The 72,089-nt window shown below is 41.0% G+C and overlaps 3 protein-coding genes and 1 pseudogene across 5 annotated transcripts in view; 1 reads left to right on the forward strand and 3 right to left on the reverse strand.

Annotated features, from left to right (window-relative positions):
• Nucleotides 1-8,607: 8,607 nt before the first annotated feature.
• etfbkmt (electron transfer flavoprotein subunit beta lysine methyltransferase) lies at nucleotides 8,608-11,333 on the reverse strand (the record flags this gene model as incomplete). The annotated part of the gene is made up of 3 exons (XM_083762743.1): nucleotides 8,608-9,442; nucleotides 9,998-10,128; nucleotides 11,044-11,333. The coding sequence occupies 3 exons, from the start codon at nucleotides 11,331-11,333 to the stop codon at nucleotides 9,093-9,095; spliced, it is 771 nt and encodes a 256-aa protein (XP_083618869.1). The 3' UTR covers nucleotides 8,608-9,092.
• A 14,412-nt stretch (nucleotides 11,334-25,745) lies between these two features.
• LOC310857132 (pre-mRNA-splicing factor ATP-dependent RNA helicase DHX16-like) lies at nucleotides 25,746-28,296 on the forward strand (annotated as a pseudogene). Its single transcript has 2 exons — nucleotides 25,746-26,820; nucleotides 26,865-28,296. The product of its transcript is annotated as a pre-mRNA-splicing factor ATP-dependent RNA helicase DHX16-like (transcript).
• Nucleotides 28,297-31,584: 3,288 nt separating this feature from the next.
• On the reverse strand, nucleotides 31,585-45,556 carry LOC310856911 (protein AMN1 homolog). Its single transcript, XM_083762445.1, has 7 exons — nucleotides 45,496-45,556; nucleotides 43,276-43,408; nucleotides 40,653-40,779; nucleotides 39,595-39,809; nucleotides 33,508-33,561; nucleotides 32,841-32,952; nucleotides 31,585-32,286 (listed from the first exon to the last, which is right to left on the reverse strand). Exons 1-7 carry the CDS (start codon nucleotides 45,519-45,521, stop codon nucleotides 32,210-32,212), a joined length of 744 nt encoding a protein of 247 aa, XP_083618571.1. The 5' UTR covers nucleotides 45,522-45,556; the 3' UTR covers nucleotides 31,585-32,209.
• Nucleotides 45,557-50,150: 4,594 nt separating this feature from the next.
• The window catches only part of LOC310856968 (uncharacterized protein), a 22,983-nt gene continuing 1,044 nt past the window's right edge, over nucleotides 50,151-72,089 (reverse strand). For both annotated transcript variants that reach the window (XM_083762554.1, XM_083762553.1), the window contains exons 2-4: nucleotides 54,315-59,607; nucleotides 51,597-51,659; nucleotides 50,151-50,684 (exon numbers count right to left, since the gene is read on the reverse strand). In XM_083762554.1, the coding sequence (XP_083618680.1) occupies nucleotides 50,545-50,684; nucleotides 51,597-51,659; nucleotides 54,315-59,547 (5,436 nt within the window). In that variant the 5' untranslated portion in view covers nucleotides 59,548-59,607 and the 3' untranslated portion in view covers nucleotides 50,151-50,544. The remainder of the gene's footprint in view (nucleotides 50,685-51,596; nucleotides 51,660-54,314; nucleotides 59,608-72,089) is intronic.

Genomic DNA, 72,089 nt, shown 5'->3' on the forward strand with positions numbered 1-72,089 from the left:
ACATTTCTTACCAAGAATTTTCTTTCTTCACCAATGTGTTTGTAAGGGTGTCTACTAACATATCCCACATTGGTTTCTATTCAACCACCCTACGGGATTTTTTGACAGGTGCTGAAAGTTGAGGTACCATCAACAACCAATATATGGCAAAATGTTCTAAATTTCATTATACTTTAAGTAGCATGTGGCGTGTCAAACTAGGGAGTTTTCATGATTCTGAACCCATTCCAAGCATTAGTTTTCGGCCATAGCCACTTGCCCAAATGTGCCCAAATGTGCTGACCTCATCACATTTGTGCTGACGGCTATGGCTGTTTTTAGGCCAAGGAGTGTTTTTATTTTTTTATATATTTTTTATCCCACGATTTTGTAACCCATTTTTCACCCCTGTGTCTATCATCTAATGTGATCCTGGGCTCTACACACCCTCCACCAACCTAGTCCCCCATATATGGGGGACAAGGGGAGAGCAACGGACTTGAACTCATGCTTCCTTCATGCCTGAGTGTCCAAGTTGCTCCTTTACACCTGACAGGGGGGAGTTTCCCTGGTTGGACGTAGCGCGTGGAAGGAACACGTTATTCCAACCAGTTCCTTTCCCCTCCATCAGGTGCCCCGGCTGGCCAGGGGGAGGCAGTTTAGTGACCAGGATTACTGCATGTTTTTGTGAGGGTATCTAAGGAGTGTTTTTCGTGAAAAATTAATGCTTGGTATAGATTCAGAATTATGAAAACCCCCTAGTTTGACATGTCACATGCTACTTAAAGCATAATGACATTTAGAACATATTTTGTCGTATATTGGTTGTTGATGGTACCCCAACTTTCAGCAGCTGTCAAAAATTCCCCTAGGGTGGTTGAATAGAAACCAATGTGGGATATATTGTTAGTAGACACCTTTACAAACACATTGGAGAAGAAAGTTCTTGGTAAGAAATGTATTCCCAGATTTGACATTATTCTGATAATATTCCCTGACTATCAATACATGCTCCATCATGCGTTAGTGTCACAAACAAAAATGGCAGGTCTATAAGCTCACAACACGTCACAGACAAGATGCACAGTGAGCTTGTACATATCTGCTATCTTCTGTGCTCGACATGTCGTACGACGAAGAAAAAAAGTCTCTATACTACAGAGAATCTGTTGGGTCTGTTGCAGAGAAGAGGGACGTAAAGGATCAAGGAGGTAACGTTATTTCCTTGGGCTCCAATCTCCGAGAATAATAACAGCACCCTTTCAGCTGCCCACCACTTACAGTAAATTGGGTCTTTGAAATGCATAATGTCGGGCTCCTGGGTGTAGCTCCAGCAAACCTCATTACTGATTCTCCAAAAGGCTGCCTGCATCGCTGCCATGTAAGTGGTGGCGGTCCAGGCCTGTGGTATTACATCTCCATCTGCAGAGTGAGAAAATACTGCTGGGACATCCCGGTGTGAACTCACGTCAGTTCCCTCCTGAGTCAGACCCTGATGGACTTATAGCCATCTGTAAACAGCCCTCGCACAGACCTGTGTGATCGCTGTTCCCAGTGACATGGTGGGACTGCTGAGCCAAGTGGCAATAGACAGAAAACAATTTGTTACACCTTCGCCAGCATCTGGGTGCCCGAATCAAAAGGCAGCATCTTATTAGAGGCTGAGAACATAAGGGGTCAAGCCATTACAGCTGTAGGGACTGACATTGAGATGATAAACAGCTATTCACATGCCATGTGTCATTTGTTACTCATTTTGATGATGTGTAAGGAGGCCTATTTATTTCAAGTCTATGCAATAATTACACAGTCACTAAGCCGTGTTCACATCAAATTGAACAGTTGATCCAGTGTTGTGAAACAGCTGCAGTGTGACAAACAGAACATATAAACAGGGGGAATTAATACATTCGGAGAGCAAATCTTTATATAATTTCAAATAGGCCTGGTTTTGTTAAAGATTCCATTTATAACTAGAAAGTACTGTTCCTGAAGAAACAGTGTGGGATCACTAAGATTGTTGATATAGTATTAAAGGGCGACTTCACCCATTTTCAACCTATCTTCATATTATTGGTCCTCACTAATGCTCATTATAATTTGGTACCATTTTTGTCAACTCGGTCCGTGTTTCAGAGGCATCTCCCCATTGAAATGAAAGGGGAAATTAAAAGTGAAAGTGGTGGTGCTATAACAGGCCGTTGTGGAAAGATTGTGGCAGAGGTTCGTCATTGGCATCCAGGGAGTGTGTGTGCACAGTTTGGCATCGAACGGGCCAACGGTGCCGGAGATTAGCTGTACACGGACGGACGGACACGACACACACACGGATGGACGGACGGAGTGCAAAACATACTCTCTCTCTCCCCATGCCTTCGGCCTGGTGAAGACTGACAAATATCTCTAAAAGTACAAATTATTTCAAGAATTCTAATGGTTGCCGACATGTCCTAAGTAGGCTCAACGTTGTACAGTTGGAACAGAGTTTTTACCTAAAAGTATAAAGGACTAGTTAGGGGCCAAAAAACAGGGCGTAATAAATAAATACTAGGCCTTAAGATAACATTAGTGTGATCGCCTTAGCGATCCCACAATGACAGATGGAATGACAGTCGTGTATTTATTTTGGAAGAATAAGAAATGCAGCTCTCGTGGGCCCCGTCAGCACTGATGTCATGTCAGACACAACAGAAACAGTCACCGTGGCCACTGCCCTTGGGGGGAATCCAAATTCGGGAAAGATTAAAGCTCGATATGAACCTCATTGACTTCCATTAAGGCCCAGGAGGGGTGCTTAAAAGATTAAATGTTAATTATTTCCTAAAGTATAAAACAATATGGGGGTTGTGGAAGTACATATGTGGCCTACTGGCAGCGCACTGGTCGGCCCAGTGTTTTATAGACACACAGACATCCGAGTCTCCATGAAAAGCTGATTCAGAAAGGTGGTGTTACAGGGGGCAGGGTGGCACAGTCGTTAGTGCTGTCACCTCACAGCTAGAAGGTCCTGGGTTCGATTCCCACTGGGGACACTGTGGGCGCTGGGGGCGTGCTCTCTCCTCTGCGTCATCAGTGCCCATACCCGAGGTGGGGTTGGCGAAAGGGCCCTTCTGTGTGGAGTTTGCATGTTCTCCCTGTGTCTCCTAGGAGCTAGGAGCCCTCGCACAGGACCTACCCTAGGACCTAGGGTAGGTACCCTCACAAACAACATGCAGTAATCTTCCCCCTGGCCTGCCGGGGCACCTGATGGAGGGGAAAGGAACTGGTTGGAATAACGTGTTCCTTCCTCACTCTACATCCAACCGGGGAAACTCTCCCCTGTCAGCTGAAAAGAAGCAATTTGGACTCCTCATGCATTGAAGGAAGCATGAGGTCAGTCCGCTGCTCTCCCCAGGTTGGCAGAGGCAGTCTCCAGGATAGGCACTGGGATAATTGACACTGGGTGAAACAATGGGTTACAAAATCGTGGGATAAAAATTTGAAGAGAAAAAGGAAAGGTGGCGTTATGCCCATCCATGTAGTCGCTGGTGCAAAACAAATTTCGTATCAAAAGAAAATAACTGTATGCTATGCTCTGAAGATTTTACTCTGCAAAGCAGCAGACAACCAACATTTGAACCACAACTGACAACTGGTCTTCCTCAGGACTGGAAAGACCTGAAGAAGACCTAGTGTTAGTGTAGAGTACTTTTCTCAATGAAAAGCTACCAAAAGGTTTAAAAATATCAGTGTGCGGTTACGTATTTATCCAAATCATAACAAGGCAATTAGATGGGGTTTTCAGCACCAACAAGTTGTGCTCAATAGAGCACATGTCTGACTGGACTGAGATAAGACCACACAATCCTCAAATAATTTGTTGGCTTGTACTTTAACTTGAATGTCTGTACCATCCATATAATGGAAGGATAGGAGCAATGTAATTGTTTAAGTTGGACGGCCGATTACCCTATAGCCTTTTTCCTGGTGAGTGGTGATTATACATTTAAATAGGTGGTATCTTGGACCTGAACTAGCTTATGAATGAATGAGTGTCTCTGCAACAGTTTGGGATAGCGTTGAATCATTGTTTTTGCTATGTACAGCTTTGCAGGTTTGTGTAAACACAAACATCGAAGACAAAAGTCTTTAAGCACAAACATGCTTTATGGTGTCGTCCACTCAGTTAAAGGAGAATTCCATACATTATGAAGAGAGGATATATTTAAAAAATTATTTTTGAGCAATGGAAATAAGCGAAATAGCACAACACCCCAATGTGCCATTCAATTCAATGCAATTATTAACAATTACAATGCAAAAATAACACCTGGACCGCTTTGGTGGGGACGTAACAACTACAAATAAAGGTAAGAAAGCCCCTAGTATGGACTTCTCCTTTAACAGTTTTTGTATTGAGTTGTACTTGAAATGTACTGTAATTCTGCAAACTGTTAATAAATCAATCAATCAATCAATCAATCAATGTTCAAACCCCTACAACGACCGCAGCCGGGCAAGGCGGCCATTGATGCTTTCCAGATGCTTTCCCGCGGTTTTAATGGGTTAAACAACTGGAATCAGCTATCCCTTCACACACATTCAGAAGGAGAGGTGGAGCTGTTATGAGATGTTTTTATCTGCCCATTTCTTGCTTTTATTTCAACAGGCATTTTTTACAATGAAGTCATGGCAGGTGGCTCTGTGGAAATAACTCTGAGCCTGTGCGGTCACAATTGTCAATATTGTTGTTACCGTTGTTGCTGCTTTTGCTCGTCTCTCTCTGTGTCTCTCTTTGTCTCAAATAAATTCAAAATGTGTCTCTCTCTGACTTTCTTCCAGACACAGCACATCGCTACCCAACCCACCCAAGGCCTGGTTCTGCCTAGCTCTGGTCCATAGCTCTAATGCATTGCATTTAGAGCTATGTTACTATCAACTTCCGGGGCTCACATGAATGCAGACCAGCCTCTCGTTTTTTGTAAATAGAAATAACGTTTTTGCTACTCAGTACTCACCAAAACAAAGGCGGGTTGTGTTATACATGTGTAGCAAAAACGTTATTTTTATTTACGCTAAAGACGAGAGGCTGGTCTGCATTCATGCGAGCCCCGTAAGTTGACAGTAACATAGCTCTAAATGAAATGCATTAGAGCTATGGACCAGAGCTAGTTTCTGCCTAAGGGTTCTTCTTGTTAAAATGAGTTTTCCTTGCAACCATTGCAAAATTGCTTGCTCAGTCAGGGTGGGTGGGGTTACAATGTCGGATCTCTGCTCTATAGAGGGTATGCGCGTGACATCATCATCAAACCCGGAAGTTATGCGGGAATGCCTACTGAGTGACAAAAAACTACTTTCTAGGCTTGACAGCCCAGACATCCAAACAGAAAAGTCATATTTGATTGCATTTAACAACGTTAAACAATGTTAAACTCACTTTGCATGTTGCTTTGCCACTCGATGTGCAATTCACTGAATTGGCACTATAATTTAATTGAATCTATGACACTAAAGAGTTCAACTTGAGGTGATCAAGGTTTGATGCTGAATAATTGTAGTGACTTGCATATGAAATAAATAGGCTGCCTGGCACATCAAAATGAGTATAAACTACTAAACAGCTGATACTTGGTGTGTTCATGATGTTTATCAATCCAGTGTCTGTAATTAGTTGACCTCTTATGTTCTCAACCTCTAATAACCTCTAATAAGATGCCTTTTGATGCGGGCACTGAGATGTTGTAGAGGGTGTAACAAATTGGTTTCTGCCTCCATCTGTCTATATTGCCACTTGGCTCAGCAGTCCCAACATGTCACTGGAACAGATTTCACACAGATCTGCTGGAGGGCTGCTTATACAGTACATGGCTACAGTCCATCAGAGTTTGGAGGGAACTGACATCACACCACGGATGAAGTTGATGTAATACCAAGGCCTGATTGAGGCAGCCTTTTGGAGCAACAATAATGAGGTTCGTTGGAGTCATGTCCAGGACACTGCGAGATTGTATATTTCAAACAAGCAGTTTAAGTGGTGGGCAGGTGACGGGATGTTTGTTCATATTCTTAAAGGGTATAACTTCAAGTTCTCGTCAATCAATAATAATAAGTCAGTCAGTCTATCAATCAATCAATCAATCAACTCACTCTTCTCTGCAACATAATTAACATATTAGATTCTGTTATCTCAGATTGCCATCTGAGAAAACAGAATACTTCAGTAGCAGAAATAGACAAATTCGCCAAATGTTTGCCTATTCTTGTTGAATGTTCACATATGTACAATTACATGCCAAAAATAGGGATGCTACCTAGTGTACATGCTACGAAACAAAAATACGGTTTGTAATATCACAAGGCATGTGATTTATTATTTTCTTGTCTTTTTGTAACAGATATCAGTGTTAATTTTGGCATTTAGTCACAATTTTAGTTTAGTAATTTCTATCCTTGATCGTTTTAGTCAATGCAAATTCAAGCTAAATTGACTGCATTTGTTTCGATCAAACATGGGGTCCATATATAGATGACAACAGTTGCCACAACACAACACAGAAGACACACTGTAGCTCCACATCAGTCTTATATTCCAAATGAACATTTGGAGTTCAGCATTCAAGAGACAGAAACAGACACTGAACATGTTGGGTCATACGGCCATCGAGTCCCAAAATGACAGCAATAGTTGAATCACATTATACACATAGAACTACGTACCTTGAGCCGTCTTCTACTTGACTTCATTAGATGGCCAGTGTCAAACTGTGGAATCCATGGAGACACATCGGCGGCGGCGTTTCCAGTCACGTCAATCCTCCATACATCTGACTAGCTCGTCGGCCAGCCCCATTCTCCCGGCTGCCATCTTCTGACTCACCTTTAACATTTCATTTTCATGGTCAGATTATTAGAATCCTTAGAAGAGTAGGCCTAATACAAGTACAGTAAAGTGTAATGCAGTTTTAAATGATTCTCAAACGTGCATTCCTCTTTTTAGTAGATATTTCTATCAATTTCAGTACAATCATTCAGCATGTGAAACAAGATTTAAATTTACGAACTAAGATGACCAACTCTGGATCATTCAGATCAGAGGTGAATTCTTTATCTTGCAAAATAAACACACCGTCTTTCTCAAAGCCAGATTAACCATTTGCAGTGCCCAGGGCCACACACATAGCTAACCTGGTTTATCTGTAGCCTTTTTGTTGAGGTCATAGTCATTAGTCAACCAAATTAACACTGCACAATATGTATAGCTCCATTTTGGTTCAAATTGGGTACAGATTACAATTTAGGCTACCCAAATCTCAGTCATGTTTCCCACTAGTCTACCTTTTCTCTTCAGACTGGTGGAAGTGGAATAGAATAAAGCAATGTAATATATATATTATCTCAATAATAATAATATATCAAACTTATATAGCACTTTTCTGAGGACCCAGACATGGGGGGCAAGAGGAAGCAACAAAAATAAAAACAACTTTATTAGGGAAAAACAACACAGTAAATATTTGACTTATTTCTGGTTGAATACCCTTGAATGCTTTCAACAACGGGCAGAACAGCCACTAGTCCTTGCCATTCAAAAGGGAAATGCAATCATCTGCTGCTATTGTGTGTGTATACATGTTTGTGTCTGTCTGAATGCATTCTGTATTGGATTATGTTCCATGAATTACATGACCCAGTTGAAGGGCTATATTCCAATCAGATTCAGAATAAAGATAACTATTGATTCTGATTACTTTATTTATCCCAATGGACAATTCATTCCATTTTGCAATTGTAAACCCAGATGCAGTCTAGTAGAACCGCTAGATCTGACTGATTTACATTCGTTCTTTGCAAAGGCTGTAGTTCTGTTGTATGTTGATACTTTTTTTCTAATATATTTTTTATCCCACAATTTTGTAACCCATTTTTCACCCCTGTGTCAATCATCTAATGTGATCCTGGGCTCTACACACCCTCCGCCAACCTGGGGAGAGCAACGGACTTAACTCATGCTTCCTTCATGCTTGAGTGTCCAAGTTGCTCCTTTACACCTGACAGGGGGGAGTTTCCCTGGTTGGACGTAGCGCGTGGAAGAAACACGTTATTCCAACCAGTTCCTTTCCCCTCCATCAGGCGCCCCGGCTGTCCAGGGGGAGGCAGTTTAGAGACCAGGATTACTGCATGTTTTTGTGAGGGTACCTACCCTAGGGGACACGGGGAGAACATGCAAACTCCACACAGAAAGGCCCTTTCGCCAACCCCGCCTTCGGGTATGGGCACTGATGACGCGGAGGAGGAAACACGCCGCCAGAACCCACAGCGCCGGAGATAGCTGAGCTATATCTATTTTGTAAACAGTTGCGATGTCTTGTGAGCATACTAGTCTTTTAGGACAGGTGACTTATATCCGTCCAAAACCAACCAATTTCTTCTTAATACAGGTAGATATGACAATGTTGGATCCATAAAACAAAATCACACCTGTGTGAACTGAGTGGTGCAAGTCCCCTCTCTCTGCCCCCCCCCCCCCCCCGCCCCCTCCTCTTTCTCTCTCTCTCATTAGCAGGCAACAGTACAGCACTATCTCTCTTTCTGGCACAACAGCGCCCCTACTGGTACTAATAGTCATACTCGTGCTCATTAACACATACATAGGCGAACACATAGGCGGACACATAGGCAGACACGGACATTGCTGTTCCTTGGAGCGGTTGCACCACTCAAAAAGTCAACAAAGGTATATAGTTGATGCTTGAAATGTCACTCTAATGGATCATGGCTGCCCTCTGCTGTCTTGCCAATGAACTACAATGTGATATTATGCATCTACTGTTGTTTTGGAATATACACATTCAATATATGTTTATAGCCTACTGATGTTTAATATCTGGGAAAAGACCTTTAGGCATCATTGACATAAAACAAAGATATATTTAAGATGAAAATCATAAAACACAATTCCGGTTGAAAGTGCATGCAATTAACAGTGATTCAGTAATATACCACAGACTGTAATGGAATAACTAGAAAGGATGGGGCAAAGTTCGTCCACGAAAAATAAATTAGGATGACACATCACACTGATGTACTGATGTCCCTGTTTGCCACAGTAACCTGGACAGAAAATAAAGTAAAGTTTAGAGTTCTGGGCTGTAGTGCCAAACAGTACTGCAGGTGAGGCCATAGTTCTCTTCTCTGACAGACTCAGGCAACTCAAACTGGGCCAGTTGACAGAGGAGCTTTTTAATCCTGTGTCCCTCCAGTGGAGCTCTCCCTGGGTCTCCAATCAAAACCTGAGTGCCATGTGTTTTGATGCAGTGATCCAACCAGCTATGAAGACTATCTGCTAGGGCCTCCTCATAGAACATGTCTCCCAGAAGAATGAGATCATAGTCTGCCGGCTCTGAACCAATCATATTGTCAGTCATACAAGTGAGTGGTTCCACAGCATTTAGCGCACAGTTGATTCGGATAGCAATGGTGGCAACTGGAATGAAATAACAGGTTTTTGATTGATTGATGTAATACTTTATTAGTCAGAAATGTAAACCGCATGAGGTACTGACCGACATTTAGGCTAAAAGAATAAACACAAAAAGGTTCTGTGGTCCTATAGGAGGGTGACTTAGATCTATTTCTGTTTTGATACTAATTCATCAAATACAAATTCTAGTGAGATTATCATTTACTGAAAATATTTTGTGACTGTTAATTGGGATCTAGTGATTATATTCTATTGATATAATTTGTAGAATTGTCGAGTAGTCGACAATTTTTTAATTAAATAAAAACATATATATCAACAAATCAACTAAATCGATTAGTATGATTAACCACATATTTCATACTTTGTCGTCATGCAAAAACAACAAATATAGCTGATCTACAAGCTTACAACATGACGCATTGTACCACGTTGTGGACTTGAAGATCTTCTATTATTTCCTAATCGATTAGTTTGATTAACTGTTGCATCCCAAAATTGGGACTACAAATAAAAGAGTCTATGGATAAAGAAATTAAGAATCTATTGATGCCTCACCAGTGTCGATGTCATTTGCAACAACATGCGCTGCACCACATAGTTTGGCAGCGATGGCTGAAGCTCCACAGCCACTTCCTAGATCCAACACTCTCTTGCCCCGGGACACTCTGGGATTATCGAGGAGGTATCTAGGGAGGTGGCATACGAAAATACATGTTAGCAAGTTCGCAGGTTGCACAATCATTTATCAGAACAATTGTCTTGTCTGCAGTGGTGGACCAAGTACGTAAGTACTCAAGTATTCAAAAGTAGCCTACAAGTCACATTTCTTTTTAACATCAATGTGTTGTGAAATTTAAAATATTTAGCCTACCCCCAAAAAATTATACAATTTTGAACTTTTATTAGGATTTTAGTTAATTCATTCAACTGTAGGAGAAAACTTCCGCACACCTAGAAGTCAGGCATATGCACAGGTGCGTAGGCCAGTGGACATCAATGAAAGCAATAGAATACACCCGCACACTTTTTATTTGCTCGCTACATGAGTATTTTCTTATTTATTGAAGCAACGTTTCGGTCCCTCCAGACCTTCCTCAGGCATGCCTGAGGAAGGTCAGGCATGCCTGAGGAAGGTCATGTACCGAGCAAATACAGTGTGCGGGTGTATTTTATGTGGGCGCTGGGGGCGTGTTCCCTCCTCCGCATCATGGTTGGCGAAAGGGCCTTTCTGTGTGGTGTTTGCATGTTCTCCTCGTGTCCCCTAGGGTAGACCCCTCACAAAAACATGCAGTAATCCTGGTCTCTAAACTACCTAAACTATGGAGGGGAAAGGAAGGAATTGGTCGGAATAACGTTCCTTCCACGTGCAAAGGTGAAAAGAAGCAGCTTGGACTCCTCATGCATAGAAGGAAGCATGAGGTCAGTCTGCTGCCCTCCAGGTTGGCAGATGAAGTGTAGCACCCAGGATTGCATTAGATAATTGACACTGGGTGAAAAAATGGGTTACAAAATCGTGGGATAAAAAGTGTAGGCTACTTGTCCACCAATGATTTCCATAACCTTAAACTAGCAGCACACTGCTTAATGTGAGTTCATAATACCTGGTCAATGCCTGTCCCCCTGGCCAGTATATTGCCCAGAATGGGTCTGGGAACGGCCAAAGCTCTGGTCTTGCGTGCCAAAATCGACAGTTTGGAGTGAATAATCTCAACTTGATCTCTGGTGTTAGGTTTTGTCCTCCCACTATCTCTGTATTATCGAGAATAAACGTCCTAATATCATGATCAGTGTCATCATAGCATTTAAGAAAGCATGTATTCCTGTTTGTGCCGAATGCTCTGACAAGTGTTGAAAGACGACTGACACTTTGCTGTTTTAAAAGTCCCAACATCTTCACAAAGCAGCTACTGTTATTTGTTTCCACACGGATGTAATAGCAGAGGACATTGGTCCAGCGGCCGTGCTGCTCTAAAAGCAATATAAACATTGGTTCCATTTCCAGACGCTCTCACGGACATCTTATGAGAAAATAATTATAAAGAATGTACCGTATCCGTATGTAAAGGATAATATCTGGCTAGGTGGTCATTGTCGGGAGATCATTCAACGACAGGGAGTTTAAGTTAACCACCAAGGCGAAGCCGAACCACCATGGACTATTTTCCATCACTTTCGAGATGGAGCTAAGAATAGAAATAGCTGGACGGTAGTTGCTCCCTTTCTTGTGCAGGGGGGTAGCCCCTCTCGGGACTTGTAGGGCTAGCAGGGGTGTTACTTTGGCCAGTTTGAAATATTGGGGGACCCGCCTGTCCCTGTTTGATGGAGAGGTTTATTATGTGGGTGAAATTTGGAGGGAATATTGTCATGGCCCGGTGGCCTTTTGGGGTTGAAGGGCACTCCGTAACCCTTTTAAGTACCTCCTCAGCTGTTACCATTGTCAGTTTACAATCATCTTTACAAACACCTACTGTAGGTTTTTGTAGAAGGCTTTGATGTGCTCTACATCAAAACGCCCAGAGTGAGTGGCTGGGCAGTTTGTTAACCAGCGTTGTTGCAATGTTTGTAAAGAAGATGTTTAAGTAGTTGGCTACATCAAGCTGTCAGTGATGAATCATGAGGGTGTCGTTCAATTTTATGTTGTGGATCTGAACCTTTTGCCTACTTCATTTTGCCTAGTAAATTGACCTGGCTGTGGCTAGCAGGAAAACAATTTCATATCACTCTGTTGTACATACCAAAGTTTTGATAAGGAAGCTGCAGTGGGCAGACTGAATCACAACATTGTCTCACAGTAACTGATTAGAGACAGAGAAGATAAACAAAGTCCTTAATATGCAGTCAGGTTGAACTGTCACAGTGCTGTCTAACCAAGGAAGTCATACAATCAAACCTTGAAAGTTGTTGGTGGGCAAGATCAAATCTATCCATCAATGACTCTCAGGTAAAAAACACTTTGTTTGAAATAGCACTATTGCTTTCTAGGGTATGCTTTGGGGCCCTGAAGATGAATACAAAATTAATATCAACATCTTTATACTGTCCAATAATTAGATAGGGAGGGGTGAAATTATGACAGGCAGTTTATTACATTTTAAATGTTTTTTTTTAAAACAGAATTAGAAATAAATTGACAGCGACATAAACAAAAACACAAACAAGAAAACAACACAAATCGATCAAGACATCCAAAGACACAAGGAAATATATATATATATATATATAAAAAAAACTCCAATACAATCAGTAAACAAATCAACTCATGGTCACAAACATCATCCAGGCAAGACAGGCAGGCTAGTCAGATAACAGCTAATCAGGTTCAGTCGGGGGCACGAGTGTAAGGCGGTCAACATGCGACAGAAAAGGCTGCCATACTTTACTGAATTTGGAGATTGAGCCACACAATGTATATATGTTTTTCCCCAATTTTAATAAGTAAGAATCCAACAGGAATGTGAGGGAGGGTATGTTTTTTTCCCAGTGGATAAGAATAAGACGTCTTGCCAGAAGAGTCACAAAAGCGACAAGGTCTGATTGATATTTAGGCAGGGGGATGGTTTCAGGGAGGACACCAAATATATTCAGTATTTTAGCTGTGACGTGAGCGCCCCCTCCTGAGATACTTCCGGGTCCTACTTTTGTGTCGCTTTTGTGTCCCCATGGAGTTATACTGTGACGCTCCGTCGGACTAAATCTGAGACGAAAACAACCACGAAACTCATTTTACCGCTTTCCTCGCAACAACAAAGCTGCGCTGCTCTCCAAAATCTGGCTGTGACAGGCCGTCTGCCCCACATGGAATAGAGCGGCGCAGTCCCTCCCCCTTTCAGAACAACGAACGGCCCAGGAAATGAAAACGCAATGCATTTCCCCATAGGCAGTTTTTATTTAATTTATTTAAAGACCTTTTAAGCGTCGTACGAAGCCAACTCTTGTCGTGACAAATCATGACAACACACACAATATTTTGGACCAAACAAATAATTACAAAGAAGAAAAACAAACTTTAAATAAATTAAATAAAAACTGCCTATGGGGAAATGCATTGCGTTTTCATTTCCTGGGCCGTTCGTTGTTCTGAAAGGAGGAGGGACTGCGCCGCTCTATATCGCCATTTTATTTTATTGTGTCAACTAAATCCTCATTAATGCAAACTAGATTCAACATAGGCTTCTCAAGCCTGCACACATTCTAAATATCCCCCAAAATATTTTACTGAGCAAATGGACTGTTGCCACCTTCAATAATAATGATAATAATAGTCTTTATTGTCTCCACATCATATATTTTTGTTGTCATGGACACTTGTACAAAACATTAATAATTCTACTCGAGTTGGAAGCATTAAGACCCATTTTAACCCTCTATGGCTTCCTTTCTGAAAAATAACGTCAATTCAAAAAGATTCACGCGTTTAGATATTCTATTTACAATGGGATGCGGACGGGAGCTGGTGCCACTTGGACCCGGACGTAACGTAGCACTACAAAATGACGTCGGACTTAAATACTGAATAGAGGGTATGCGTGTGACATCATCATCAAACCAGGAAGTTATGCAGGAAGGCCAAAAAAGGAGTGGCAAAAAACTACTTTCTGGCCTTGACAACCCATACGTCCACACAGAATAGTCCTATCTCATTGCATTAAACAATGTTAAACTCACTTTGCATGTTGCTTTGCCACTCAATGTGCCATTCACTTTAAGCATGCGCATACCCTCTATAGCAGAAGATTACTTGAGTCAAGCCTCAAAACAACGACATGCCCTTTCTGAAATTTCTGAATAACCTCACGATTCACATTGATAGACGTCGCTCATTTTCAACTCCAGACATCAATCACTGCAAATCGCCATCTTCCACCCCAATGCTTAGACTGAAATAAGGGCATTTTTGGCCTGAGAAACCCCACAGAAGTGCACCTGGGGAAACAACCACCAAGTTATCTGTGAGGTGGAGAAATGCAAGCAAAGCTTCAGAATTTTCCAGAAGAAGGGTTTCAGAATGGGGTTTCATCTAAGGTCGTTATTATACAGTCCTATTTCATCCAAACCAAAACAAGACTGTCGTATATTGGCGCCCAGACATAGGCATTGTACAGTGGGCATATATATATAGATGAATAGATTTGGGGACACAATCGTAGAGATGTGGAGAGACCCAGTAATCTGACTGCCTCCAACTGAACCATCTGGGAAGACTCAAATTGGGTAGACAGGATGCAGAACGATCACTTCACAAACCACCCTTCCCCCTTCATGGAGAGTACAATTACAAGAGTGCAGTACTTTCATCCGACGGAGCATTGGTCCGAACGACAACCTACCCCCTCCCTCACCCTAACCCTAACCTCCCCCGGGGCAGACACCTAAACCTAACCGCAACCCTCTCCCGACCCGCAGCGCACCATAGTATGCCTCCCCAATTACAAAGCCTTGACTATGTCTTAAGATGTTTCTGTTCTCATCAAGTCATAAATACATAGAGAAACACCTGTATTTACATCAACAAAACAATGTTATATGCTATGTCATGTATTTCACATTGAGAGATGAGGAGTTGTTTAGATGCAGATTCACATACATAGCCCATGTTTAAAGTGAGCCTTGATGGGTATTTATTTATCTACCATATGACTAGAATGCAAGGACTGTATAGGACTGTATTAATAATATTAAACAATAGCTTAGGATCGATAGCTTGAGAGCTAGAGAGAGCTCCGGAGCACCGGAACGGAATAAATACTTATACTTTAGAAAGTAATCTAAGTACCATAAATACTCTTTACCAGAATAGAAGCAGAGGGCTTGTAACTTTACAGAAATGGATATAAAAACCATTTAGGCTATGATGAGTAAAAGTCAGAGTATAACAGAGTTAACCAATATACCTTAGAATGAATTGGACAGACACAAGAAAGAGAACTCAGACAAGCAGAACTTAGAGGGAGGTTCAATCAAATATATTCACCATTGTCTCGGGAGAGAAGAAGACATGCCATCCGGACAGCGTTTCACAACGATCTCTGACCATGTTCAATTAAACATGGTTGATATAGCATACCGTAATCAATACACCGGACAATGTGTTGAACAACAAGGTTAAAAAACATATTTGTTAACAAATGGACAGATAATGCAAGACGTCACTGAATATTGCATACAGAAAATATCTCACGGGGCAGAGATAGTCCTGATATGAATATCAGTTAGTGGAATCAGGTGACAAGGCAGAACGTCATTGAGTGCAGTTTACCAGTCTGTTAGAGCGAATACTAACTTTCAAGGGCAAAAACACAGAGGCTGGGTGTTTTGGCCAACGAAAACAAAACAATTCTTATCTACCAACGCTGGCTAGGGAAAAGTATTACTATCGAGACTCAGAACCATACTATTTTAAAGTCAGTGGGACAGCTGGACATCAAATGTCAGTCACAGGGCAATTAGATTAAAAGGTCAAAAGGTCAAAAGAGCATTCACCCACAAACTAGACCAAATATATCTATCAACTCCATCCGATTTTGTGGGCGAATGGTCATGTGACCTTTGACAATATCAAATCCTCAGGGGAAACTTTACTTTAACCATGAATCAAACAGGAACAGAATGGCAACAGGAACAATGAATAATAAAAAACACAATGATTTCAACTTTACTAGGCATAAAATCCTTATTTAGATGGTACTGTGGGAAAGAGAAAGAATGGCTTTTCTCTCTTGATGATGATGAAGATGAAGATATCTTCGGGGTCGGCAACCAACCCAGCAAACCGTTGCAGCCGTTGCGGCCGGCGAGATGTGTCATTTTGACCACATGAGTGTTCATTTTTAGAGCAGTTCTTCTGGCTCGCCATCAGCTCTTTGTCGGAACTGAATTTGCGAGAGTTCTTTTGGACAGTCAACCAGCTCTTAGTCGGAGCGGACTGCATGCCCTAGTTCTTCTGATTCTTCGCCCCTCCCCCCCCCCTAACGACAGGTTCACAGATACATTCTCTGCAAACAGACATGTGGGCGATACTGATATGGCGTCACATGGTTCAAGAGCTTGGAGAGGGGAAACGGGGTATTCCGTGATATTATTCATGCGCTCCAGCGCGAGGTCGCAACAATGTCTTTGGGAGTCCCTTAGTACCATATAAAGGTCAAAATATAGAATCAAGTGATTCTGGGGAGATTAATGCCTAGTCCAATCAAACTCATGATGATAAAAACCAAAAAATAAAATGGAGAGGTAGGTGTTCCTATATTAAACTTCATTTAAGGTGAAAGGGGTGGTTCTGGGATAATAGGTTATGTTATGGGGAAAATAAAGTTAACTGTTTACAGGGAGGGATATTCCAATTTAGGGGAAATATGAATCCAATATGAAATTTAAAATAATCAAAATATGGTGAGGTGGGATAATGAATCATAATGGAATGAAATTTAAGATTGTCCAAAGATGGGATAAATCAGTTCAAATAATCTATGTAATGGGTTCTCAGATCTTATGATGAAATGGAATGGTTATAACAGTAAATATTAAATCAAATCAAATCAAAATTACCTAATATTTAGTTAATTGTGGGGAGAAGGGAATATTAGGGGAACATGTCTTGGGAAGCAGATATTAGCAAACAGAAAAGAAAAACATTCAATAAACCACATACAACATGAAAACAAAAAAAATGTCTGGTGAAACGAAAACAAAAAGGTCTGGTGAAACGTGAGTGGAATAAATTTGTTCCATATGGGAAATCTATGGGCAACTGATTAGGGCAGACTGTTCTGGGAGTTGGGCCTAACCATAGTGAATTCAGACGGTTCTGAGTTGGGTCGGGATCAAGTGTCAAACCTTGTACAAGGATGGAATGTCGACGTCCACAATCAACAGAGCAATCAGACAAATGAAGAGAAGTCAGACCAGCCGAACAATCTCCCTCGTATTTTGTGGAAGTCGAAATTCCGTCGGTTTGTCCCTCGAACACGACCCGCACAGAAGTCCGTATCTGGAGATAAAACAGATAAAACAAAGAACAAACTGGTGAATGAAATGAAAAAAAATAAAAATAAAACATAAAATAATACAATAAAATAATAATTCTGACAAACACTTCAAACTGGTTCTAACACCTGCGCATGTGCACTGGGCAGATGAAAGGCAGAAAGAGAAAGGTATCTTAAAAAAAATATATATATATATACATATTCATATTTCTCCTGAGGGCCTGGTCTTTATCAAAATAACCAATATTTATATAGATATTTATATTTCTCCTGAGCGTTCCGTAAAAATGCACTTTTTATGGTCTGACGACCGTTGAATCCGAACGACACATGTTAAAGTATGTAAACGACTGATCGTTCACATGTTATGCACAAAATGATGTCTTAGCTGGTAGAGAGCTGTATGCCTCCCAGAAATAGCTGATTATTCTGGGGTAGTTAAAAGTATGTGGTTGACTGATCAATACACATGTTTTGTAAAGTATGTAAACGACTGATCGTTCACATGTTATGATTGCTTTCAGGAATAACTGATCATTCTGAAGGCCTGGATGAACAAACTGATCTATTCACCCCAAAATTGGCACACCAATTTACTGATAAACTGTATGCCTCCCAGAACAAACTGATCTATTCTGGGGGATTAAAAGTATGTGGTTGACTGATCAATACACATGTTTTGTAAAGTATGTAAACGACTGATCGTTCACATGTTATGATTGCTTTCAGGAATAACTGATCATTCTGAAGGCCTGGATGAACAAACTGATCTATTCACCCCAAAATTGGCACACCAATTTACTGATAAACTGTATGCCTCCCAGAACAAACTGATCTATTCTGGGGGATTAAAAGTATGTGGTTGACTGATCAATACACATGTTTTGTAAAGTATGTAAACGACTGATCGTTCACATGTTATGATTGCTTTCAGGAATAACTGATTATTCTGAAGGCCTGGATGAACAGACTGATCTATTCACCCCTAAATTGGCACACTAATTTACTGATAAACTAGTTGTGCTACTATTCTAAGTAAACAATAAATGTGAGAATCACAGAGAAAATGAAAACAGGTTGTACTGTGAAATCTAGTAGCGCTCCAGGAATTCAACAGTATAGGGAGGGAGAGCACGTCTCTGAATGACCAAGGATAGAGGGCAAAGAGAAAGAGAAAGTATTCTGTTACCACAGTGAACAGTTTGACACATGAAGTCTGTACACTGGACTTTAAGAAAGTACAAATAAAAATAGAATAATAATCACTTGTTTTAACTAATTGAGTGAGATATCAAGACTAACTGTGACATCTGTTTTTTTTTTTTTTTGTTTGTTGTTAGTACTATAGACTATAGCACCTGAATTGTCAACATAAAGAATTCAAATTAAAAAAATAAAATAAAATTAATTCAATTTAAAATCAAAAGCGAAAATCTAAAATTAAAATTAAAATTAAAATTAAAATTGAAACTGAAACTGAAACTGAAACTGAAATTGAAATTAAAATTAAAATATTTCAAAATTAAAATCAAAATTAAAATATTTCAAAAGATTTTTTTTCCTTTTTTTAATGAAAAATAAAATAAAAATAAAAATAAATAAAAAATAAAAATGTAAAAATAAATGTCAATAAAATAAATACATTTAAATAAATAAATTAATAATACTGGGAAGTTTACCTAACGTAAAAATGAAATATTAAATGTTATTTAGTTGGGTTTTGGTAGAATGGAGGCTATACTTGAGAAATGGTGGAATCGGAGTCTGACAGTAATTGTCGTCTTGATCCTATATTTCTTAATAATGTAATATTAAATGTAGAACTCACGCACACATGCAAACACAGAGAGAGAGAGAGAGATATCAAAGAACAGTGTGATCTGTTCGCTTTGGAAAATGGTGAAATGATCCTTTAAGGGGAAAACATTCTAAAGGGAGAATAACTAAGAGTTTACACTGTTGAATGGTCATGGTCAAGATAGGATGTTGTGACCATTCATAAATTGAACAAAACAAACTTGGGACCCTTCCTAGCACCTAATAATTTAGTTAAAGTGTTCAGGGCAATCTGCGATATCTCCTATTAACCCACCCTGACACACACGGATAAGCACACACACACGTGCACTAAGACTGGGAGGGAGAAACATGCACGCACACACACACGCATTACATGACATACAGCAGGGGTGGATTCACACACACACACACCCACGTGCACACACTGGGAGGGAGAAACATGCATTCACGCACGCATATGCACACACACACACCTGGCACGCGCACACGCACACCGACAGACAGGGAGAGAGTTGACATTCCGCTCTCCCCTGACAGAGATAAGAAAATAGTAAAACAAGAGCACACTCTAAAATAGAGAGTGCCTTCACAGACACTATTGGATGATTAAAAGAATATTAATTTAAAAACAATGGGAATTAAATAGGCAAAATTTAATTATGGTATCAATAATCTCATATTGTTTTGGGATGTTAAAAAAATTGAATGAATTAATTGGTGTAAAACACTGGGAAAAGCGTGTGACTGAACACCAGTCTGTTTGTGGACCGTTATAAGGTAGAAAATTTACCCTTGCATTGATCGCTCCGTGTCGACTCGGAGGAGAAAGCAAGAATAAATATTATATATACATTTCCCGCACACAATGAAGCGATCGTTCTACACCGAGTGCTGGAAAGTCCATATATCTAGTTATGATCCACAAACATGACATGAGAAAAGGTTCCGCTACTTTGTCTTAAGTTGATAAGCTAAAATGAATGCCTCGCTGCTCGAGGTGATATCAGGGGAAGAATTATAATGACAGTATAATCTATTTAAGCTAAAGAAAGACAGAGAAAGACATCAAGCCTTGATTTACTTAACTTGTATCGTAACAGAAGCAGACAATCACTGTCCGGAGCCAGCGGTAGAGAGACAGCCGGGAGGAGGGTTGGTTCTGTGGAGAAGCGTCCGACCCTGGACAAGGCAGGCTTGTGGAACCCCATGCGTCGATCGCTTGTCCACAGATCCGTGAGAGGTCCATGAAGTGCTCACTACTGTTGAGCCGTGAGTCGTTCACGGACCCCAAAATAAAAAAGTCGCTTGTCCGTCGAAATCTGATGACATGCATTCCGACACAATGGTAAACACTGATCAAAGGAAAACTCCATGCTCAAAAAAATTGCCCGTCTGATCCCTTCCTTGTGTGTGTCAAGTGAATTTGAGGAAGTGAATTTATAGGACTGGTTGTTTTCTTTTCGGAGTAGCTAATACATAAATTAGGCTTAAACTCGTTAAAGGAGGCAAGATTGGACCAAATGATGGGTATTTATTTATCTACCATATGACTAGAATGCAAGGACTGTATAGGACTGTATTAATAATATTAAACAATAGCTTAGGATCGATAGCTTGAGAGCTAGAGAGAGCTCCGGAGCACCGGAACGGAATAAATACTTATACTTTAGAAAGTAATCTAAGTACCATAAATACTCTTTACCAGAATAGAAGCAGAGGGCTTGTAACTTTACAGAAATGGATATAAAAACCATTTAGGCTATGATGAGTAAAAGTCAGAGTATAACAGAGTTAACCAATATACCTTAGAATGAATTGGACAGACACAAGAAAGAGAACTCAGACAAGCAGAACTTAGAGGGAGGTTCAATCAAATATATTCACCATTGTCTCGGGAGAGAAGAAGACATGCCATCCGGACAGCGTTTCACAACGATCTCTGACCATGTTCAATTAAACATGGTTGATATAGCATACCGTAATCAATACACCGGACAATGTGTTGAACAACAAGGTTAAAAAACATATTTGTTAACAAATGGACAGATAATGCAAGACGTCACTGAATATTGCATACAGAAAATATCTCACGGGGCAGAGATAGTCCTGATATGAATATCAGTTAGTGGAATCAGGTGACAAGGCAGAACGTCATTGAGTGCAGTTTACCAGTCTGTTAGAGCGAATACTAACTTTCAAGGGCAAAAACACAGAGGCTGGGTGTTTTGGCCAACGAAAACAAAACAATTCTTATCTACCAACGCTGGCTAGGGAAAAGTATTACTATCGAGACTCAGAACCATACTATTTTAAAGTCAGTGGGACAGCTGGACATCAAATGTCAGTCACAGGGCAATTAGATTAAAAGGTCAAAAGGTCAAAAGAGCATTCACCCACAAACTAGACCAAATATATCTATCAAGCCTATTCTTAAGATATGGTATGAGCATTGAGTGATACTAAGGGGAGACATTTCGCATCCTCGCCAGACATGGGTCATACAGGTCAGGCGGCCATCAGGAGAAGCCCAGAACAAAGGCCTGGTTGATCAGTAACATCTGGTTATGTTTAGGGTTTGAGATACACACACACACATTTCTAAGCACACACACACACACACACACACACACACACACACACACACACATACATACATACACACACACACACACACACACTGACAACCATACAAACCTATACACATGCACGCACATGCACGGGATTTAGTACATGTATGTAGACACTATCAGTATATAGGAGCCTCGTGGTAGGAGGAACGGGGCTTCTCAGAGAATATTGGGTCCTGTTTGGTCATGATTGTAGCAAGATCATTGGTGTTCTTCAAATAAACCCAAAATGGGAAAGAAAAGGACACTGCCTGGACCCTCTCTTTTTTATACAACCTGCCTGGTATATTCTCCACCATTATGAACATTAATATACTACAAGACAAAAAAAGAAATGCTTGGCAGTGCCCATGCTCAAAGCCAAATAATTCCTGTCCTCATAAATCAATAGCAAAGTGACACTTGAACCACACCCAACCTGAATTGTTCCTAAATGTCAGAAGTACTAAGTACTAAGTAATCTGTTTGAGACATTTCCAGAATCGGATCGTGAAGGTCACAGTACAGTACCGAGGACAGTGAATGATATCCACCCGATGGAAGCGATTTGACCTTAAAGTTCCACTCATTTTCAACATTTCACTATGTCATTAATATACCTTAGAGCGGTTGTGTGGAAATAATAAAAAAGTCCCCCCATTCTGTGTTTCCTAGAACTGGAGGTCTGAAAAAAATCACACCTGTGTGAACCGAGTGGTGCAACTCCCCTCCCCCTCCTCCTCTCTCTCTCTCTTTCTCTCTCTCTCTCTCTCTATCAACAGTGCAGCACTGTCTCTCTCTCTCCGTTTCTGGCACCCCTACTGGTACATACTCGTGCTCATTAACGTCACATAGGCGGACAGAGTCACAGACATTGCTGTTCCTTAGAGTGGTTGCACCACTCAAAAATCATTAACATGGTGAAACACATCTTGATGATGTCATCAAGATGTGATTCACGGGGCACGGTGGCACAGTTGGTAGTGCTGTCGCCTCACAGCTAGAAGGTCCTGGGTTCGATTCCCGCTCGGGGCGCTGTGGGTGCTGGCGGCGTGTTTCCTCCTCCGCGTCATCAGTGCCCATACCTCCATATGTTCTCCCCGTGTCCCCTAGGGTAGATACCCTCACAAAAACATGCAGTAATCCTGGTCTCTAAACTGCCTCCCCCTGGCCAGCCGGGACGCCTGATGGAGGGGAAAGGAACTGGTTGGAATAACGTGCTCCTTCCACGCGCTACGTCCAACCAGGGAAACTCCCCCCTGTCAGGTATAAAGGAGCTGCTTGGACACTCAAGCATGAAGGAAGCATGAGTTAAGTCCGTTGCTCTCCCTAGGTTGGCGGAGGGTGTGTAGAGATACATCACAGGATGATTGACACAGGGGTGAAAAATGGGTTACAAAATTGTGGGACAAAAAATATATATAAAAGAAAAAGATGTGATTCACCATGTTAATGATTTTTTTCATACTTACAAGTACCAGCTAGTAGTCCCTAATTTCAATGAAGAAAATGTGGCTCAATTTGGTACCTCACACCAGAATAATGCCAATTGCAGCTCGGACACCCTCAGTTATGGACTCTAACAACCAAAGAATTGGCTTGGATAGAGTGTGCAAGGTGCTAGGCAGAATGGTGCTTCTTTAGGGTGGAAAGCCCGATTTGACTTGCTGTGCAGACCTTTTCAAGGCTCACTTTTAGAGCCGTCCATTATACATCGTACCTCCCTCTTATCTTCTCAACCTATCATCGTTGTACACATCGTTTGTTTTGATATTCTCACTTCCCCTTTCTGTGGAACTTCTCAGGCTTGTGGTTTTAAGTAAACGTCTTCCACTTATTTGGGGTTTTTGATTGATTGATTGATTGAAATATTTATTAACAGTTTGTAGAATTTACAGTACATTTTAAGCACAAACTCAATACAAAGACTGTCAACTGTGAGTGGACGACCCAATTAAGCATTACACTTGTTTACAACAGGGTCCACATTGTTCAATTCATCAAAACATTTAAAGACATACAGACATTTAGAGACATACAAATAGACATTTCTATGTAGCTAAAGTACAGAACAGGAATTCATCATATGGGAAGCAAAAAAGGGAAAAGATACAATATACAGTGAGGGAAAATGGGGGGGGGGGCGGGGGTGGGGGGGATTCAGATTTTACAGAGGCCAGTTTCGAATTGCAGCCATCCGTAGGTGCCCTTTGAGAGCGGTTTTGAAGGAGTCAAGGGATTCACATGTCTTAATGACTGTTGGTAGGGCGTTCCACATTTTGGTGGCATAGGAGCGAAAATAATTTAGTCCCTTGTTTGTGCCGAATCTGGGTTGTACATGGTTTGTTGCACTCCCTCTGGTGTTGTGGGTGTGGACTTCGTTTACATTAAGGAAGTATTTAGACAGGTACATGGGTATCTTGGTGGTGTATCGAATCTTGTGGACCAGACCCATTGCAAGATGCTGTACTCTGTCGTCAACCCTAAGCCATCCCAGCCTGTCAAAGTGGGCAGGGGTGAGGTGGGTTCGGGGGGTGAGGCCAAGTAGGAGCCTGACCAGTTTGTTTTGTTTTGGTTTGGGTCACACAAGGTAATTTAGTGCAGTGGTTCCCAAACTGTTTCATGTCAAGGACCCCCATTTGAAAATATATGCCAAGGAGGACCCCCATAAGCGAAGATTTTTTACGGCTCTAGCAGTGATTTTCAACCGTTTTCATTTCAAGGCCCCCCCGGTTTGACCTGAATTAGGCTACGGTCCCCTATAGTTAATGGCATTTCTAACTCTGGGACTATCTCATTCTCCATCTCATTTATATTGTAAAATCAAAGAGTATATATATTGTAAACTCAGAGTGTTAGGGTCCATTTGGTTTCATTTGTACACTCTAGTTACAGACCCATAAGGGTCCATTTGGTTCCTATCATTTAGCTGGGAACCCCCTGGAACTCCCCCAATAACCCCTAGGGGTCCCCAGACCCCACTTTGGGAACCCATGATTTAGTGCATACATAATATAATGATCAATCCAAATAAATTGATAAAACCAAATAATTTCTGAAATGATTCCTTTTTTTCTTTTCTTTTTTTCCTCTTTTAATCTGTGATTGCAATTTGAAATGAATACAGATTAAATTTAATCCATGTTTAAAGTTACAGCAAATATACTGTAAATAGATGGGTGGTCTAAATTCGACACACTCGTTCCACCCCACGACAGGGGGTGCAGTGCCTGGTGTCGAGTCGGTCAGACAGAACCGCCCCAAGAAGGCCTCTGCCCACGGGCTCTGGACCTGGCCCCTGCCCATTGTCCATATATGGAGCTGGCCTGTTCTGACATCACACCACTCCATATTTGGGCATGCCTGACACAGAACTCCATATGCTGGCCTGTTCTGACATCCCAACACTCCATATTTGTCGGACCCACAGTTGTCCAGAACCCCAAGAAGGCCTCTGCCCGGGCTCTGGACGGGGCCCCTGCCCAGTGTCGATTTATGGAGCTGGCCTGTACTGACATCATTCTGACGTCTGATAGACTCCATGCCTGACAAAGAACTCCATATATGGGCATAAAAGGGACACATAATACAGTATCTGGGTGCATGGGCCATGCATTTCCAACTTGCATCGTTCCAAGTAGGCCAGCGCCCAACGGGCACCACTGTAGAGGCTCCAACGGGCACCGCTCTAGTAATATAAAAAAATAATATATTGAAACTGTACAAACTTACCAGGTCAACAACTGAACCTAGCATCTGTCAACATTTAAATTACATTTTACCTTTGCATAAGACTTTGCATATAAGACTGCATGAGCAAGTTATGTGTTGAGGTAGGCTATACAGAGTTGGTAAGACAAGTTTGTTATATTATATTATATTATGGTAGAGTCATACTGTAGCGTGTAGCCTATGAAGGGGACTGTAATCATCTGTATTTTGCCAGTTGTTGAGAAGCCGGCGAGAGCGGTAGAACGACATGCCATAGAGATGGACAGGAAGAATCAGACGTACACCTTACTGGAGGACAGCGAAAGGGATGGAGAGGCAGTGAAAGAGAAGGAGAAAGGGAAAAAGAAAAGCAAGGACAAAGGAAACAAGTGGAAGCACATCAGGCAGAAAAAGAAGAGCGAGTCATCAAGTGAAGATGAACCCACAAAAAGATGAGCAGGAGCCCAACAAGAAAGAAGAAGAAGAGGAGGAGTGGGAGAAGGAGGACAGAGAGCGAATACAAGACCTAGAGGAGAGGGATGCTTTTGCTGAGCGAGTGAAACTGAAGGACAAAGACAAGACACGGAACATAGCGGAAAGGACAGACAAGAAGGCTTATGAAGAGGCTCAGAAGAGACTGCAGTTGGCTGAAGATAACCAAAGGAAAATGTTGCCAGAGCTGAGGAAGCGATCCCGCTGGGAGTACCTGCAGAAGAGAGAGGCAGAGAAGCTGGAGGACCTTGAGGCCGAGATCAAATACGACGAGTACCTGTTTTCTACTGGAGCTGACAGAAATGGAAAAGAAAGAACTGGAATACAAGCGCAACCTCCGCGACCTGGCCAAAGACTACAAGAAGGCCGGAGCCCACGAGAAAGATGAGAGAAAGAACCGATACTACATGTCAGAAGAGAAGAGAAGCAAGGAGGTGCCACAGAGGGACCTGGAGTTCGATGACATGCCCATGGAGCTGGGAGGAGAGCAAGGTCGCTGGGAGGAGGAGAGGCTGAAGACGGCCTCCTTGAGCTTCGGGGCCAAGAAGGAGCGGGAGCAAGGCATGCAGGAGGAGCGAGAGAAGTACCAGTTGATCCTTGAGGAGGATGAGATGATCAACTTTGTCAGCAGTGCCATCACCATGAAGGGTACCCTGTCAGAGAAGGAGCAGGAGGAACCGTCCGTGTCTGAGGCACAGCGAAAGAAGCAGTCCCTTCAGGAGGTATACGACGCAGCCTACCCGTTTTCCCCTACAGACAGGACTTGCACCAGATGTCTATTTCTGTCTATTTCTCTCTGTCTATCTCTCTCTCTCTCCCTCTGGAGAGTCACTAATTGTCACGCCGTGCTCACAGGCGTCGGCCAACCAGAGAGCAGGCCGTGCTGGCAGAGTGGCTGCTGGGAAATGTTTCAGGCTGTACATGGCCTGGGCCTTCAAGCACGAGATGGAGGAGACCACAGTGCCTGAGATCCAGAGGACCAACCTGGGAAATGTAGTCCTTCTGCTCAAAAGTCTGGGTATCAATGACCTGAGTTATTTTGACTTTATTGACCCGCCCCCTCACGAGACCCTGGTATTGGCTCTGGAACAGCTGTATGCTCTGGGAGCTCTAAACCACATGGGAGAACTTACTAAGATGGGTCGCAGGATGGCTGAGCTGCCAGTGGATCCAATGCTGAGCAAAATGATCCTAGCCTCTGAACAGTATAAGTGTTCAGAGGAGGTGTTGACCATAGCAGCAATGTTGTCAGTGAACAACTCCATCTTCTACCGACCTAAAGACAAGGTGGTACATGCCGATAATGCCAGGATGAACTTTGTGGTGCCAGGAGGGGACCATATGGTGCTGCTTAACGTCTACACTCAGTGGATGGAGAGCGGCTACTCCACCCAGTGGTGTTACGAGAACTTCATCCAGTTCCGCTCCATGAAGAGGGCGCGGAATGTAAGGGAGCAGCTGGAGGGTTTGATGGACCGTATAGAAGTGGAGGTCATCAGCTCCCAGAGCGACATCACTCCCATCCGCAAGGCAGTAACAGCGGGGTATTTCTACCACACTGCACGGTTGAGTAAGGGCGGCTATAAGACGGTGAAGCATCAACAGACGGTCTATGTCCACCCCAACAGCTCCCTGTTTGAGGAGCAGCCACGCTGGCTCATCTACCATGAGCTGGTCTTCACCACTAAAGAGTTCATGAGACAGGTGATTGAGATAGAGAGTGGCTGGCTTCTTGAAGTGGCTCCTCACTACTACAAGAACAAAGAGATGGAGGACAGCAGCAGCAAGAAGATGCCACGCAAACAAGGCAAGACAAAAGAGGAACTGGCTGAGCATGGCAACAAGTGACACAATCCCACCCGCACTGGTGACGGCTCTGTTTGCCAACACAGAACTGAGTGATCGGTCCAGAAAAATTACAGTTGATCAAAACCTCACGTGGAATTGTGCATACGCTATTATCGTTGTGTGAGTTCAGCTGCAAAAAGGGAATGCTTATGTCCTTACATTTGAACTCCCTGCATCAACACAGCCATGCCTTGCAGCCGCAGAAACAGGACTTGCTGGGTTGGTTTTTACGCCTCAGTAGAAAACATGAGACTACTACTGCTTTGTTTTTCGAAGTGAACACCCACCAGAGGGGCTTGTTAAAGCCCATTGTTTAAGCTTATGGATGTGAAAGCAAGGCATTGTAAGAATGGTAAATGGACTAACTCACAAGCAAATGTCAAAAATGTGTTTTTCTATGACAATAAACATTTCCAGCTACTTAAAAAAAAGAAAAAACAGCTGTCGTGAGGAGGCTGAGAACCGACGACCCCTCAGGCTCTGGAGAACCTGTCCTATTGGATTTAGATGTTGTACATTCTGGGACAACAAGGAAAAGGTATTGGAACACAAGTGGACGCAACAGCAACAAAGACTCATCAATTTTTGTAGCCTGGTATGTAGTGGACACAGAAGCTGTATAGGAAAACGGCAATAACTATTGGAGTTATTTTATTTTTGTGTTTTTCCATTGCTTCACTTTTATTGGTGATTTGTTTGCTGGCCATTTGCTGCACTGCCGTCCGTTATTCTTGTTTTTGTCACTGCCGGACTTTTACTAGTGACACACCTGTTTTGGACTGCTTTTATTTATTTGGGCATTTGCATTTGCGCTGCTGCACTTTCTTGGAAGTTCACACTGCACTGCACTTTACGTGTGGTAAAAAGGGAATTGCAATGTCAGACTCGGATGTCACAAGAGCAGGAAGCGATGGTGCGCTACAACCTCTATGGCTACAACCTGTAGAAGACTGGTGGGAAGATCCTCCAGAGCTCAGTCGAAAGGAAATTGAACATATCGTGCAAAAGTGGGTGGCACGAGAGATGGAGAAGGTGCACAGAGACATCAGTTTGGCCACATATGTTGTGGTGGAAGAAGAGACACCCCCAGGAGAGGATGGCAGAGGGACATGGCAGGGAGGAGAGGAGGCGAGTGTCTCCGAGCCGACGACCCCTCAGGCTCTGGAGAATATTCTGCAGCTGAAAGAGATCCGACAGAAACAGCTGACGGACCCTGCAGAAGAGGACAGGGAGGATGGTGAGAATGAGATGGCTGTGGAGACGGGCGGCTCCTCATCTTTCAGCGTCATATCTGAAGCGGAAGAGGTCTATGGACAGATGTCTGACGGAGAAGAAAACTGCAAGCAGGGTGCCATGATCAGCAGTTTGGCTGAATCAGCTGTCGTGAGGAGGCTGAGAAGAGAGGTGAGAAAGCCACTCTGTGGAGAAAGGCGTCCTTCCCCATTACAGAAAGCCAGTGGTGGAAAGACAAATGGCACCATAAAGGAAACTACAAATACATCTGACCATGACCAACAAGGTGGCAAGAAAGAGCCGCCTCTGAAGAAGAAAAGAAGATGGCATAGGAACCGAAAGAAAAGGAACAAAATGCCTTCCCAGGAGAAGCGAGAGCAGAAGGAGAAAGAGGATGATGATGTGACAAAGGAAATGGACTACGACCTGCTTTGCTTCCTGTGGTGGCTTGAGGGCTACATCAAGACTTCTCCAGACCACTGAGAGCTTTGACCTTTCTTTTCTCCATCTTTCCCTTTCTTTTTTTTGCAGTTTCAACAAAAAGGAAGATTCAGTCAAGCTTAAATACACACATATACCACATACCTTGAATAATGTTTTTTGTGTTTGGCTTCTTTGAAATGTTTTTTTTGTAATTGTGTCCATACTGTACACAATTAGGGGGAGTGTAGAAGCCATCCTCACTGTTTATGTATATCTACTTATTATTGTTATTATCACAATTGTTGTAGCTATTTGGCATTATTGGGCTTTAGTTTGATGGGTTATACAGGGGAACGCCTTCCCAGGCCTAATTGCTTGCCAGAGGGTATAAGTAGGCCTGGGTGATTGGGGAGCGGCATGCACCTGGTGGACAAACTGTTTTCAACAGATAGACAGAGTGAAAGACAGCACAATACAGAGATCATGCCTGTTTGTATTGTAATGTATCACTGCACTTCGAAAGGAAAGTAAATGCAACCAAAAATAACATTGAACCTGTGGACAATCTGTTTCTTATATCTGCGTACATCCAAAGTCTCTGGGTGCACCAGTGGGCTTGTTGGCAATGTGGAAATGTTTGGAACCAACAATAGAGCCACAACAATATTATTTGGTGATACAGGAGTATTGTTTGGACAGTTCTGTTTTTCACCAACAAGTGGCGCTTTTGCTTCACTTTTACAGAATGACACAAAACCACAACATTGCAAGCTTGATCAATTTCAGTGGTTACTTGTTTTTATGGAAACTGGCATGCATGTGTTCACTAAAAGTGCATACAAAGTGCGTTAATTTTGCTTCTTTGATTGATTGATTGAAACCTTTATTCTCGAAAAGAGCATTGAGGATCACATATATAAAACAATTTAAGACAGATATAAAACACAAATCAAATCTTCACATAAGGCATAGAGACATCATTTACAGACAGTGAAACAAAACATAAGTGAAAAACAGTTACATATTGAGGTAGGGAGGTTCAGAAGCAGGTTATTAAATTGACTATATGATATTGGGGTACCAATTTTCAGTGTTTGCTGTAGAGTGTTCCATGTAGTAGGGGCATCGAAGCAGAAAGCAGATTTTCCCAGTTCAGACTTCACAAATGGGACCTCTAGTGTAAGCCATTCACTTGAACGGGTCTGACGACTGACGAGTATTTCTTTTCCAGTTTAACAGCAACGTGATGCAGGGTGGTAGCTTCCCATCAATAGCTTTAAAAATAAACTGGTGCCAGCCTGGTTCTCCTCTCAGAGAGGGAAGACCAACCTACTCTATCATAGAGGGTGCAATGGTGAGTGCTGTAGCTTTCGACCTGTGATAAACCTAATTGCTGAGTGATAAACAGTATCTGTATCTTCTTAATACTACTTGGCAAAGAAGAACTGTCTGGCTTGGATATTATTCTCTCTCCATGCAAAATGCTTGTCAACAATATACATATATATATATTATATACTAGCTACTTACTGGAAAGCTCACACTTCTAGTCAGTTTTGATTTGAGAAACTTCCCTTTTCCACAAAAAAACCCTTCCGTTTCCGGCCTTTTGCGATTTTCACTTCCACTTTCTGTGGCACTTCTGAATTTGACTTCTTAGTAACTGGCCTTTGTGATTTTCATACAACATAAACATCACAAAATAAGATAACATCAATAACCAGTTATTTTGGGTTCCACAAGGTCATGTAGTACATACTGTACATCAACAATCCAAATATCATTAAGCTGATAATAAAGCCAAATAATGATAAACTAATAATGACCAATGAGGGGTGACGGACCAACCAACCAACTGACGGGAAATGCACATTTTCATAGTAAATGCGACCTGCAGTCGCAATAACTGCGTTAATTTTATTTATGTTATTTGTTATTTTTTCAAATTATATATTGGCCAATTAATACTAAATGTATGTTGATTGTTCAGATGCTTAAAGGGTGGATACCTCATCCACCCTTTAACAGACAAATGAGACGTATAAAAGTTATCACATTGCAGTTTATTAACAAGACACCAGGGGCTAGTCATGCTCCATTAGAGTGAGATTTATGCTTCAAACTGTCTAATGGCATGCACCAAAATCATCTTTTTAAATTAGCAGAAGATTTTACAAATAATACAACATTTGTTCTATTACAAAATATTAACTACAAGAGTGTTTAATTTACAGTGCATTAAAGGCACTATAAACACACACTTAAGAACAGCCTCTTGAAAGGGGGAGGTGGAGGGATGAAAAGGAACATCAAGACATGAAGACCATGTATCAATACTGTAGATAACGGCTATAGTCTTCGCAAACAACTCTTACAAAATCTTCAAATGCTACAGAGTCTGTGGCTACACCTTGTTTGTAATTTCCGTTTGGTTTACAGAAGGACTTATTTGCGGAGTTGAGACTTAAGTGGGGGAAGGCAGGAGAATAGATCTGATAGTTTTCAGTCAGATTGGCAGCAACATTTGAAAATAGTACCAACAACAACTCAAGAGATTAGCTACTGCTGTTAATCTGTTAAATGTTTAAAAGTCACATTTATTTGCCCTCGGAACACTGTTCAGTACAATGGCCCAAGTTGGTGAACTGCCATTCTTCTCATAAGCACTTTCAGTATATGGTCCATGTTACATCTCGAACCTTGCCTTGGCCAACAAAGTTTTGCATGGAGGATGGCCAACACTGCTCTGTGAGGTGCAACAAAATGGTCTTAGTTTCATAGCGATAACAGTGTGACTCACAACGCAACGCATCACATTTACTATATAGGTTATTTTATCTATTTTTGTGCAATTCCGTTTATTTCAGGGCCTAATAGGGTAATCAGACATATCAATTTAGTTCATTATGAAAAAAAATATATATATGCGTAAATTTGTTACCATTTAAAAAATAATATATAGGCACATAAGAAATACACACTTCATCAATAGAATCAATAAAAGCTAAGGAAATGAACGATAGTTGCAGCTCTACTGTCATACTGCCTAACAATATACACTGTAGCTTGTAATGTTTTGTAACTGTTTACAGCGTTTCAGTTAGAAACCATACTGTTAACCCTTGAACACTAAACATTATTTTTTACACCATCACTAAAAACGGGTAGAGTATATACTCTAAGGGGTAGACCCACCCACCTCAGACATCAGCAACATTATGAAAATTACAAAAATATAATCGTCCGGGAGAAGATCACCCGTGTTTAGTGTTCTAGGGTTAAAGATGTTGTCAAGCTTACCTGTGATTTGAGGACAGTCATTAAAGACAAATCTCCTGAGGTGGGGGCAGTTTGTGAAAACACTTCTCACAGTCTCATCAGTCAAGTTAGGACATCTAGCCACCTGTAGTTCCTACAATTACATCCAATCACAATGTTGTCTTGGGCCTCATTCACACACAACGAACATGCTGTTTCGTCCGTGTTTCAAGGATTTCAAGCATTTTCTCAATCCTTTTCCAATGGAAGTCACATACGTGGTTTGACCAAACACTTGTGTTTGATGGGGGGAGGGGGCAATCAAACACAAGTGTTTGGTCAAACCACATGACTGCCCATTGGAAAAGCGTGAGTGTGAATGAGGCCTTAATCTGGTGTCCCCGTTTTGGGCAGGTCATTAGGTGAAAAGTTAATGTAAAATAACAAGACATGTAAAATAGCTACAATCTACAAGCACACAAGACATTGCTATGCGCAGAGTTGTGGGCTTGTAGATCGGCTATTTTTTGCGAGAACACTGTTGTATTGTAGGAGATATAAATCAGGACTTCACCACAATCCTAGTGTCTCTATTCTGGGGCGAACAATGAGAAGTACTGTATATAGCTTTTAAGACAGTGGTTAAAAGGTCTCTAAACAGTCAAACACAGTTCACTTAATGGTATATTTAAGTCTCTAGTATACTTACATGCAAAGTATTGGAGCAACGCCCAACAAGTCCAGTGATGCCCTTGTCTGTAATCTACAAACAAGAAGAAGAGTCCAGTAATTATGTGCTGGTGGTGTGGTTCTATCATCAACCATATATCCCATAATAATAAGCATGACAAAATTATCACTAGTAACTTCTCCACTGTATTTTTCAACCAGCAGGTGTCACTGATGAGCAGTGAAGTCATTGTACAGTGTACACATTACAGTGACTACAGTACAGTCAGTCACATTGCTTTACTCTCAGGGATCAGAGTTCAAGCCACGGTGAAACACCCTGGGCCTGAGGTAATTAACCCATTTTGACCTGAGATCAGATTCTAAAAATGTCTTCTACATCCTGACAGTTTTCTATGTCAGTCGTTCTTCGATTTTTCAAAAATAGCAGATCTACAAGCTCGTAGCTCACCACTCGGTGGGCGGTGGCGCACTATGAGCTTGTAGATCTGCTATTTTTCAATAGCTAAAGCATAACATAATGCTAACACCAGTCCAGGATAATAGCATTTGTGATGTTTGGAGACAATATGTTGGAGTAATATAAAAGGTTCAGTGTATGCCATACATAATGTTTAGAAGTGTGCATACAAAGTTGTACATAGATACCGGTAGTTATAGGTGAAAACCTATAACTATCGCCACCATGGGGCTGATTTGATTTTTTTTAAGTGGCACTTCTTCCTCTGCCTACTGGGAATGTTTGTGAATAATGTTACGGAAATCACATGCTGTGTTGATTTGAATTTTGAGGCATTGCAACAAACCATGTACAGTACAACCCAGATGCGGCACAAACAAGGGACTCAATTATTTTCGCCCTACCAACAGTCATTAAGACATGTGAATCCCTTGACTCCTTCAAAACCGCTCTCAAAGGGCACCTACGGACGGCTGCAATTCGAAACTGGCCCCCGTAAAAATCTGAATCCCCCCCACCGCCCCCCCCTTTTCCCCTCACTGTATATGTCTCTTTTCCCTTTTTGCTTCCTTTATGATGAATTCCTGTTCTGTTCTTTGACTATATGGAAGTGTCTATTTGTACGTCTCTAAATGTTTTGATGAATTGAACATGGTGGACCCTCTTGTAAAGAAGTGTAATGCTTATGAATGCCACAGACGAAAAACAGTCCACACTATTGATCCATAATGTATAAATGATAGATACGGGTTCAGGACAACGAGGCCTTTTCGTGGAGGGGTCAGAATGAAATTTGGACTTAGACTGTTTTTCGTCTGTGGTACTCAGGTCATCCACTCACAGTTAACAGTCTTTGTATTGAGTTTGTGCTTGAAATGTACTGTAATTCTGCAAACTGTTAATAAATCAATCAATCAATGAGTGTCTATTTCAAACAAAGTTTGCCTGTCATAATTAGACCCCCCTGTATTAGGATGTTGATATTCATTCATCAGCCAACGCCAACGCCAACACACCCCCCCCCCCCCCCCCCCCCCTGTTATAGAGCCTGTTATAGCACCACCAGGAGGCCGACTTTTGAAAAACACATTTTTGATAATTACTCCTCCAGATTCTGTCCAAAAATCCCGCAAATCATTGGCTTTCAAAGTTTGCAGGATTTTGAACAAAAAGCCTCAAATCATGAACTCATACAATTTACATGAAATCTTTCACAGACTTTCCTAATAAGCTGAGGAATATATCCCACCCTTTTCACATTGGCCTGTTATAGCGCCACCAACAGGTGGATTTTTGCAAAACACATTTTTGGAACAAAATGCCTCAAATCATCCAATTGCCATCCAAGGCGTAAGAAGAAATGGCACCCTTTTCACATTGGCCTATTATAGCACCACCAGGAGGCCACAACCTACAGTACAGAGATCGACCATTGTTAGGCCTCTTGCTGTAGTTCCTAAACTAAGGGCATTATTGTTCTACCTCAACGAAGGCCGTCTTTAGTGCTAGGCAACACTGTTCATAAGAAGGATTTTCATTTTCTCTCTCTCTCTCCTCCTAGCACCTCCCCCTCCCCCGGGATATTTTCTGAGCACAATATAATGATGTCCGTGTCTATGTTTTTGAGTGGTGCAACCATAGGGCTGATTCTTTTCATGTTATTACTTGCGCAAGCAGAGCGCGCAAGTAATGTTTTCGCCCGGTCTCTTACGCCGTGACAGCTGTCCCGCCATTCGATGTTTATGCAGAAAAACATCAAATCTGTGCCCGTTTTGCTGGGACCAAATGACCACAAATTACCATATTTCTTACGTCATCATTTAGAGCTAGTCATACGTATACTATATACATAATCAGTAAAAATAAAATAGCAAATTGTGCCTGATCTGCTGGGACCAGAGTACGTGGTGTGTATATGTATGACTAGCTCTTAATGATGACGTAAGAAATATGGTCATTTGTGGTCATTTGGTCCCAGCAAACCAGGCACAGATTTGCTGTTTTCTTGCATAAACATCAAATGGCGGGACAGCTGTCACGGTTTTTGACGCAAAGTAACCACAGTATACCGCTAATCAACTTACAACTACACACTCTATATAGTATATATATGTATATAGTATATGCCTATATACTATATATATACTATATATAGTATATGCCATTGCCTATATAGTATATGCCTGCTTTGCTGGGACCAAACGACCACAAATGACCATATTTCTTACGTCATCATTAAGAGCTAGTCATACATATACACACCACGTACTCTGGTCCCAGCAGATCAGGCACAATTTGCTATTTTATTTTTACTGATTATGTATATAGTATACGTATGACTAGCTCTAAATGATGACGTAAGAAATATATATAGTATATATATAGTATATAGGCATATACTATATACGTATACATATATACTCTATACTCTATACTGTATAAAGTGTGTAGTTGTAAGTTGATTAGCGGTATAAATCTGTGGTATCTCTTACGTCATCATTTAGAGCTAGTCATACGTATACTATATACATAATCAGTAAAAATAAAATAGCAAGTTGTGCCTGATCTGCTGGGACCAGAGTACGTGGTGTGTATATGTATGACTAGCTCTTCACCCAAACTTATATAGATAGAAACTTGAATCATACTTAATAATACTAGGTGTTTATATGCATAAAGTAGGTAGGTAGCAAATTTCAAACGTTCCTTCACAGAGATACTGAGATTTGACAGTTTACAGCGGTCGAAAGGACTTGCGCGCTCTGCTTGCGCACTAGTTGGCCATTTATGGCCTACTAGTGTGCAACAAGCAAGTATGCACTCGACAGAGTGCAGTTCTAGTTTAGTTTATTTCTCATCGTTTTCTAGTATTAGATCTGAAAAAGCCTCAACAATGGTTCTCTATTAACAAGCCATATCAATGCCATATGCATTCATGTAAGCATTGATTAAACGGTAACGGGATGTGGTGGGCACTAGGGACATCTGGGCACCTCAATGTAAAATTGGCTATTTTGTTAAAAATTGATAAAATGTTAGAAGAATGGTCTAAGTAATGTAAAGTATACATGAACTGTGAACATGCATCGGTACATCTTTATCAGACTTGAGTTTATTCTTTAACTTCTTAAAGTTAAAGGATTAACTTAAGTATGTCAAGACCCCACCCTTTGTCTTATTTTGAATGATGTCTTATTTGAACAATCAGGATCAAAGAGCTTATTCTAAATATAGACTTGTATACGTGTATGACAGAATGCATGAACACATTAAGCCCCTTCCCTTCCGTACTGTTTTACAAAAATGTTACGATGTATAATGTATCTAAAGCTCTGCTAAAAAAAGGAAGCACAGCGCTAACGGGCGGCCGAGACACTGTCTGGGTTTAACTGAGACTGCTTTCAATTGTGTTAAATTATAGGAAGTAAATTACAGGAATACACTTATCTCGCACCCGATCTACTATCTCGTCACCACAATCTTTGACCTGCTGTAACAGCAGAACCTGAGCAAAGGTTATGACATGTATTGGTCTGTATAAAAGTGAATGTTTGCCAATAGTGACTTGGGGTCAGAGGGTGTAACATTGTGAATGTGCTCTCGGGTCAGATAGCAAGTGTTTTTCAAAGCAAAGCAGACAGAGACCAGGACCCTTCCGGGATGAACAGTTCATATGTCTATCAGACTCATGGCCTTATGGTTCCTGCTAGTCATTGAATTCCACATCCTGAAATTGGTATAAAGCCAGGTCTAGTTCCCCCACCACCCCTTAACCCATTTAGGCCTGACCTCAAAATTAAAAAGAAATCTTCTAAAGTAAATATTTTCACGATTTTTCAAAATAGCAGACCTACAAGCTCATAGCGCACCAGGGCGACGCTGAACGCATGCAGCTCTAACTGCTTCCTATGCGTCATGTATCTAACAGCCCAATTTAGCGATGGAGAGCACTGAACCAGCTTCTGACGTCCTCCACATCATTAGCCTACACTCCATCAGAGCTGTTGGGGGAGCGGGGCACGTGTGTGCTAGCACTAACAGCAGCCACCACTGGGCTCCGCCAAACTTTGGTCAACTCAACTGAGTTTGCATCTCTGCATGCATTTATGATTTTATTTTACTGATGGTGCCGTGTGCCCCAAATTGCGTTGTCTGCGTCACGCTAGTTACGCCCCTGGGGCTTATAGTGGACTCAATAAAAGGCCGATCCGCATTTTTACCTATAACTGGACCGATCAACGTGAAACTTTGCGCACACACACTCCATAGTCATGTGTTCAACACCTGTCTGTCAGATTTTTCATAATCCACCCTGATTGGCTAAGATTGGTATATAAGATTTGCAGGAGTGGCTTGTTTTGAACAAAATGCCTAAAATCATAATTGCAGCATTTAATTTCTGTGAAACATTCCCACTAGGACGAGGAAGACATGCCACCCTTTTCACATTGTCCTATTATAGCGCCACAGAGGCAGATTTTAGCTAAACATTTTTGATATTACTCATACAAATTTTGTCCAAACATCCTGCACTCTACTCATGTGACTATTTATGTTGTTATTTATTGAGGGTTCATGCTTATACTTACATTACTCTGCTTACTTTGACCTTGCACCTCGCTATGGATTTTAAGTGTCTGCTGAGTGAATGTCTAAATTCTTAATTGTAAACCAAGGGACAATGTGCTGGAATAAGTAGTCGAACCCTATGTTGACCATCCACTCTGGTGAATTGCTTTCAAATCTAACTCATTCACTAAGCTTTGAAGACAAGGCATGAATCAGGAGGTCAAACACGGTGTAACAGAGGACCACCTGCTACATGTAGATACATTGAGAGGACGCTGTAATCTTCAGTTGATAAGGGGTGGTAGCGGTTTAACGCAGTGTTCCATTCCCCAAAACCTTGATCTCATTGTCTGAACAGTGTGTTCTGTTCTTTTCTCAAGGACAGCTTACATGTCTGCTACTGATGTTTACTTTGTTTCTTCATCTCTCCTCGAATGCATTCATATAATTGAATGTATTCAAACTTGACCTGATCTTATTTGTAGAATTCAAACAATACAAAAAGTCCATTCATACCCTATTTTAGGCCATTTTGCATAGTTATTTCTTTTCAATGCAATTATTAATAAAACATGGAAACACCACCTTCAACAACCTGGGGGACAAAGGTAGTTGACATCTTATGATTATTTAGTCCATGTAATTTTGTTATGACTTTCCAAGAATTTTGTTGCATATACTGAATGTGTACATGTATTTTATAATAATCCAGGGCCCTATCTTGTGCGGCGGCGCCCTATTTTGACTATTTTAAAATGCTTTTCAAAATATCAGAAAATTCCCACTAAGTTGTTATGATTATGTATGCTCAGCTCAGCTGTATTGGAACAAACAAAAAGGTAGGAGCGCACACCAGTAGTGGGGAGGTGTTGACCGCAGCTGTGCTACCGCAGCTGTGCTACCGCAGCTGTGACTACAGTCACGATGCTAGAAACTTTATTAAACCAACGTTTCGGCCAGCAGGTTGCCTTCTTCAGGGTCATTGTGATGCTGTGTATGACTTCCAGTGGTCAAAACAAAACAAAGCAGAAGACTGTTAAAAGTCTTGAATGTGTCTTTGGGAGGCATTAGGGGTACCTGTGTTCCAGAGAGGTGGGCTGTGTGGAGCCTGCAGTTGTCTGCAAGTGCCAGCAGAGCTGTGTCTCCTACAGTAGAGCAGCTCCTGAGAGAAACTACTTCCAGATCTCTGCAGCTGTGGGCCAGAGCTGCTACTCCCTCATTTGTTACTTGGTCACATTCTCCCAGATCCACTACTTGCAGGCAGGGGCAGGATGAGGCCAAGGACATCACTCCTACCAACAGGGAGTAGAGAAAGAGTACTATAACTGAAACTGCTCTCCCCCTCCCCTTATGGGTGAGAATGCATGAGATGCAACTGCTCTAAGCAAAGTGTGGAAGACAGGATATAAAATAGACTCGGATGGTCAGGGGAGTCTTTACTGCACAACCTTGACAGAATAGAATGTAGTCACAAGACAAATGTGCAGCTCTTTGTCAGTACAGAGCAACAGTTTAAGCATTTTCCATAGAAGTCAAGTAAAGTTTGCCGTTTGAAGAAAAGAGTTTGAGTAAAGAAGGGAGGAAAAAGTCAGGGAAATTAAGTCAGATAAGTCAGTAAGGTTCAAATGGAAATTGGCAACCCGATAGCTAAGTGGTTTGGGCTCTAATGCCTGATAACCAGTCCCAGCCCCGGTTTGATTCCCTGCTGACCTAGTCTCGTGTAGCAAACGACTATTTAAAAAATGTGGGAGGCAACAGTCTGGCCACACAAGACTACTGCTGGCTTGACCGTTTGCTGCATGTCCCTCCACTCCTCCCTCCCCCCTCTCAGTTGAACTTAGTATCAGATATACTTAAAATAAATCAGAGCAATATGAGGTGACTAGTACTAATCACTGTTCTTCGGCACGCCACTTGCTTCATTCTACTAGGACTTTCAAATTACTTGATCAATCGGTTCACATATCACTGGGCGGTGGCCACTGTACACCATCGAAGATAGAAAAAAAATCAAGATCTATTTTTTGGTGTGCGTCATGATGCACAACCAAGTATATATCAGTCATAATAAGCATCAGACAGTCCTGCAGTCCTTCTACAAAGAGAAGTTTCCCCTTTTGATGTGTGTTTGCTACCTTCTGAAGTGATTCTCCGACCAGCCAGCAATATCATCTTGAGTTGTGGGCAGCTGATCTGTCGTAGGGCAAGATCTGACACTTGACAGCCACGTAGATCCAGCTGCTGTATCCCCAGATGCAACAGCTGAGAACAAGATAAGAATTATTGATTGTTTGATTGAATACTTTATTTGCAGTTTTGCAGTTTTTACAGTTTGCAGAAAAAAGCACAGGAAAGTACAGTTCAATACAATGTCTGCTAAAATGATTTAAAACCCAAGGAAGCAAATGTGTCTTATTGTGATTTATTGTCTTAAATAAAAAACTTTTGATAACAAAACAAAAAAACCCAAGGAAGCCTATAAGCAGTCATTGTACTGATTTGAAACGCTCTATGCCCTGTATGCTCAATACTCAAAACGGCATCGCTTCTGTATATTTTAGAGAGGTCACATGTTCAAATCTTCAAGGAATTTCTTCCTGTGTATACCAAAACGATTCCCTAGCAAGGAGGAGAACAAGAGTACTTTCATCCTGTATGAGAGCGCACGCTCATTTTTGCTTCAGCCCTGTTCATGAACAGACTTTTTAACTTATTTTGTACTTGAGACCATGGCCGTCTGAGTATTGTTATTGTCTATTAGAATATTTATCTTGTCTGATTATATAATATGATGTCATGTCCCTACTGGTGGCTGCTTAGGGCAGTGGTTTTCAGTCTATTAAGGATTCCCCAAGGATCCCCGGTATGCATTAGGCCAAGGACCCCCATAAGACTATATAAATGGAACCTTTTAAAACCTCTTAAACCCCAGGGGGGTCCAGGAGGGAAAATCAAAAATATTGGCGCCGCATTTACCCGCTGAGAGCTGTTCATGAGGTGGACACTGCCACTGCCCCCGGGGGATTGGGGCTTAAGAGGTTTTTAATAGATCCTAAGTGTCCATAAGTTTTACAGACCTTTAAGGATCCATTTTGGATCTGAATCTGAACTATGAATAATTTAGCTGTAGATGCCCTGGAAACCGCTCAAGGACCTGGAGGGGTCCCCAGACCCTAGCCTATCTTGTGAAGTTGTGAAAAACTTACTTAGGGTAGGTACAGCGTAACAGCGCACAGAAAACCTGCTCATTAATACATTTCAGCTCTACTATAGAGTATAGATGTACACAAATGGACCTGTATGTTGTGATCAGATAGATACAATGCAATTATTCTTTTCCAGCTGTGATGCTTCCTTTCCAACTAAACCTAAAGTTTATTCTACGTTTCCTTGGTTGAGATTTCACAGTAGCTGAGGTGCTATTTTGCACCTAAATTGCACAACTAGCACACATGTACAGTACAGTATTTGACCTTTACCCTTATTTACCCTTATGTGCTATACTTTTATTCCTATTTTATTTTATGTCCATGATTTTAAACATATTCTGTATATTGTATTGTGTATGCTATGTTAACTTGTGACCCAACTGTAAAGTACTTGATTTATGTCCTGTCTGTGAAGTACTTTGAACTCTGTATGAAAGGTGCTATACAAATAAATATTATTATTATTATTATTATGAATGTATGTACGAGCTACCGACGAGCCGTGGTGTGTAACCATCATGTACCCCAACCACAGGCCAATTGTTCTTTCCTGTATTCTTCCTGTTATGCCCCAAGCGACGGAGTGAGGAGCAAGGAGTGAACATATCTATCTTATACGATGCCTGTAAAAACAAAAGTAGATATACATGCAGTGTGCTATAAGCTTCTGGGCTACACGGACACATTTTTGAAAGAGACTCTTCTGAAGGTCCCTGGCACAAAACATTTTCAGATGCGGCGTCCGTGGCCAAATTATCTAATATGAACTGCATGTGGATCTGGAAATGTGTTTTTTTTTATAGTGGTTAAGTGGTCATGATGATGATGGTCTAATCATGACTTGAGACTTGCTGTGACTAGGGATGGATCTCGTTAATTATTATTTATAACGAGCATCCTATCGATCAGGCTCATCGAGTCGGGTTCTTATCAAGTCAACTATCGAGCATTTATTATTATTTTGCGGAAATACAGGAGATGACAAAAATGAATTCTGAACATAACGAGTATCTTTTACTAAGGCCTTCAAATACAGTACTTTTCTAACAGACGGAAGGCAATTGACCTTTTTACTTTTGGAAAATATTATTGAAGAAACTGATGTATAATATGTGTACCGTCACTTTAAAAGCGCTCGTTGGCAGGTATCAATACACTTTTAGACCAACATGTTTGTGCAAACATGGATGATTACATTTATTTCTTGATTGTTTAAATAACTGGCTTGATAAGCCCAAAGCTTATTGATAAAACGGGTACTCAATAAGCTCGTTATCGGGTATCGGTTATCGAGCTCCATCCCTAGCCGTGACTGGTGGTAGTAATATGTTGACTCTGGTGAACTTTGGTATATACAGTATATGTGATGATCTCCTTATATTTCCACCTGAAACTATTGAAACAAAGACAGCTCATAAAAATATGACAGGATCCCTGACTGACATATTTTCTCCCTCATGTGTTGACAAGCACTTAGCAAACTTAACCGTGTTTTATTTAAAGATCCCTTGCCTATTGTAGTGTAGTTTTACTTATACGTAGATCCTACCTGACCGATGTTCATGTCAGTGACTGTCCCTCTGAAAATCATTCTATGCAGCAGTTTGTCCTTCAAGCCCACAGGTAAGGTCCTGATGTCACTGAGGTAGTTGTCTGCATAGATAGCCAAACAGTCTGCACAGCTGCAACACACAATGGAAGCTGCTGTCCTATTCTGCACATCTCATTCAGTGACAGTGAAATGAGTGATGGACAAAGTACTCAATAAACAATACTGCAATATAGAAATACTCTGATACAAGTAATAGTCCAGAATTCAAACTTTACTTGAGTAAAAGTACAAAAGAATTGGCTTCAAAATGTATAACAAAAGTAAAAGTACCCATTATGCAGAATTTCCCGTTTCACAGGTTTCAAATAGGCCTACATAAAACTATTTTGAAAATAGCAGATCTACAAGCTCACAACATATCACGATGTGTAGTGTGAAGTGAGGATGCCAAAACAGAGAACCTGGAGGCAAGCAAATGATTACGTACACAGGGAATCATGATAATACAGTGAAGAACATCTCAGTGATGTATAAGTAAGTATGTCAGAGTACAGAACTGAGTACAATGATGCTATGGTTACAATATCATACATGTCAATCTAATTCACGGCTCCATATATTGTACTTTCCCCAATACTACCTGAAGAAGTGTGCAAACTGTTTCTGATGTACAGTACCAGAACATGTGTGAGAAACAGGCACTACCAAAATCCCTTGGACTGAGATAAGGCCTACGGGTGAACATGACAACATGGGAAAACAAAGGTATATTATTATAGACATGGAGTGATAAGACATGATGCAAGGCTTAATATAAAACATGATGTTGGGAATGTGTGAGGCAGAATAATTAAAATATAAAACATGATGTTGGGAGAGTGTGAGAGGCAAAATTCAGATGACTGCTTGCTCACATCACTTTTCTACCGGTGGTGGAAAGTATCCATAGTCTGGATTTTCGGTGGTGAAATGACCACCGAACTACAACATGATGTCATGTCTACATTTACACATCTACACACCCCACTACACATAACACTTGCGTTACTAGTTACTTTGTAGATTTATATTATTATTACAAAACATTACAAACCACTTCAACTCTATATACATTTCGGCCATTTGCAAATAGCTGATCTTCAAGCTCACAATGTGTTTACTTTTGATGCAACGCATTTATACTTTTGAAAACTAGGATATTCAATTTCCATATGTGAGTAGTTGTACTACTTTTACTTTTGGTACTTTAAATTATTGTAAATTTGTATGCCAATACTTTTGGCATACTTTTTAGAATCAGGTCTGAACGCAGCTTTAGAGTATTTACTTAGTAAAAAATCACACCCGTGTGAAGTGAGTAGTTCAACTCCGTGTGGGGGTCCCCGGGGCATCCCCGGAAGTTTCACCCACAGGAACTCGCCCAAGGTGCCGGCCTGGTTCCGGTGAGCCAGGGGGTCCCTCTACTGTACTGTACTCATGTACTGTCACACATGAAATCATCATATATACAGTTAATTTGTGTATGTGTTAGCCTGCGCCCTGTACAACAGTGACATTTGGTGGTGAAAACCAGCCAGCCAGGGATAGAGTAGAGTAGACACACAAAGCTGTCTATAGGAGTGGTTGCACCACTCAAAAATCACACCCATGTGAAGGGAGTGGTGCAACTCCGTGTGGGCGTCCCCGGAAGTTCCAGACCCACAGGAACGTGCTCAGGGTGCCCCCGGTGCTCCCCGACGTGCTCCCCGGTTCCGACGAGCCGCCCCACGTCAGAAATGGTTGAGAAATGACAGTTACCGTGTGGGGGTCCCCAGGGGGTCCCTCTACTGTAGGCTACTGTACTGTAATGTCACACCCGAAATCATCATATATACAGTGTGTGTGTGTGTGTGTGTGTGTGTGTGTGTGTGTTAGGCTGCGCAACAGTGGTGGTGAAAACCAACCAAACGCTATTTCCGTGCTCGGACAGACCCAGCCAGCCAGGGACAGACACACAAAGTTGAAAGTTGTAGGCACCACTCAAAAATGTGTACTTTTCCCACCACTGCTATCGGTATTGGGCTATAAAAAAAGCTATGCTGAGATTCAACACTAGCTAGTCTTCATTCATTATTGTCCCTGGGAACTATATTGTTAAAATATTGAATATGATCACGATAATATAGAATATTGTTTACAATATCACATCAACCTAAATGTTAGAATTTCAACACTCACATATCCAAAAGAGATTTCAACGTCATTCTGGTGGGATTGTTTTGGTTTGGTTCTTCTTCTTCTCTCGGTTTATTGGCGGATCACCAGGTGCATACCGCCACCTACTGTATTTGGTTTGTTTTTTCTTCCTCTACTTATATTGTGGATTGTAGCCTAGACCTACCAGTAGATTTACTTTCTTTCTTTCTTTCTTTCTTTTTTTCCTGAGCCTCCTCCTGTGTAATGATGTGTATTTTCTGACAGGGCTCTGTGGATTAATTTACCTAATTCCTTTGTTGAAGTTGCTGTTGAAATGAATAGGAGATCCAAGCAGGCACATTTCCTTCTTTCCATTTATTGGTCAGCAATCAGTTACAGGTTACAAGCATTCGTTCCATGGTTACAGCATATTGAGGCCTTCGTCCCAGGTAGAGCGCCTAGTAATAATAATAATAATAATGATAATAATAAACTTTATTTGTATAGCACCTTTCATACATAAATGCAGCTCAAAGTGCTTCACAGGGCAGGACACAAAAATAAAATACAATAAAACACAAGTAGATAAAATGATAGAACAATGGCAGAGAACAAAATTGAATATAAGAACATAAAATAAATAAAAACAAATTAAATCACCACATGCAGCAAATCAGTCAGGGCAGGGTAGGAACGTGCATAGTAAAACTCAACTAAAAGCAAGGGTGAAGAGGTGAGTCTTGAGTTGAGATTTAAAAATGTCTACAGAGGGTGCGTGTCTGAGCTCGAATGGAAGTTTATTCCAGGCAGTTGGGCCGTAGAAGCAAAAAGCTGCCTCACCATATTTTTTGTGCACATTCTTTTAGGCACTTCAAGTAGGCCAGCATTGGAGGACCTGAGGGGGCGGTTAGGGACATATCTAGTTAGGCAGTCACGGAGGTACGGAGGTGCGAGACCATTGAGAGCTTTATAGACAAGTAACAGAATTTTAAAATCAATCCTAAAAACAACCGGAAGCCAGTGCAGTGATGCCAAAACTGGAGTAATATGTTCTCTCATCTTAGTTCTAGTTAAAACTCTAGCTGCTGCATTCTGGACAAGTTGTAATCTGTCAGTCGTTTTCTTAGGCAGTCCTGAAAAGAGTGCATTGCAGTAGTCAAGCCGAGAAAAAACAAAGGCGTGGATTAGCGTTTTTGCATCGTCCAAGGACAAATAGGCTCTGATTCGTGCAATATTTCTAAGGTGAAAAAAGGCAATCTTGGTAACATGATTAATGTGTGAATTAAAATTCAATTCAGAATCAATATTACCCCCAGGTTCTTTACTGTACTGTTACTTTCTACAGTCAGGTTGACAAGTCTGCTAATTATTGATTAATTATTCCCCCTTGTCTCTCTCTGCTGTCTCTCACTCTTCGTTCTAACTGATTTTCTGTCCCATCTTATACATCTCTAACATGTGGGTGTCACCTGCGTGTGTGTGTCAGTTGACCCTTAAGGCTCTATTGCCTCTGTCAACAAGTTACCACAGGTGGTCTATTTTGAAAGCATTCTTGAGTTATAAAACCTCACAATGTCCACTATATAGCAGGATGAACTCACACACAGCATAGTGCAAACTACTATCTTAAAGTGTCCCTAGGCCATCTTTACTTGCGCAAGCAGAGCGCGCAAGTAATGTTTTCGCCCGGTCTCTTCCGCCGTGACAGCTGTCCCGCCATTCGATGTTTATGCAGAAAAACATCAAATCTGTGCCTGTTTTGCTGGGACCAAATGACCACAAATGACCATATTTCTTACGTCATCATTTAGGGCTAGTCATACGTATACTATATACATAATCAGTAAAAATAAAATAGCAAATTGTGCCTGATCTGCTGGGACCAGAGTACGTGGTGTGTATATGTATGACTAGCTCTTAATGATGACGTAAGAAATATGGTCATTTGTGGTCATTTGGTCCCAGCAAACCAGGCACAGATTTGCTGTTTTCTTGCATAAACATCAAATGGCGGGACAGCTGTCACGGTTTTTGGCGCAAAGTAACCACAGTATACCGCTAATCAACTTACAACTACACACTTTATACAGTATAGAGTATAGAGTATATATGTATACGTATATAGTATATGCCTATATACTATATATATTTCTTACGTCATCATTTAGAGCTAGTCATACGTATACTATATACATAATCAGTAAAAATAAAATAGCAAATTGTGCCTGATCTGCTGGGACCAGAGTACGTGGTGTGTATATGTATGACTAGCTCTTAATGATGACGTAAGAAATATGGTAATTTGTGGTCGTTTGGTCCCAGCAAACCAGGCAGAGATTTGCTGTTTTCTTGCATAAACATCAAATGGCGGGACAGCTGTCACGTTTTTTGGCGCAAAGTAACCACAGTATACCGCTAATCAACTTACAAATACACACTCTATATAGTATATATGTATACGTATATAGTATATGCCTATATACTATATATATATACTATATAGTATATGCCTATATAGTATATGCCTGCTTTGCTGGGACCAAACGACCACAAATGACCATATCTCTGACCATATCATCATTTAGAGCTAGTCATACATATACTATATACTGTACATAATCAGTAAAAATAAAATAGCAAGTTGTGCCTGATCTGCTGGGACCAGAGTACGTGGTGTGTATATGTATGACTAGCTCTTCACCCAAACTTATATAGATAGAAACTTGAATCATACTTAATAATACTAGGTGTTTACTTCTTTATATGCATAAAGTAGGTAGGTAGCAAATAGTTACATCTAAAAATTATACATTTCAAACGTTCCTTCACAGAGATACTGAGATTTGACAGTTTACAGCGGTCGAAAGGACTTGCGCGCTCTGCTTGCACACTAGTTGGCCATTTATGGCCTACTAGTGTGCAACAAGCAAGTATGCACTCGACAGAGTGCAGTTCTAGTTAGTGACTTGCTATCCTAAATGACCTCTTCACTCAGGCTTCCCTGCATGTGACCTCAGGCTCCTATAGGCCGAAGTGTTATGTGTACAATTATGACATATGATAGGTATTTTTCATTTGTAGATCTGTTATTTTGGCGAGTGAAGGTTTCATGTGATCTGTGACTTACATTTGAGGTCACGCTGCCCACTGACTTTTAGTTCTGGCCCCGCCAGTGTCTTGATATGTTGTTTCCCGATTGCCATAACATAACATGTTTTTACAGGCTTGTATTATACTAACTGCACTCATAGTGACGTCCTTGCATTATCTGTCTCATTTAATATCTTGTTCAGTCTCCATGCGGTGTCTTCTCAGTCATTGAGTTAGGATACTGTAGGCGCTGTTTTAATTCAACATGCATCTGCTGTGTTATCAGTTTAGTTTGACCTTGGCCTAGTAACTCAGTGCAGGAAAAGACGTTATCTACAGGTTGCCTGGCAATGCCTGCCTAAGCGCTCTCCAGGCCTCAATGTGCATTCATGTGCTGATCCAATGAGCGCTCGATAATCAGTGCTACAGGCAGCCAATGAATGTCATGTCATCCATGTTTATGCCATAATATGTTTTCATCTGTCCCTTTGTAAACAAATGTTTTTTGACCTTGTTGTTCGACACAAAACAAGTTAAAAAATAAAATATTGAAAAATATCTATTAAAATAAATGACAAATCATTTTTGGCATCTGCCACTTGAATTAAGTTAACTTGATTGATTGACATGAACAGCCTGTCAGCTTCCTTTGCGGCTTCTATAGTAGGCGATCCCACAATGCAATGCTGTTTTCTAGAGTGTTTGTGCAAACGTCAGTAGCATTACGTTATATGAAATAGAAAAAATGTGTGACTGTTAAAGAACCCCAAAACCTACTTCCATTCACAATGGGAGGAAGTCTTTATTTTCCCAATGTCCCATTCCAAGTGTTTGTCTTGTCATGTGAGTGCTGCTATTACCGGTAATAATTATAAAACATTTTTGGTTGGTAGATCTTGTTGAGCTGGTCATTTCAAAAGTAGATCTCAAGTCAAAGAAATTTGGGCACCCCTGCTCTACACCAAACCGATTTGCCAAAAATAACCAGATCTACAGTTGTAAAAAAAATAGAATCCATAGTGTGTCTTTGGACTTTGCTGGCAGGAATTACATCATAATTTACCATGAACAAACATTAAAGACCATAGTCTTGGCTGGGGAGTGCATGGGGACATGGAATGTATATTAGGCTCTAAACAAACATTGGAAGTCCATAGACTTGGCAGGCCTAGGACAGAATTTCAGAAAGCCATGCATAGCACGCCTCAAACATCCTATCACACAAAGATTTGGCATCCTCCCTGTAGTAACTCTGAGGTCCCGGACCCCCTGTTAAAGACCCATGCAATAAGACTTAGGAAGTATTTGTTTCAATGTATTTTTGACCTAATCATTCTACCTGTTTTACATTTTATATTTAGATACACTGTCAACAACTAGCATGCAGCTATGCCAGTCTGACCCATAAATGTAGTTTAGAAGTATAAAAATATCAGGGGAAAAAAGGGTACTGTAAAGTAAAATAATATATACATAAAATCTGTAATAAAGTACAGTACTTGGGTAAACGCAATAACATTCCAATACAGCTTCTATGCCTACTTTCAGCCATATGGTTTATGTACCAACCTCATGTCCTTTGTAGAAAACAAAAGATGAGCCACACATATCATATGAAATAACTTTTATCTTAAAAAGTATGTAAAAAAAATATAGATTTGGAACACAGTTAAAACACCTTTTGGTTACATTCACTTGAAGCAATATGCTTCAACATTTGGCATTTGACCACATTTTTGTAAAAAAATAATAAAAAATAAAGATATATAAAAATAAAGATTTGCGAAAACAAATATTGTAAGAAAAGAAGAAAAAATGACAAATTCAAATGTATAATCAAACATTTTCTTTGGAATATGGCAACATAAAAACAAAGATTACAATAAATGTGTATGTTATAAAAATGAAAAAATAGAAACACTGGCAGTAAACAAGATGTCCAAGAGAACCAGTGGAAAAAATATATACCCGTTTATCCATACATTTTTAATTTCCATCACATTATTCATCTCCAGATGGCTGCTTGGTCTCAAGGTATTTCTTTTGGAACTGGTGGAAGGTGGTGGTTTCCTTAGGGACTGTAGAGCTTTTCAAGGGTAAGGGACAATACTTCTTCTTCGAAGGAACCAGGGCCCAGTCACCTATAATGTTCAATAATCATAAGAAAAAATATCATCTCAAATGTAATGTTCAAGAACAATCTGAAACTCATTTCATATTTTCAACTTGCATAAGGTTGAAAGTAGGCCTAGGGTCTGGCAATCTGGGCAAAATCAATTATCACTATTTTTGACCAAATACCTCAATATCAATATTGTGAATCATAATATACCGTTTCTTTTTTTAAAGAAGCCAAAGTGAATCAAACCAGGAAAAGAAAACACCATACACCAATATTACCACATAAAAATAAATCCTAAGCAATATCTAGACTCATCAGTATTGCCCAGTCCTGGTTGCTTTCAATTGTGGTCGCATGATAGCGTGTGTCACTGTCTGATGGAAATAGTTTGCCCAAATAGTTTGTATGTCGTCATCAAATCGATAAACTTTCACTTAATTAGGACTCAATAGAAGTAAAACTAAAAACATTCACACCCGTGTGAACCGAATGGTGCAGGCTGGTGCAGGCTGTGCGTGTGTGTGTGTGTGTTAGGCTGCGCAACACTGGTGGTGAAAACCAACCAAACGCTATTTTTCTTCCCCGGCAGACCCAGCCAGCCAGCCAGGGATAGACACACAAAGTTGAAAGTTGTATATAGGGCACCACTCAAAAATGTGTACTTTTCCCACCATCGTATTGGTCTAAATAAATCTATGCTGAGATGTGTGTGTGTCGAATGCAACCCCAATTACATGACTCCTCAGTGTGAATGTACCGGCTGCTCAACAGTGTGTTACCCGAATGCAACCCCAATCAACTGCAGGGGTCAATAGGTCGTACTCTAAACAGACAGACAGACACACACTGCCCTTCCCCTTCATTGGAGAGGTGTGCACCGCTCAATAATAATAATGCTGACAAGAGACTATTTTACATTCATGTATAATACCTTTTGGTTCTTTCACGTCTGTCTTTGAAATTCTGTCCTGTGCTTTAACACGGTCAGGGGTATCTGAAAAAGAGAAGAAAATACAGAAATGTTCCATGAATGTTTAAATAAAAACCAATGACTTAGAATCTAGGCTGACATACAACTCGATCTATACTATGATCTCCTCCGTATAGATGTAAAAATACACTTAGGATTGCTGCACATGTCATGCATAACATAGTTGGTCTTAAAACGTAGTTAACATTAGTCATTGGTTTCATACTGCATGGTCAGCTGTTGGCAATTTAGTATTAACCTTATTATCAGCACAAATAAGCCCAAACAAGAGACCTGCAGGCTGCAACCTCCAAGATGTGTCTTGGTAGAGGATTTGAATGCCATCAATGCATTGAAAGGGACACAATTACATTTAAGAGAGCATTCGAGCTCCAGTAGTATCTGACCTACCGCAACAGTCTCCAGTGATGAGATAGGCCTATCCTTCACTTATCCTATCCTTTAATCTTAAAAGTGGCAAGTTAACCAGTTGTGGCATAGTGGTGTGATCATATAGTCACTCTGAATATTATGATTATATTATTACGTTATTATGCGTCCATGCTTAATTATAACCACATCGCCATGTGTAGGCTGTTTTCCTAATAAAAAAAGAAACACATGGAGCCTTCCATTCAATCATGCTAACATGCCACTCAGTAATGTTATAAACTGTGCTCATTGTGCCATATCACACAAAAAGCCCCGTGCTGTCTGAGACATCGCACTATGCCAGAAAGTCTTGATGAACAAACAGGCAGATGGCCAGAGGTTTAAAGGCCTATTCATAGTCTGGATTTTCGGTGGTGAGGTGACCACCGCTCCGGTGGTGAGCGGACCACCGGAGCTGAAATAACGTTGAGTGGTGGTGAGTAAAAACAGAGAGAACGGCTGGAGCGGTGGCGGTGGTTTGCTCTTCACCGCGGCTCGTGACGTCATGTTGTAGTTCGGTGGTCACCCCACCACCGTAAATCCAGACTATGTATGAGCCTTAAGAGTTCATGCTATGACTGTAAAAACACTTTGACTACAGAGTTACTCAAGTTAATTAACTGTAGAACACTTTCCCTGCGGTTCGCGAGTTGCCCGAGTTATGTTTTCATTGTTTAATCCGCGTTTTAGTGATACAGGCGATCCACCGGACAGAGTGGGATATGAGAAGCGTTTTGATGACCTCATCGTAAAAAGGTTCGTCGCGCAAAGGGTTATGGGAAATTGAGTCCCTATTCATTACAATGGAGGGGGTGAAGCAGAGCGGTGCGCTTCCTCGTCCGCTCTGTTGTGATCGCCGCTTTGGAATACTTTGCAAGACTATGACAAGTGATTACACCATTTTAAAGTGGATTTTCATGACGAGCAACTTAGCGGTCGGCGCAGTGGCTCTTCAAAGGCAACTTAAAACATAGGCAGTGAAGCCTGAAACACGGTCCCACAATCCCAGCAATAAAACGGTTAACCCTAGATAGAAGATTTGTTAGAAGAAAAACAAAAGAAAAAGTGTTGTAACCTGCCTTTTTTTCTTCTAATTATTTGATCAGCCCAAAACATTGTGTTTATAGAGCGGCGCAGTCTCTCCCCCTTTCAGAACAACGAACGGCCCAGGAAATGAAATGCAATGCATTCTTTTTTCTTTTTTTTTTAAGATATTTTTTTGCGGCTTACGCCTTTTATTGATTTTTGAAGGGACAGGCAGTAGGCTGACAGGAAACGGGAGAGAGATGGGGGGATGACATGCAGTAAAGGCCGTGTCGGGTCCGGGAGTCGAAACCGCGGCACACTGCGACTGGATTACCAGTCCGGTGCCCAGACCGTTACGCTACGGCCTGGGCCATGCAATGCATTCTGACCATAGGATTTTCTTTAAGTATTTATTTAAAGACGGTTACGCCGCGGACAAAGCCAACTCGGATCGTGACAAATCATGACAATTAACACAATGTTTTGGGCCGATCAAATCATTAGAAAGAAGAAAATAAAGGCAGGAGATAACACTATTTGTTTCGTTTTTCTTCTTATAAATGATTTGATCGGCCCAAAACATTGTGTCCATTGTCATGATTTGTCACGATCCGAGTTGGCTTTGTCCGCGGCGTAATCGTCTTTAAATAAATACTTAAAGAAAATCCTATGGTCAGAATGCATTGCATTTCATCTTTCCCTGTGAGGCCATAATTGTGCAGCTCTAAACTGACTAGGCATGTAACGATATATCGTATATCGATATTAATCCCGGCAATTATCGTCGTGAATCCAGACGATTCTTTTATAGGGGGGGATAGTGAATTATGGTGTGTGTGATATGAAATGTGAGCTTTAATCATATTCCATCATATTCAAGTATTTTTGGAGAGAAATGTGTTTACAGTTGTTGCACAGAAATTAAGTCATTGTACATGAAAAGTAATGCTACTTTTGCAATGTAGTTAAATAAAAATTGTGAAAAATGCTCGGGGGGGTGGGGGAAGATAAATCATAAGAAATATATTTTTCTGTCATTTGTCTGGAAAATAATTGTGTTAAAAAGATCGTGAAAAATCTATCATGAACCGCATATCGTGATACGTATCGAATCGTGATTCGTGAGTTTCGTTACATGCCTAAAACTGAAGTCTATATTTCAAACCAGTTATAATAAGTAATATTTAGTACAGTAACAAATCAAGCATTAATATTACTTACCCAAATAATTTGTGTCAGTGGATCCATCTTTGAAGTTGAAGGTACTCGGTAGAACGCTGAACTTTAAGATGATCTGTTTTTCAGATTCACTTTCTGAAAGATGGCATGCATCTTCAGGCTTATTGGATTTAACTGGAATTGAGACAATCTTCTCCGTGGGCATGAAGGAATGGTTCCGTTTCTTAGATTGACTTCCTTTGCCGTCTGAAGGCTTATTGGATTTAACTGGAGTTGAGACAATCTTCTCTTTGGGCATGAAGGAATGGTTCCGTTTCTCAGATTGACTTCCTTTGCCGTCTGAAGGCTTATTGGATTTAACTGGAGTTGAGACAATCTGCTCTTTGGGCATGAAGGAATGGTTCCATTTCTCAGATTGACTTCTTTTGCCAGCTGAAGGCTTATTGCATTTAACTGGAGTCTCCTTTGACTTGTTCTTTTTAAGTTTGTAACCATGTAAAATAGACTTTATAATGTCTAGACGCAAGCTCCGCTTTTTCCTCTCAGTTCCACGAGATAGTAGTCTTGAAAGTCTTCTTTCAGAACACACTGGAGAGTCAGGGTTCTTGGGGTATCCTTCTGATAAAGAGCCGGTAACCATATAGTTCCCTGGTGTGAGTCGTCCCCTTTTGCATTTCCCCCTGGTTGGTACAACAGTTTTCTTCCACTCATTATGAATGCGTTGTTTGACAGTGGTAGGGCTAGATTCTGAGGGGATATATTGTTTGGCCGAACTCTTCACCACAGGGGTACTTTTCTTCCAAGTGTTGATGTCCGCAGTGAGGATTTGTGGAAGCGTAAGTGCCTGAGATTGAGAGGGATCTTCACAGATCTGTTTGACTGGAATTTTGACCACAAGAGTACATTTCTTCCCAGTGTCGGTGTCAAAGGAGAGGTTTTGTAGAGCCTTAGTTGCCTGAGATTCAGTGGGATCTTCAAAAATCTGTGGTTTGCGCGGAATTTTGACAACAGGGGTCCTCCAAGTCTTGAGGTTCACAGTGATGAGTTTTGGGACCGGATCTGAGAAGCAATTGTCTCTATTTATACCTCGACCATTTAACACCTGCTTTCCACCATTGTAGCCAAATAAGGCCAGTGTCACAGGTGTAACATACACGTCCCTGTTGTCTTCCTGGATAGACAACTTCTCCCTACATTTCGGTTTACCCAGAGGAAAAGTCTGCGATTTAGAAGACAATGATGATTGTTTACATCTCTTCATTTTTTTCTGAAAAGGTGACATGGAATCCAGGTCCATGGTTCTCTTGCGTTTGTTGGGTCCAATACCCTTTGAGCTTAGATTATTTTCAGGATCACGATCATGGCTTTGTCCCAAGGAAAGAGTTTTAAGGAAACAAACTTTTGCATCAGAAGCATTATTACTCAGACAGGTACCTGTATGCGTTTGTCCCTCTTCTACTCCAAATGATATGTGTCCTTTGTCTGCAGGATTATGCACAGCTTGTCTACACTCATCTTCAACCTCTGATGTCATGTCTGCAGGATTCTGCTCATCTTGTCCATTATCTTCAACCTCTGATGTGAAGACAGTTGTTCCAACTTCACTAGTAGTCAAGACAGTAGTTTCAACTTCTTTAGTAGAGTAGAGTATTTTGGTTCCTTTTTCAATAATGCTTGAACTGCACGAGTGACCTATTGATGACGTACTTGGTAGGGAAATGATCCCTGGTTCTGAATTTGAACAAGAGTAGTGCATCTCATCATCATACTTTTTAAGGTCAATGGTTTCCATTATATCAGTGTATTGCTCTGCCAATTTCTCCCATACGTCTGTGTCATCTTCTTCAAGGCTGTGTGTCTTCTTCTCCAAGATGACAGTTCTCTTGCATGTGTTGGGTTTCGCCACAAAGGTTATATTGTTAGGACTGGGATTTTGTCTTTGTCTCACTTCATCCTTTGCAACACCTAGTGACAGTTTTGCATCAGAAGACTCCCTCAGATGAATACCTGTAGATGTTTGTCCCTTTTCTATTCCCAATGATATGTGAATTCGGTCTGTAGCATTCTTCTCAGCTTGTCCACAATGACCTTCAGCCTCTGATGTCAAGACAGATGTTTCAATTTCAGTTTCTTTTTCAATAATGCTTGAATGAGCCATTGATGATGTACTTGGTAGGGAAATGCTCTTTGGTTCTGCACTGGAAAAAGAGAGCTGTATCTCATCATCATCATCATCTGAGAGGCAAATTATTTCTCCGACCTCAGTGTATTGCTCAGCCAATTTCTGCCGTTGCTCTGTATTTTCTACTTCAAAAGTGTTCATGATGAGACCTTCAGAATCCTGCTTGCACTGGCACTTGGTGTCTGGCTTTCCAGAAATTACTGCAATACACTTAATTACACAGCAAAACTCTTGCATGTCAGGCGTACATTTCTCCTCTGGTTTCTCAGTATCAGCCTGGCTATCATTCACCACAGAGTCACTGAACAACTTTTCTGACTGATCAGCAGGCATTTCAAATTTTGCTTGATTGTTGTGCACTTGTTCAAAGACAATCTGAGCCTCATCTGGGAGCATAACATGGATCTCTAACAAGGAAAATGGGTCATTGGAGTCTATTGTCATTTCTCCAGCAACAGAGAGATTATTTTCTGTAATAATGGCTTCGACACCCAAATCTTCCATTTCCTCTTCCTCTGGCTTTTCAGCAGTTTCATCATCGGATCCCAGTTTGGACTGGTTATCACTCTCAAGTTCGTCTGGACAGTATTTCAAAGACGGAGGGAAGCCAAACTCTTTGTCAATGTTATCCAACTGTTCATTGGTATTCAGCCATGATGAAGTGTATGTCACCTCAGGATGAACATAATCATCATTGATAATTTGGTAGCGGTCTTTAATTTTATCCCAGGAATAATCAACTTGTGAGACAATGACAGAGTCTGTCGCTAAGATTAAGAATTTCTTAACCTCAGCCATTACCGTTGGGTAATTGTCTGATCTGATCTCAGTCTTCAACTTTTCAATGCTCCCTTCAAAATATAGGGACACAACGTTTTTATTAAAGTCAATTACTGAGTCTTCTGATTGCCTTTGTTTGCATTGGAGTTTTGTAGTCTCAATAAGCGTCATTAGTTTGTCAAATGTCCATGGGATAGTTGGAACTATGGACAATTTCAAGTCCATGGCATCTGAATCTTCTTGCATTACACTGTTATTCTCACCATTTTGGCTGACAGACACTTCAGTGGTCACTGAAAGTTGTGGCGTGGGTGTGACTTCACAATGACTATCAGATTCTGCATCTTCATGTTGTGTGTCCTTAGCAAAAGATAACTTTGTAGCGGTTATGTCTGTGCCAAAAATGTATGGTCCTGTATCCTCAGTCAATGACACTTTAGTGCCATCACTGGAGATAGTCAGGCAAACTCTAGGATTATCGTTCACATGTGGTGAAATGCGTGATTTGTCGAGGTTGCTATCCATTTCCTTTATGGTGCCATTTTTACATTGACCATGGATCATTTGAGAATGTTCCATGCTGGAAACCTGGTTAATTGTCTGCGATAGTGGTTGTACGACCGCAACAGCTCTTTGTTCTATCAGCTTTACTGTAGAGCCTACCGTTTCAGGTAGTTTGACATTGCTTTGTAGAGGGGGTTGCTTGTCATTTCTCTGCTGTGATATCTTCCGAGGCAATTGCTCTAATTGTGCATAATTTGATGAAGATCGTTGCACACTTCCCATTGTGAATCTACTGGTATCTAGCTTATTTCCAAGAAAAATTACATTGTCTGCCTTAAAACCAGTTTTGTCTTCAGTTACTGTGACATAGAATCCCTTTTGTACAGGGGCAGAGGCATGTGAAGACTCTGAGGTAGGCTGCCTTGATGACTGTGAACCACTCCTTTCTAACTTTAAATGTTTGATAGGAGAGTGCCCCTCAGACTGCACAGTCGGAGCGCACTTGGCATTATTGTCTTTAACAATGGTCTTAACAGTATTCCCAGGGTAAAATACATCATTCACCAGGCATATACTGTCTGCTTTTCCAGGCATCTTCACAGCATTTGTAGAGTTCATTTTTGAATAGGTAAGATGATTGTGATAAGATGTCGGATATATGAAAGCTTGACTGGAGTTTTCTCTTCCACTGTGTTGCGTTTGCGGAGTCATGCTTGTTGGTGGCAAAAATGCCCCACTAGATGTTGATGAGTTTACCATCTGGACATAATTATTTCTTGTGAATGATTGAGGTGAAGACAGCCGACTTGATGGGGCACTTGATGCGTTTGCCATCTGGGCATAGTTGTTGCTTGTAAATGACTGATGTGAAGGCATCTGAGTATAGCCGTTACTTGCGAAAGATTGAGGTGAAGACATCTGATTTGATGAGACACTTGATGCGTTTGCCATCTGGGCATAGTTGTTGCTTGTAAATGACTGATGTGAAGGCATCTGATTTGATGAGACACTTGAGTTTGCCATCTGGGCATAGTTGTTGCTTGTAACTGATTGAGGTGAAGACATCTGACTTGATGAGGCAACGTGAGGACAGCTTCCATGTTGAGGTTCATTTATTCTGTACCTTCTGCTGTGGTTAGGATTCTGAGCTAGCTGTTGGTTGTATGCAACACCAGACTCTAATGTACCATTGCAAAGTATCTGTGCATCTTGAATAAACGTATCCATTGTAGAGTTTTGTGACTGAGGTTGCCTTGCCATTCCGTTGACATTCTGACCCAGGTTTGTCTGGGGCCTGGCATTGTCAAATTGCTGGGCCATGTAACCAGTAGCGGGATAATTTGTGATAGTTTGTTTGACATGCTGATCTGGAGTTGATGCACAGCTTTGTAGGGAGTTCTGAGCATTTGGTTGTATCCCACCATTTGGACTCTGCTGTGGCCAGTAGTTCTGGGACGTTTTCTTCGCCAGAAGTTCTTCGAGTATGCCTACGACAGAAGGCGAGGAATGGCTTCTACTTTGTGCATTAGTGGTTTGTGTTTGTATTGTTGTGTGCATTGTTGTATTGATCCTTGGTGCAGTTGGTCCATGCTGAGGATTCCTCAAGGCCTGGTCATTTGACACCTGTCCATTATAGTAAACTCCATTATGAGAGGTGAACTGAACATTTTGCAGTTGTGACATATCTGCTCTCATATATTGAGGAGGCTGATTTGGATCTTGTCTCGCTTGCATATATGGAGGGGGTTTATTTTGAATCACAGCCATCGGAGTCCTGGTACCATATTGCTGTCCATTGAAAGTATACATTTTGCTTGGACTTCCTTATCCTTCCTTTCAGCTTTGTGGTAACTTGAAGAAGAACCATGTCTGAAAGAGAAAGATAAATACAATAAGACAACTTTTTACATCACTTGACATTTGGAGCTTTGCAATGATACTTTATTTTATTTTACAGTGTGGCTCTGGTCTCTGGAGGCAGCTAGCCGTCTGTCTATAAAAGGGACACACCTGTGTCCGGAGCAATTCTTGCAATATATGCATTTTCACATGCGTCGTAATTTTTTAACTCATTATGTACAGACACTGAAGTCCTTAAACAAGAAACCTAACCTACGGTAAGTGGGGAACATAGAACCTGGGGAACATAGGGATGACCCCCATTTCAGGCCTTCCTTGGTGTACGGCCTTACACTGATGTATTCAGAAACACATTATTAATGACCAGGGGATATGGCCTGCTGGTTCAGAAGTATCATTTAAACCCTGATGTGGCGGTTCTAAACACTACCGCATGAGGAGTTACGAGGCGAGCAAAATACAGTCTTGATGAGGTTTATTTAACTGCACAGTCTGCACACGGATGCTGCTGCACAGGCGAATCTCAGGGCAGGCATAGCATGTTCGGTAAAAAGCATGGGTTTATATCAGTCATAGGTCCCACCCAGAAGGTGGGAACAGAAAGAGAGATGAGAGAGAGGGGGTTTGAGGAACAGGACGCAGAGGTGAATCCAAGCTCCTCTAGATTAACATATGGATGAAAGGAACATTTGCTATAGATAGAGGAAGAGAGGGGGTGGGGGGGGGGGGGAGCAGGAGGGCAGTAGAGATGGTCACAGGAAGGCATTGTGTACTTTGGACAAGCATTGGCGGGGTTTCCCAAATGCATATGGTGTAAGACTTGTAGTGCCGTACATGCTCAGATGCCCTCATAGGCCACACAAAGAAGCCAGTTAACATAGACATTTTGTGCATAGATGTGCCACACAATCTGTGGCACATTCTGAAATTTAATTTAATAACATTTGGACTGCTGGACAGTAGGCTCTCTTTACTCTTTAAAAAGTATATCACCCATTCTTGAGATAAGTGACAAAACCAACGTCTGACGGAGTTGACGAACATCTGACGGAGTTGACAAGTTGAACTGATTTAGGTTCTAGACCACCTAGGATCTTGATTCTGGTGACTAATCCCACATTTTCAAGGATGAGGAATACAGTGGTACTTTTTATATTGGCCCTGTGACCATGGCAGCCATTTTCAAAATGGCCGCCACCTGCTGTTATTTTACAATAACTCAAGTTCTACACCACCTAGGATCTTGATTCTGGTGACTAATCATACATTTTCAAGGATGTGGGATACATTGGTACTATTTAGATTTGTCCTGTGACCATGGTAGACATTTTTCAAAATGGCCACCAACTTTCTGTTATTTCCCAATAACTCAAGTTCTACACCACCTAGGATCTTGATTCTGGTGACTAATCCTACATTTTCAAGGAGGAGGAATACAGTTGTACTATTTAGATTTATCCTGTGACAATGGCAGCCATTTTCAAAAATGGTGGACTTGCCATTATTTTACCAATTTAGTCAGGGAATATTATCAGAATAATGTCAAATCTGTGAATACATTTCTTACCAAGAATTTTCTTCACCAATGTGTTTGTAAAGGTGTCTACTAACATATCCCACATTGGTTTCTATTGAACCACCCTAGGGGCATTTTTGACAGCTGCTGAAAGTTGGGTACCATACCAAGTGTCTATGGCCAAACTAGGGAGTCTATGGCCAAACTAGGGGTCAAACCCCTTGGGCTAAATTCGGCCATATATCCACTTGCCCAAATGTGCTGAACTCATTTTGTGATGACGGCTATGGCCGTTTTCAGCCCAAGGAGTGTTCTTCGTGCATAGCTAATGCTGGGAATGCATTCAGAATCATGAAAACTCCCTAGTTTGACATGTCACATGCTACTTAAAGCATAATGAACATTTTGCCTTATATAGGTTGTTGATGGTACCCCAACTTTCAGCAGCTGTCAAAAGTTCCCCTAGGGTGGTTGAATATAAAGCAATGTGGGATATGTTAGTAGACACCCTTACAAACACATTGGTGAAGAAAATTCTTGATAAGGAATTTATTACCAGATTGTATTAATATCCCCTGACTAAATAACCCGATTGACACCTAAACAACAAGTTTGGACAGCACCACCAATTAGTGTTACGGAAAATAGCAAGTGTCTACCCTAGGCCCAGAGGGAGACACAGAACTTAGATGCGGCTCACATGTTGCACGACTCCTCAACAAGCTGCCACCAGAGATGAGAGCTGAATTCCGCCGCACAATGCTCTGCGGCCCAGGAGCAACCAACACCATGTTGGAGTTCTCTGAGTGGTTGAAGCACGAGTCCTAGCCATAGGCTATAGCCTGTGCAAAGGCAAACACCTTGAAGACCTGCTTGAGGTGAACAGTGAGCCGTGAACAGTGAGCGAAAGACTGAAGACAGAAGATCTGCCTTCAGGACTATCAGGCAGGATGTGCAGACACTGAAGGCATCAGTGTCGTTCTGTGTCCCCAGCATGTCAACCAAAGCAATGTTACCAAATCAAAGGAGCCTTCACCTCAAGTCACCTGGGGCTGGGTGAGCAATCGTATCCTGTATCTAGTCTCACAACTAAATACAGACACTTGGCCAGACTGCCGTTTGAAAGGGTCAAACCCTTCATCCTGATTGGGGAAGACCACCCAACCTAATCACACCAAACGAACAAGTGAGGTTGGGGCCTCCAAGTGGGCCAGGAGCTATCTGCACAAGACTGGGCTGGACCCTGCAGGAAAGCAATCTCCAGCCAAGACAATGTAAGTTGACTATAACAGAGCCCCAGAACACAGAGCTCATGAGAAGGATGGAGAAACACTGGCAGGAGGCCACCAAGATACAAAGCCACACTGCAGTGGCCAGTGAAGTCAAACTGTGCGTCTGTACCTGAAAGGTAAAAGTCAAAGGCCAGAAAGCCCACCTCCTCCATGTCCTGTCAGTAGCAACTCAACCTGCACCTGAAATAAGCCCTGACCCCTCCCAGAGAAAGTTCATCCTTGAAAATGTAATGATTAGTCGCCAGAATCAAGATCCTTGGTGCTCTAAAACTTGAGTTATTGGTAAAATAACAGCAGGTTGGTGGTCATTTTGAAAAACAATGGCTGCCATGGTCACAGGACAAATCTAAATAGTACCACTGTATTTCTCATCTTTTAAAATGTATTATTAGTCGCCAGAATCAAGATCCTAGGTGGTCTAAAACTTGAGTTATTGTAAAATAACAGCAGGTGGCGGCCATTTTGAAAAACAATGGCTGCCATGGTCACAGGACAAATCTAAATAGTACCACTGTATTTCTCATCTTTTAAAATGTATTATTAGTCGCCAGAATCAAGATCCTAGGTGGTCTAAAACTTGAGTTATTGTAAAATAACAGCAGGTGGCGGCCATTTTGAAAAACAATGGCTGCCATGGTCACAGGACAAATCTAAATACTACCAATGTATCCCACATCCTTGAAAATGTATGATTAGTCACCAGAATCAAGATCCTAGGTGGTGTAGAACTTGAGTTATTAATTTTGGAAAATGGCTGCCATGGTCACCACGAGACAAATCTGTGATGGCCCTATAGCCAAAAATGTTCCTTAAGGCATGCTCTAACTGTGTGCCAAATTAGAATACGTCCCATTATTCAAAAACTATAATTTTATTGTTTTAGGAACACTTTTGTCAACTCCGTCATATACATGTCAACTCCGTCTAGGCTTGGGCAATATATCGATATTATCGTTTATCGCGATATTTAAAATCAATATCGGTAATATCGTGGACTATATAAATAATATCGAAATCGAATATCGAATAATATCGAAAATAATACCCAATATCATAATTTTACCGTCATGTAAATATGGATTTTCTTTTAAATAAACATCTACATAACTGTATGTGTGTGTCTGTGTGATGAATTTACAAGTATTTCATTTTAAACGACTATAATTTGCCTCATAACTTAGTGTCCATGCATTGACTGGCACTGACGCTGAATTACGGCAACGAGGCGACAGCAGCGTTGTCGGACCGCCTCCGCCCAGGAAAGTAAACAAAACATGGCGCCGGTGAGAGTCCTAGCAAGTTGGTTCATAAAAAAACATCTGGAAATACTGCTGTTTGGCAGCATTTCGGGTTCCAGCCAAATTAAAAAGGCTGATAATCGATAATACCGATAATCGCGATATTATTCACGGTATCAATACCGATATCCAAAAATCAATATCGCCCAAGCCTAACTCCGTCAGATACAAAATCTGACGGAGTTGACGTCTGACGGAGTTGAAGAAATGGCATTTGTTTTCATCTTAAACCTCTGTAGTACTATGTAGCCATTTTGTTTTTTCTTCAGTTGTTAGCTAAACCTAACCCTAAACTAAAATACTAAACATTATTTTGGAATTCTTAACAAAGATCATAATAATGTCCTGACGGAGTTGACATGTAAAAGCTGTGACCACATTGATATCAACATTGTTTGTTTAAAATATCAAACAATTGAATGCTTGTCAGACCAGGGGCCTGTTTCACAAAACTTGGATTAACTAATCCAGGATTTAGGCCAAAATAGGCTTTTTCAATCCTGGTCTTTACAGCCTGGTTTATTCCGTTCCACTAAAGCCAAGCGAGGCTCAGACTTGGCGAGCCGGGATCAGCAAGCCTGGCTTAATACAGTCTGGCATTTTGTCTCTAGACCCATTATGTGGATCACAGATTTACTGATCCTTCTTCTTCATGGGGTATGAAGGCAGTTTGCATCCTTAATAGTTGCATTACAGCCCCCTTCTGTATATCTCATTATCTTTACTAATCTATTCAAGACTTACTGATACAAGGACTTAAGCTTCTAAAATAAATACTGCTGCTGTAATTAAAGAGAGAACATACTCTCAATAGTGGATAGACTTAATGATTAACTACCCCAAAAATATAGTTTACATTTTACCACTACTATTAACTTAAAACAGAATTCTTAATATTGTAAGCATAATGATATTGTCGCATTGTGATATTTGGCCATAACTCCCTCCTCTGAGGGAGCAACCTTTGGGGAAGGGGGTTGTTGTCCAGACAGGGGCCAGACTGGTGAGGGTCATGGGTTCATGTAGCATGCCAAAGTTTGTGCTATTGCCATTGAGAATGCATTGGGCGTTTAAGTTAAATAACTCAGAAACTACAAAACACCAGGGGCACGGTGGCACAGCTAGAATGTCCTGGGTTCGATTCCCGCTCGGGGCGCTGGCGGCGTGTTTCCTCCTCCGCGTCATCAGTGCCCATACCCGAGGCGGTGTTGGCGAAAGGGCCTTTCTGTGTGGAGTTTGCATGTTCTCCCCGTGTCACCTAGGGTAGGTATACCTCACAAAAACATGCAGTAATCCTGGTCTCTAAACAGCCTCACCCTGGCCAGCCGGGGCGCCTGATGGAGGGGAATGGAACTGGTTGGAATAACGTGTTCCTTCCACTCGCTACGTCCAACCAGGGAAACTCCCCCTGACAGGTGTAAAGGAGCAACTTGGACACTCAGGCATGAAGGAAGCATGAGTTCAAGTCCGTTTCTCTCCCCAGGTTGGCGGAGGGTGTGTAGAGCCCAGGATCACATTAGATAATTGACACAGAGGTGAAAAATGGGTTACAAAATCGTGGGATAAAAATTATAGAAAAAAAAAAGAAACTACAAAACATTTCAAAGTAAAAGGTTCCAGCATGTGTCTCCACAGTAAGCTGAATTTTACAAAGTGTGAATGGAGTTTCTAGGTGAAAGTGATTTTTTTAAGTGCCACTATCTGCCTATAAATGTCTCAAATTTGAAAGCACTATATTTCTAAAACTATGAAACATTTCAAAGATTCCTTTTCAGGCACACATGTCCACCGTAGGATGAACCTAAATAGGTTTGAATGGGGTTTCTAGGTGTAAGTATGTAGGACTAGTAGTGGGTGAAACATTACAATGGTAATATGTTGTAAAACAATGAGTAATGGTAATATTTAGTGGTTTTCACTTTTACAAAAAAAAATATATATATATAATATAATATAATAATTCTTCTTAACCGTGCACTTGCACGACAGCAAACCTATTCATGGGGAACTTTCACCAAAAGCAGCTGATCTACAAGCTCACAAGCTGTCATGATGTTGTGCAGCCTATATATTTTGGTTATTTGATTTTATATAGTGCTTAAATTAGTCCTTTAATGCAGACCGATACAAATAAGGCAACATAAACCCATAATAATTGAATAAATCTGGAAAACATCATTGGTTTGTGATCAGTTTGACTGCTTAATGAACAGTAAAGACATCAGGATTAGGTTAAACCTGGCTGTTAGCCTGGTCCGGAGCAGGCTAAATCCAAAGCATTAGTTTCCATGGTAACTAATGTAGCATCACTTTCATGAAAACGAATCAAGCCTCAACATATCCAGGTTAACTGGTTAAATTAATCTGGCAAGATTAACCATCTTTCATGAAACCGGTTAATCGCTGATCCAGGATATATTAAGCCAGGATATGTGTTAAATCCCGGCTTAATCTCTAATCCAAGTTTCGTGAAACAGGCCCCAGGTGCTCCACTGTTGCAACAAATATAAACAGGACTTGGAAAAGGAGTCTTCAGGTTTAAATCTGTCGACAATATTTTCTGATTAATTTAAGACTTTTAAAAAACCTGACGGAGTTGACGGAGACGTGGGACACACATTTGATATGAGATATTTAATGGAAAATATAAATAAAAATTAACTGTGTATATTGTTTGCTATGTTGTTGACAATCTACGTTCATTTAGTATGTATATTTATGTGATTGTGACAGTATTAGACACTTTTTTGGCAGTTTGAAATTGTGACCATTTGCTGGGGACAGGCTAAAAATACAGTCCTTTTTGAGTACAGTGCCTGCTTTTAACTAATTCAGATGGCATATGAAAACAATTATAATGAAATTAATGGCATAATAATACACAACTGTATTACATTTAACTTTGCAAGTGCTTTTATTTTTATGAATTAATGTATTTTTAACATAAATAAGGCTCTTATGTGTGGGACATGTTTTTTCCACTTTTGTCCCTCATCTCAAGAATGATATATATATAATATTTTTTAAGAGTAAAGAGAGCCTACTGTCAGCTGTCAGCAGTCCAAATATTACTAAATTAAATTTCAGAATGGTAGACCTGAGGCCTACCATACCAGGCCTGAGGCCTACCATTGTGTGGCACATCTATGCACGAAATGTCTATGTTCACAGGCTTCTGTGTGCGGCCTATGAGGGCATCTGAGCATGAGGGCATCTGAGCATGTGCGCACCACTTGTGGGCACCACAAGTCTTACACCATATGCGTTTGGGAAACCCAGCCCTTGTCGTTATCACACCATGGGTGCGAGCTTCAAAGAGTAGAAAGACAGTATATTTCAAGTCATTTTGGTGACTGAATTTGAGTGGATGGGTGATGGGAAATTCCTCAACCCTCAGGGTGAACAGAACACAAGTTTACACTTGCCTCCTCTGGCCAGAAATCATCTTGTTAATTGACAATACAACATAGCCCATCATGAGCCCCCTGTCCCCCCTGTCACAGTTCGATGAAAACGGAAGAGTCTGCTCCTTCCGTGTTGTGTACTCCAATGTTTTATGTTAGAAATGTTGAGTATGGGTCCCCAGCATGTAGAAACTGCCAGATGCTAATTTGCATATGTTGAGCAATTATCCTAATTAGCATAACATGTGATCATACCTTAACATGTATGTCTTTTTATGTCACTATGGACCATGTGTCTTTAATAAAGTTTGATTGATTGATTGATTAACAGCCTATATATTATTTCTATTTCCGCCGTGGTCACGCATCATCGTCCATAACACGGAAGACAAGTTGACTGGCCCCAAACTGCCTACCTGCTGCTGCTATATTATTCACAACTAGGGCTGTCAATCGATTAAAATATTTAACTCGATTAATCGCATGATTGTCCATAGTTAACTGTGATTAATCGCAAATTAATCGCATATTTTGTATACGTTCTAAATATACCTTAAATCAGTGGTTTTCAAGATTTTTCATATCAAGGCCCATTATTTATTCTGCATTTGAGCCACGGACCACCATTTGATGAGATTTAGCCTTCCAGACCAAAACTAAAGAACTGTATTGATGTTGGCCAATGGTACCATAACGAGAGATAACAGGCCATGTTGATCAAAATAACAATTTTTCTAAGTTTTCTAATTGTGTAGACTCACTGGGAGAGAGAGAGAGGGGGAGAGAGGCGGGGCTCACTGACTGCCTGCATTCACATGCATGCGTCTCTCAACCATTATGTCAAACTTCACAGTGCGTTAATCGCGCATTAAAACAATTAGTGCCATTAAAAGGATTGTGAGTTAACTAGTTAATAGTGCGTTAACTTTGACAGCCCTATTCACAACATAATGTTATATCATTGACCTAAATGGCATTATATCAACAAGGATAGCATGATAAAAGAAGAGGTTAGGCCTAAAACTTTCAAACATGCAGAGTAATGATCATGTTTTGACATAAAATAATCCTGTACCGTGTAGTGTTTTGTTTCATTAGCGCGAGTGTGACAAACATAGTTCCCTATGTTAGAGAATAGGGAACAGATTGTGCAAGGTTGTTGCATTTACTTTTGCCAAGCCAACAAATGTGCTGCCAAGGAGAAAAAGTACAGAGACTCGAGTGACATTGGAATATACAGATTTAACTTGCAACGTGCACCAAAAATAGCAGGTCCACAAGCTCACAAAGTGCAGGACCCCAATGGAAATAAGCTTCTTTGTGTTTTTTTCCCTTTTGACAGATATTTAGCCTACTTGTAATGTTCATACATGTGGCCTTATTGTCTATGCCTGCCAGGCCGAAGGTGTGGCAGATGTTTTCACCCCGGACACTCCCTGATGGCAAGGCAGAACCTCTACCCGACTTGCACTAGCCTTGTAACCTTACAAGTGTATGCAAAGGATAGGAGTTATGTAATTTAGATGTATAATTTAGCATATAATCATAAGCATTAGCTTGCTTATGATTCTTGATAACTATTTCTATGTATTTTATGTATTATCTTGTAGTGTTTCTGCTTACTGTTGCGACACTATATTTGAATTTAGTGTCAAATATAGTGTCGCAACCTAGACCAGAGCAGAGCCGCTCTGCTCTGGTCTAGCTAGGTTGCGACACTATATTTGAATTTAGCAATACGATATAAATGTAGGCCTAGCTATGTGGCAAATTTGGGACAGTCGGACACTATTACACTTATACAACACCATTACACTTATTACACGTATTACTTATTGTGATGGCATACGCATGATTAGTTGCCTTATGGGTTAAATTTGTCCCAAAACAGACATTGCCATAATATCTCAAACAATAACTGAGGTCAAGTGTAATCTACTACAATATATATTTAAGTCATCGAGTTAGCTGATGTGTATTCTTATTTTAGCACAATTTATCTCAGAATCGGGCAGTAAGTCATACACTGGCAGCCTAGAGCCATGTGCCGTCTCCACTTTGCTTTTTCAAATGAATGTAATTTATTCTCCAAACCACTTGATGGCGCCAAAGTGCTTCCAGTCCTACCTTTCCATGTGCCAAAACTGAGCCAATAGGCATGGACAGCCTTCCTTTTCCACCTCGCATATATTTGGCCATTAACTGGTAGCCTATGTGCCAAATTTGACTCTGTTAAAGGGTTAAATGTTGACCTTCACCCCCACCCTCCGTTCTGGAAATTCCAACACACTACATCCACCCCAAGACAAAGTTCTTCTTTCTACAGGGGACCCACGACTGGGTTGGGCCTTCTGCTCTTGATAGCACCAGTCCATTGACACTTTAAAAGGAGACTAAAATGGCATTTGCCTAGATGGACTGATTGATGTCTTTGTGCGTTTTTAAACTTGTTGCTCCGATCCATCGGGCAATTTCCAAAATACCCTAGCTCTGGTCTATAACCTTATATTAAGGTCGACAACAATTTCGCTACTCACCAATACAAAGATGGTTTTGAGGCAGCGAAAGCCTACTTTCCCTAGTGAAATTGTTATTTTGATCAACGTTTGCCTGTTCTCTCCTATGGTACCAACATCAATACAGCATAGAATTGTGGACAAAATCTTATCCAACAATAACAAAATATTCTTTAGTTTTGGGTCTGAGTCGAGGCTAAATCTCATCAAATGGTGGTCCGTGGTTCAAATGCAGACTAAATAATGGGCCTTGATATGAAAAGGGTTGAAAATCGCGTAGTGGACGGACTCTGAGCCCCCCACCACACATATAATGCACTTTTTGGCCAGAAAAGAAAGTATTTCACCGGAAGGAGAATTCTTGTCAATGAGATTTTCTATTGACAATATAGAAAAATCATACTGCACCCTGTAGAGGGCGGGGGGCTCAGAGTCCGTCCACTATACATTCACACAGACTTTTGTCATCAGGGGCGTCAATATAGCTGGGGGGTGGAGCCGGAAAGTTCAGAGTTCTCCCAACCGGAATAAACAGTGGAGTGTTGGGTTTTCAAATGCAGATGCTTTAAATACTACAAATTTTTGCCAGATCACAGGCACAGATCCTTGTTGCCATACCCAACAGCCTGCCAAAATTTAAAAAAGCAGTTACCAAGTGCATAATTATGATTTTTTACGTGATGCTGCCGGGAGCTAAAATGCCTATAAACTGTATAAACTGTGATTAATGTAAAAGATTGTAACAATTATGCACTTGGTAAATTCTCTTTGAATTTTGGCATGCTTTGGAATGAAACAGGCATTTTAAGCTCCCGGCAGCCATCGTGGACTCCATTTTGAAAACGCTGTTTTACGGCATATTTGTCTTATTATCCAGGGATCCTTAAGGCCATATCGTATGGACCAGAGCTTAGCCTACGGTTTGTTTTTTTATTAAAGGCATGTTTTTTTATTAAAGGCAGAGTATCACGCTGGCATCTACTTTGTCTCATGACAAAGTTGTGATAATATTCGAAAATGCAACAATAAGGCTCTATAGTCTATACAGTGTGTTCAATGCTGTGTGAAGTCGGAGCGGACTAGTGGCCACTACTCTGAAAAATCCCTCCCACCACGTCGGAGAGGACCGACCCAAAACAGCATGATGTAGTCTAGTCTTATGCTTTTTCTGGTTTTATCCTCAAAGCAGTTTTTGTATTGACCTGTGTAGACTGTAGACCTTATACCTGTACCGATTCTGTGAATAACATTTTAAATGTCAATTAATCAATCGTGACCTGAACATTGTCCATAGCAAAGGCGCATTGTGAAAGCGGCGCCGTGTTCACATCTTGCCATCATCGAAATTGTTAAAGTGCGGCATCTAGTGGCTACTATATACTTAGTAGTTACTTTGGGGTCTGTGCCTAAATCTTTTATTTTTTATAAATCGTTTTTTTAACTGGACATTCTTAGGGGGTGTAGGAGCCATAGGCATTATGATAGTGGTGTAATATTTATTTTGGAACACTTGGTGGCGGGCTTTAGATTTGACAGCACTGGGTGTCTATTTAAAGGACAACTTTAGTTTTTTTCAACCAAGGTTCATGTTTTAGGTTGTTATTAGAGAAAGTAAAAGATGAGTGTTAATTTTTGTTCATTTGCTGCTTTTTCGTTTTAGGGATTTTAGCTGTTTTTACAGGGGGGCGGGGGCATTCGAGCATGGGGCTAAATATGTATTTTTTCTTACAAAATATTATGGCGATTTCTTTTTATTTTATTTACTATAGTCCTACTAGACCCCAGGAAATTACATCTGGTCACAGGATCTACTGAATGTGAAGGAGGCCTACTACACAGCTGCATTTGGTTTTTAATTAAGGGCGCGTTCTGAATGCAATGAAAAAAGGGGAGGGAAAAAAAAAGCTCAACAAATCGATAAATCGGTTTTTTGATGAATGCCCTAGTGCGAGTATGACTCCAGATGGTTGCTTGCATTGTCCTTATATAGTTCTGAATAACGGGTATGTGTGTGTGTGTGTGTGTGTGTGTGTGTGTGTGTGTGTGTGTGTGTGTGTGTGTGTGTGTGTGTGTGTGTGTGTGCGCGCGCGTGCGTGCGCAATTAGTCCGACATACTGGCATCATTCTATGGTTAGTTGAGTTATAACAATGTGCATATGTTACAGACAGTGTCCCATAATTGTCAACTATGGCCCTGCGCGTGGTGTCTCACCAGACACAAGTCACACGTCCCGCATACCAATGCACACAGTATACTGCATACGGCAACAATATATAAGCATCAAGTACAGGTATAATAATAATATCCTATAATGGCCGTCTTGATTAGCCCCTCTCGGAACCCTACGTAAAATGTCAGAAAACTTTACGTAGGCCTATAGGGTCCAGAGAGGGGCTAGGTCTTGATATGCGTAATTATTTTTTTAAAGGAAATGTCCCTGCTTCCCACCCTTTAAGGCAGACCA

This window comes from Protomyctophum parallelum (assembly GCF_964188405.1).
Source record: "Protomyctophum parallelum genome assembly, chromosome: 4".
NCBI lineage: Eukaryota > Metazoa > Chordata > Actinopteri > Myctophiformes > Myctophidae > Protomyctophum > Protomyctophum parallelum.

Bases quoted from the DNA above. Each gene is read 5' to 3' on its own strand.
- LOC310856911 (XM_083762445.1), bottom strand. From the start codon at position 45,521: ATGACGTTGAAATCTCTTTTGGATAT. The intron at 40,780-43,275 runs GTAGGATCTACG...TCTTGTTCTCAG, and splicing joins CTGACATGAACATCGGTCAG to CTGTTGCATCTGGGGATACA. The intron at 33,562-39,594 runs GTACCCCTAATG...TCTTGTTTGTAG, and splicing joins CCCACCTCTCTGGAACACAG to ATTACAGACAAGGGCATCAC.